The 72089-nt window shown below is 45.9% G+C and overlaps 2 protein-coding genes and 1 non-coding gene across 6 annotated transcripts in view; all 3 read left to right on the top strand.

The window, feature by feature from the left end:
- The window catches only part of LOC121291409 (zinc-binding protein A33-like), a 22208-nt gene extending 8209 nt beyond the window's left edge, over window positions 1-13999 (top strand). The window contains exons 2-6 of one of the 2 annotated variants that reach the window (XM_041212531.1): window positions 192-287; window positions 824-1057; window positions 4170-4192; window positions 4286-4401; window positions 12324-13999. In XM_041212531.1, the coding sequence (XP_041068465.1) occupies window positions 192-287; window positions 824-1057; window positions 4170-4192; window positions 4286-4401; window positions 12324-12901 (1047 nt within the window). In that variant the 3' untranslated portion in view covers window positions 12902-13999. The remainder of the gene's footprint in view (window positions 1-191; window positions 288-823; window positions 1058-4169; window positions 4193-4285; window positions 4402-12323) is intronic. The other variant, XM_041212532.1, reaches the window with a different exon arrangement.
- Window positions 14000-17203: 3204 nt separating this feature from the next.
- LOC121291410 (zinc-binding protein A33-like) lies at window positions 17204-43706 on the top strand. 3 transcript variants are annotated; one of them, XM_041212536.1, is made up of 7 exons: window positions 17204-17596; window positions 24694-24789; window positions 25408-25641; window positions 28336-28358; window positions 31016-31122; window positions 39817-40080; window positions 43502-43706. In XM_041212536.1, the coding sequence occupies exons 1-7, from the start codon at window positions 17222-17224 to the stop codon at window positions 43576-43578; spliced, it is 1176 nt and encodes a 391-aa protein (XP_041068470.1). In that variant the 5' UTR covers window positions 17204-17221; the 3' UTR covers window positions 43579-43706. The 3 variants fall into 3 exon arrangements, with proteins under 3 accessions (XP_041068470.1, XP_041068467.1, XP_041068469.1); XM_041212533.1 differs by lacking the exon at window positions 43502-43706 and having other exon boundaries at window positions 39817-40815; XM_041212535.1 differs by lacking the exons at window positions 25408-25641; window positions 43502-43706 and having other exon boundaries at window positions 39817-40815.
- Window positions 33399-33502, top strand: LOC121292101. The gene has a single exon (XR_005946201.1). It is a non-coding gene; the product is annotated as a U6 spliceosomal RNA (small nuclear RNA).
- Window positions 43707-72089: the final 28383 nt, after the last annotated feature.

Here is a 72089-nt window from a genome sequence, read left to right as displayed (position 1 = left end):
AGGCAGTTACTATAGTGAGTGACTGATCCCAGAAACCAGTCTTACACTAGACAGCAAGCTGAAAATTTACCTCAGAAACTGCTGAATGTGATGAAAAAGAGGCCCCATAAAAATTATCTTAGATTAATGATATTTAATTTTGGAGTATTTATTTCTGAAAAATGTAGAAATGAATTGATGTTTTTGTTCAGGAGGGACTGCGAAACTTACTGAAGCCAGTGCAGAACAAGAAGAAGGAATGTGATGCTTTAAAAAGTGATTATGAGGAAACATTAACCCACATTCAGGTACTCCTGATGCTATTTTGTCCTATGTTCTGTATACACTTGCAGAATGGTACCTTGCAGATTCTGGTCTCTCTATTCTGAAAATTAAAAAGAGGAAGTAAGAAGGTACAAAAAATGATAAGGATGATTCCAGAAAAGTGGAAGTCGCCGTAGTTCTAGAGGAGCATAGGCTGCTCTCATTAGAGAGCAAGAGAGAGGACTGGTGATGAGTTTAACCTCAGGTGAGGTTGAGAAGCCTTCATGGATGACCTCAGCCGGTACGGGAATTGAACCCATGCTGTTGGTGTCACTCTGCATCACAAACCAACCATCCAAGCTAACCGACCGCCAATTCAGAATAGAGAGCTTAAATCTATCAGGAAAAATTGAACTGGCTGAATCTCTTTTCTCTAGAAAAGCGAAGGTTCAGGGAGTTATTTAAAAGTATATCTCGATAAATTATCTGGATGGGAATTAACTAGATTGGGAATGTTTTTCTCTATAATATTCATAAAAATCCTCATTTGATTTTTCAATCTCTCTGATATTTTGCAAAGGACCAAAGTGTAAAGACAGAGAAACAGATTACAGCCGAATTTGAAAAACTGCACCAGTTTCTCCATGAGGAAGAGAGAATCATGTTGGAAGATCTGAACCTGGAGAAAAAGAAAAAGAGTCAGGAGATGAAGGAGATGATTGAGAAGATAACGGAGGAAATCTCATCACTTTCACTCACTGTTCGGGATATTGAACAAGAGCTGAGTGAACAGGACAACATCAAGTTTTTAACGGTGCCTGTTTATTTATTTCTCCCTCCTTCACCTCTTTTCTTTGAGACTGTCATGAAGAATGAACAGGTTGTGTCATCAATACCTAGAATATAAAATTCACTGACCAAAATAATACCAATCATCTGTGACACTTGGTTTTTCTCTGTCTCACACCCAAGGTCACCCAAGGCTGCCTTTAACTTGGAAATTACTACATCTGGAGCTTGTTTATTGTAGTGAAGTATTACAAGGGAACAGTTTAATAAGATGAAACAATGAGGAAAATCAGCTTCATACAGAGTGAGAAACACTTACAATGGTCAGACCATTCTCCCCTGGGTGTACATTTCCAGTTCAACTGTTGGTCTGAGACTGGGAACTACAGTGCAGGATCCAGCCAGGCAGAACTTTTTTTTTTGCAAAAATATACTTTATTCATAAAATATCTAAAAGAGCTTTACAAACATTTCAAAATGGCCATCACAGAAAGTGCAACAATACTCAAATTATCTACATAGATCCTGTTGCACTCTGAGGTGCTTCATTTTTTTTTTGAAAAATATACTTTATTCATAAGATATCTGGAAGAATATTCCAAAACATTTCAAAATCACCATCACATAAGTACAATCAGATTCAACTTTTACACATGGATCACTAGGTGCATCAATACAATCAATGAATATTACAATCATTTTCAATCTGGTCAATGCAGACAATCAGACAATGGGATTGGAGTTATTAACATACATCATATTGCACTCTGAGGTGCTTCGATACAATTATAATACAATTAGTATTCAATGCATATTTTCATTGTGAGCTATACAGCCCGAGGGGCTTTCAACAGTTCCCAACCCCTCGGTGCACTGTGGCAGAAAGGTCTTAGACAGCGACCTTTCCCCATTGCACCTTTGCAGCGGCTGCCCCAAGCTTTAGTGCGCCCCTCAGCACGTAGTCCTGGACCTTGGAATGTGCCAGTCTGCAACACTCAGTCAGGGATAACTCTTTGCGCTGAAAGACCAACAAGGTTGAGCAGACCAAAGAGCGTCTTTCACCGAGTTGATGATCCTCCAGCTGCAGTTGATGTTTGTCTCGGTGTGTGCCCCTGGGAACAGCCCATAGAGCACAGAGTCCTGTGTCACAGCACTGCTTGGGATGAACCTCGACAGAAACCACTGCATCTCTCTCCAGACCTCCTTTGCAAAGGCACAATCTACAAGGAGGTGAACAACGGTCTCGTCCCCACCACAGCCACCTCGAGGGCAACGTGCCGAGGGGGTGAGACTCCTGGCATGTAGGAAGGATCTTACAGGGAGGGCCTTTCTCACCACCAGCCAAGCTATGTCCTGGTGCTTGTTAGAAAGTTCTGGCGATGAGGCATTCTGCCAAATGACTTTGACATTCTGCTCGGGGAACCATCCCACAGGATCCACCCTCTCCTTTTCCCTCAGGGCCTTTAAGACGTTACGTGTTGACCACTGCCTGATGGACTTGTGGTCAAAGGTGTTTCTCTGCATAAATTTTTCCACGAGAGACAGGTGGTACGGCACGGTCCAACTACTTGGAGCGTTCTGCGGCATCGTGGCCAGACCCATCCTTCGCAACTGAGGTGCTTCATTACCATGTTTACAATGCTTTGCTCCTCCCTGGCTCAATCTGTAATGATTCTGTCCAGGAGAGAGCTCTCCACAGGGTCAGATACACAGATAGGTAAAGCTTTCTCCCAGCAGTTAAATAGTTAAATGTTCAGAGAATGGGAGGGGGGAATCTCCACTCTGCAAACATTTAAATTACGATCGATTTCCCAGGAAGCTCAGTGAACATCCAAGTATTTTTGTTAATTCTCTGCTGTGTATTGAAATGTTGACTAATCTATTTTAGCACTGGTGGTCGAGGGATAAATAGTCAGTAATTTCTATTGGACAACCCCAGGTTGTACAGTGCCCCAAATCCAGCTGTCCAAAATCCAGAATTCTCCAAAAACCAGGCATTTTTCTCTCCGTGCACCGCTCAAAACTTACAACATTTATATAATTTACCCTGTCTGTTTAATAACATGTGTCTCAAGTATCAGCGTTCAGCCGCTGTCCCGGGCTGTGCTTTTCATCATCCAACTCATTCATGGATTGATCGATTGGACCTTTCACGGAAACGTGTGATTTAAACACAGGTTCACACGATGCTTCAATTCACCAAAGCACCCAGACTAGCTGGCTTTAATCCAATTAAGACACGCACTCACACCTATAGACAGAGACCCTGCTACAAGTCCACTTTAAAATAATTCCTAATAATATTATATACATTAATATCTTCATGACAATAAGTGGGTGATGGGATAGGATGGGTCGGTGGGTTTGGGTGGTGAGGGAGAGTTGGGTAGTCAGGGGTGGGGATAGTCAGAGTGTGGGGGGGTGGGGGGGGTTGGGGGGTGGTGGTGGTGGTAGCCGGTGTCAGGTGAACTAGCCGGGGTCAGGGGATTCAGTACTTTGATTACCAAGGAGTTAGAGCAAGTTTTGACTGTCCAACTTTTCCTGGGTAACTATTCTGCTAAGTAAGTCAGAACCATCCGAAGTCTCCGGTTTAACTTGGTATTTCAAAGGGTTCCAGATGCAAAGTAAATACCTTACAAAAGTTGAAACTTCCCAGGTAGTTCCTGTGTAGTCAGTATGTTGGGACTTCCGAGGGATCCCCCAGCGCATCTTTTGGGGTAACTCTGGGCTACAACCATCTGAAGAACAGATGATCTGGGCCGATTAATTAATATTTGCTGAGAAGGAAGACATTACCAAAATCTTTTCATCTTGCACTCCCATTGGTAACGTGTCTCTCTTTTCACCAATGTTCAAGTTCTGTTCTTCCAAGCGACTGCTAATAAATTAGTTCCAATAATTGGACATCCATCAGGGTTTTACAATTGGATTGTATCTCTGTGAGTTGTGTTGTGCAATAAAATTGAGTTATGTGTAATATTGTCGAGTAATTCACAGTCCAGTGAGGGCAGGGAGAGGCAGTCCAATAACTTGCTATATTTATAATGTACTTTTCTGTGGAATTCAGTTTGTTTCTTTACTTTTTGTGATAAAATGCTCTTCAAACACAAACATTAATAATTGTTCTTGTTCCACAGAAATTTCAGGATCTACAGAAAAGGTAAAATTTAGACCCTTGATTTGATTTTTATTTCTAACATATTTCTCCCTCACCCTGGAAAGATCCAACACTGACCTTTATCTCCTGTTTCAGAGTGAAGCGAACTCTCCCAGAGCCACAGAAGGTTTACCCTTTAATAAATGTGGGGAAGTACATTGGGTCGCTGCAGTACAGAGTGTGGAAAAAGATGCTGACGGTGATTAATACAGGTGGGTGTGAGCTTCCTGACACCAGCTATTAAACAGCTCTCTCTGTTATTAGTACAGGGGCCAGTCTCAATTTTATTTCAGTCAGTTTTCTGTGTAAACAAGTAATTGTCACAGTGACCAGCTCCACCTGCTGGGCACTCATAGTATTGGGAAGAGATAGTGTTCATTCAACCTATCTTTGTGGATCACTAATCCAGCATTCTGGTTTTTTTTCCCTTCTCCCACTCATCCCTCAGGATGGATTCCTGCCGTGAATTGTCCCCCAGTTTCCCAAACACTCTGTAAGGTACAAGCATGGGATACTCCTGGATAGTTGAGATAAACTGTAAGTTTAGGATCATCCATTCTGTTTACCTATTTAGCAACAGAGTCCATATGGTTATTTTGGCACTAGATCCTGTTCCTTCTTCCATTCGCAGACGTGGAAAAGGGGATTTCCCCCTGTGAGGGGCATCTGTTAGTGACCTGTTGGGCAGTGAAACATTTTACCGTTTTCACCGGCACCCATTATTGACCCAGCACAACCCAATCACTCTCAGAAAACAGCAAGTCATCTACATACTGCGTTATTCAACCTTGACATCTGAATTCCTGCATAGATGTAGACATATTCTGGTGAAAAATTGAGAGACTGTTATGGAAACTCTGGGGAAAACATGTTCAGATAAACTGTAGACTTTTGATTGGAAAGGCAAACGTAGTTATCTGCAGCAGGGAAATTGACCACAACCCATTTGAGATGTCTAGGACAGTGGATATGGCAGTGGGTCCTTGTGGTTCACCACCACCGTTACAGTGGTGGCACAAACAGGAACATTCTTACTGACTTCCCTATAATCAATGGTCACTCATCAGGAACTATTTTTAATGGGTTAGAAAGGGGAATTTACATGGGTTACTAAGGATGTCAACAGTTCCTGTTCCACTTAGGAGGCTACAGCCTTTGCGAGGTCTTTCTCCACTTCTTAAGGGAAAGTGTATCGTTTTTATGGTTGGGACATGGGGTCTCCCTCTATTGTCACAACTCACTGGGGATAGCACGCTGTAATCTCAAGCCCCACTGCTCCCTGAGCCGAGGCAAATGTGGAAAGTTTGATTTGACATCCAAATTGCCCAATTCTACCTAACTGTTTAGTTTAGATTAACAGATTATCAGCACCAGGTTTGTAAACTTAACAAGTAAATAACTTGAACTGCTAACTTTTAGTTCTATAACTTAAACTCTACCCCTTCTTAACCCCTACACACAAACACACACACACACACACACACATACACGACAATAAAAACATGGATTTTAAGGGTGATTTAAAACAGTTCGACAGCACCAATCTGGAGCACGGGATTAAATGGGTTGATTTTGATTGATGTCTTCCAAAACCCCTTGCAGTTCATTGTTAAAGAAATGAGATGGTCTTCCAGCACTTTCAGTCTGTAGTTCACTGGTTGAAAATTTGCTTTTCAATGTCTCTACTGGTGATTTTCCTCTTTTCCTCTTGACATGGGTTTTTTCAGAGAGTGCAGGTTACAGAGATTCGACGAAAAAACCAGCTAGCTAGCCTTTTAGATTTACTAGAATCTTACACACATAGGAGAGAGAGGTTTTAGATGTGTTCTCTTTGAGGATAGGATCTCTCTGCTCACTGCTATCACACAAAACCTTGGTCAGCTGATCAGGAGCCAATTAAAGTGTTGCTAGGCAGTTACCCTTAGTTCAGGACCCATTTCCGGCACCATTTTGTCCAACCTGGCACACTCTGTTCCAGGAGATAGCAACATTGTATGTTCCTCATCCTGTTCCAGTGAACATGTCTTTCAACTGCAGCCATGGTAGGTTTTAAAGCCACAGTCCAATTTTAAAGCCACAGTCCAAGAAAAATAAAAATAGGCTCTTTACACTATCCTGACTTCTCCCTGAGTATTTCATCCACAAAAATGTTTGTGAACAGTGGAGACTTCCCTATTTTCTTCTACTACAGTCCCATACATTTCCTGTGTCTGGGTTCTCAGAGTTTTTAAATAATAGGATCCTATTGATGTCATAACCCATGTCTCACCGTGACGTGGAGGAATAACCAACACCTTGTCCGCTATCCATTCCACCCCACAAACAGTTATTTACCACGAGAGGCAACTTCCAATCTGAACCTAAAACTCCCATCCCAGGCTGGTCCCATCTCACTAAAACACACGTCCACTTTGTTTGGGGGGGTCTCACCTTAAAACTTAAGGGTTTGGATATCGCTCCAATCTCTGCATCACCTGTAAATCTTCCCAACAATGGATTCTCCTGTAGATCATATGAGAGGGTGAATCTACCACCGTGCTGGACACTCCTGTGTCTACAACCTTTCTTTTCCTCCACTATAATATCTACACATTGTCTATCATACTCATCATACCTGAGTGGACAAGGATACTCAAGGCTGGGTGCAGCCCCTTCCTGCTGAATTTCCTGGGACACCCTCTCCCTGGCGACATGGACCTGACCCTGGGGAGTGTTTTCGTGCTGACACCATTTCAATAATCTTTGGAATTTCTGGAAACTAGGGGTCTGTGGGTCGGGTATCTCTTGACTCCAAGTCCCCTGACTCTGGCCCCTCATTGATTTCCTCCCCTCTTGGGCAAACTGTCCACTTCCCCCACACTTGAAACAGGTCGGGATGATCTGCTTTTCCCCAGGTGTAAAGGGCTTCCCCTCTAGCTGACACCTCCATGGGGCCCTGTCATCAGTGAGTGGAGTTTACCTCCGCTGTACAAGGGGAGCCATAGGTTTTGGTGGATCAGGGGCTTCTAACAAGGGTCTGTCAGCCTGCTTGGTTTCTAACTCAATATCCCTCACACTGAGGAGCACTCACTTCTCCAACCAGCCCTAGGGACTCGGCACATATTATACAAAGTGTTCATCTCATGTGGCTGCTTGTTTCTGTACCATCCTGATGTCACGCTCTCTCTCTTTATCTGTCGGGTGACCTCTCCCTGCCTGTCACATCCTCTCTCTCTGTTGCGCACCCTCTCCCTCGCTGCCTTACGTGACCTCATTCCACTTGTCATTGTCTTTCTCTCTTCCTTTGCTTGTCTCTCTCTGTCTCTCACACTCTTTTACTCTCTGCTTGTCACATCACTCCCCTTTGCCTGTCATGCTCTCTCTCTGTTGGCTGCACCCTCTCTCTGTCGCACTCTCTCTTTCTCTCTCTCACTGCCAGTGACACCTCCTCTCTCTCACTCTCTGCCTGTAATGCTCTCTCCTTTTCTCACTGCTTTTCTCACCCTCTTCCCCTCACAATTTGTTGCACACTCTCTTTCTGCCTGTCATGTCCTCTCTCTCTGCCTGTCATGCTCTCTATCCGCCTGTCATACCTTCTTTCTCTATGTCGGTCATGATCTCTCTCTTTTACTGTCCCAACATCTTTCTTCTTTTCGTACCCAATCTCCCTCGCTCTGCGTGTCATGTTCTTTCACTCTGCCTGTCATGTCCTCTCACTCTGCCTGTCATGTCCCCTCTCCGTCCTGTCATGTCCTCTCTCACTGCCTGCCGTGTCCTCTCTCACTGCCTGTCATGTCCCCTCTCTCTGCCTGTCGTGTCCCCTCTCTCTGCCTGTCGTGTCCCCTTTCTCTGCCTGTCGTGTCCTCTCTCACTGCCTGTCGTGTCCCCTCTCACTGCCTGTCGTGTCCTCTCTCACTGCTTGTCGTGTCCTCTCACTCTGTCTGTCGTGTCCTCTCTCACTGTCTGTCGTGTCCTCTCACTCTGCCTGTCGTGTCCTCTCTCACTGCCTGTTGTGTCCTCTCACTCTGCCTGTCGTGTCCTCTCACTCTACCTGTCGTGTCCTCTGTCACTGCCTGTCGTGTCCTTTCACTCTGCCTGTCGTGTCCCCTCTCTCTGCCTGTCATGCCCTCTGCCAGTCACAGCCTCTCTCCCTGCCTGTTGTGACCTTGTTCTGCCTCTGACATTCTCTCTTTCTGCTTGTCACAACCTTGCTTTGTCTGCTGCATCCTCTTTCTCTCTCTCTCTACCTGTCGCAGCCTTATTGTTTGCCCTGTCTGTCTGACTCACCCTCTCTCTCTCTCTTTCTCTAACTGTCACATATTGTTCCCTCTCTCTATGCCTTTTCCAAACTCATTCTGCCTGTCCTGCTTTCTCCATCTCTCTGCCTTTCACAATCGCACTCTGCCTGTTGGCGCTCTTTCTCTTGCTCTCTGCCTGTTGCGATATTTTCTCTCACTGCCTGCCGCGACTTTGCTCTGGCTGTCACACTCCTCTCTCTCACCATGCTTATTGCTCTCTGCTGCGCCTTCTCTCTCTCTCTCTCTCATTCTGTCGATTCCTCCCTCTCTCTCCCTCTATCTCTTTGCCCTCCTTTCTGTAGCCCATCTCTACTCCTGAGTTTTTATATTGCAGAGTACTAATTGAGCGCAGTTCTGAGATCCTGTCTCCCTCACCACTCCTCCCCACAATGTCTGTTTCTGCCCCTCTGCCTCTCTGTAATGAGGTTTCCTCAGCCTCAATCCAGGGCACGGCCACCAGGTAAAGCCTTCCCCTGGGCCAGTGGCTTTCCGTTTCCCCCTGTGTGTTGCATAAACTCTTTTCTGGGGGATGAATTTCTAATTCCGGATCATTGCTGATTTTCCCAATCACTAAGCAGATGTGAAAGTTACAGTTGTCTGGCACATAAAGGGTTAATGTTGGACTGAGTGCAGTACCGCCCACCCTATGATGTAAGGGATCACATGACGCACACCTAGCGGTCAATGTTGGGCTAGACAGAGCCGTGTTTAGAAGTAAGTATGGAGACAGCTCCTAGCTTGGACCTTTACTATACGTATGTATATAGTTACCAGTAATCAATAAAGATTTACTGAACAAGACTATAAATACCATAATAAGACCTGCCAAACAACACACCATACAACATGGTGGCAGCTAATGGAACAATGCAGAACCTTGCAGAAACTGCAGAAGAAAATTATAAACCTAGAAGACTGAAAAAAAATCAGAGGCATTCTGACCTGAAGACAAGCTCAAGAAGCGAAGGTGCAGAAGGAGATCACCAGAGAGAAGTTCCAAAGAAAGGCTTGGAAGCTGAAGGCAGAGATAAAACTCCTCGTCTGCAGCAGAAGATTCCATCGAATCCTGTGTAAGTCCAGCTTCAATACCCAGAGAGGCAGAGTCAGAAGACCTGGCAGCGTTGAGTTAAAAACGTAACTTCCTGGACAGAAAACGTTCTAAACAGCTTTAAAAGCCGGCAATAGTCAGAATTGCTGTTTTAAATCACAACTCAATAAACCCAAGTCCTGAGCCAGTGCCTGAACACATGACGGCCGAGACCACTCTGATTCGAAAAGGGAAGACAAAGGAAGTCATTAAATAATTAAATCAATTGGAATTGATAGTAAAAAACCCAGCAAACCTCAGGATTTGATGGTTACATAACCTGATAAAAATGAGATTAAGCGGGGATGACTCTAACAGGCCGCTGCTGCAAAATTTTTATTGCTAAGATTATGAACGCCATTACTGCGAGAGCCTGTCAAAACCAGCAGCAAAGAAGCAAATGGTGGTGCCATCTTGGTTATTCAGAAAACTCTTAAAGCTGAACCTACATTTAAAATTTATTAACTATGGATCAGAAATCTACTCTACCCGACCAGTTTGAACTTATCCAAGGCCCAGATTAGTCACAAAGTTGGGGACTCTGGAGAGATTCCTTAGTTACAGGATAGCTTCAGGTCTGGATAAAAAGGCAGAAGTTGAACAATTTGACACACTGAAATAAAGCCAGAAAATGCTGGAAAAACTCAGCAGGTCTGACAGCATCTGTGGAGAGAGAGAAACGGAGTTAACGTTTCGAGTCCGTATGACACTTCTTTAGAGCAATCGAGTTAACACACTGCTTTATTCTGTAGGCCTAATAGCAGATGGTATACTAGCCGACAAGGAATCAATGAATCCTCAGAAAGATCTGATGAAGTTTTAAAATCACTTGACACCTATTTTAATCTCAGAATTAACAAGATCTTTGAAAGGGCAAAATTTAACAAATGTGTCCAACAGCCCAGAGAACCTATTGACTTCTCCATTAATGATCTGTACAGAATGGCAGAAAGCTGTGACTATGGTGACTTGAAATCAGAGCTCACCAGGGATAAAACCATTACCAGAGTGGCAGACGACTCAGTCTCAAACATGCATCAAGTGAAGAAAGATCTAACCCTTGATAAGGCCGTTCGAATGTCAGGCAGTCTGAAATTTGCTTACAGCACAGACCAATCTTGAGGAGAGAAAGAAAGCCAGGGTATAAGGTGAACCCCATTGTCTAAGGGATGCAATACCCTAACCAACCAGTACAGCAGCCATGCCAGCGCTGTGGAGACAAGTGCCCCCACTGGCGAAATCGATGTCCGGCAAGCTCAGCACAATGCTTTAACTGTAACTCCATGGGGAAGTTCAGGAAGCTGATCTAAGCCAAAGCATCCAAACGCACAAGGGATCCCAAGAAAATCCATGAGGTTGAGAACACAACCATGCTATTTGGATGAGGTAAAAGATCTTGGATTCTCATTCTGGAAAGCGGACATGTCGGTCAATGGTCATCTCATAAACTTTAAATTGGACACATGAGCCAGTGTCACGGTCCTATCGGACAGGGAACCATGGCTGAGAGACCTCTGGCCACTTACAGCAGGCACAGTGGGTCACAGTGGGCCTGGTGGAATCCGACTTTTGGTTATAGGCTTGACTCAAGCAAGATCCATTAAGGTACGGCGGCAAACAAATCTTCAAAGTTATGTACGTCATGTGGAACCAGTCTTTTTCTCTCTCACACAGAGATGCCCTTGTAGCCCTGAATCTCCTGAAGAAGGCAGAAAATGTCAAGCCAACCACTGTCATGAATCATACAGACCTGCAGGTTCCCAAGAGCTCCAACAAGACAGATACTCTCGACTGGACAGCAGCTCGGAATTGTACTCACATTTTGCAGCGTAGGCTTGCCCACCTTCTTGACAGCGGCGAGAGCCCCTAGTTGGTCTGACCAGCCAAACATTCAGAAGGTTACCACAGGGTCTTGGGTGGAAGATGGTCAACCCCTGACTCCGACACTGCAACCTCCAGCCAGTCTTGCAGTTACCCATTAGGCGCTGGAACGGAGAAGCAGCCATCGACCGACCACAGCCCACCAGACAGCCGAGGTTAAAGGTGAGCTTGTTGAGAAATCACGCCCTCACAACAGGCAGTGACATCTCCCGTCCCAACATGCATCACAGGGAGGCTGTGCGTAGGAGGAAAAGGAAAACACACACTACAAACGAACAGAGAGGCTGTTCTCCCTGTAAAGGACAGGATAAAATGACGACTGTCCATTACAACGAACAGGGAATTGACAAAGAGCGATTCGACTCAAAAGAATGGAAAATGAGTATCGAGAACCAAGCAGATGCCAGAGCTACCACCTGTTCGCCAAGGTTTATCTACTGCGACAGGGCCTACCCCCTCCTCCAACAGCAGCAAAAATAAGACCTGGCAGAGCTATAAGGTCTCCAGACCACCTGAACCTGAACTCAAAGACTTTAGTGGGGGTGGGGGGGAAATGTAATAGAAATAATGTAAATGTTTATTAAACTGGATTACTCTGTAAATACTTTGGTGTAGCATTAGGGTCTAGCACGTAAAGGGTTAACGTGGGGCCGAGTACAGTGCCGCCCACACTATGATGTAAGGGATCACATGACCCAAAACCAGAGGTCAGTGTTGGATGAGGCAGAGCCATGTCTGGAGACAGCCTCTATCTTGGACCCTTTACAGGTGCACATTTATATAGTTACTGATAAACTACCCAAGACTACAAATATCTTAAAAAAACCTACAAATTACCCAATATCATACAAGTGTGACTAACATTTTATTTGTGTCCATCTGTTCCCAGCTCCAGTGACCTTCGACCCTAATACAGCCCATCCTAAACTTCTTCTGTCTGAGGACCTGAGGAACGTGATTTACACCAAGAAACGGCAGCAGCTTCCTGACAATCTGGAGAGATTCAAACCCTGTGTCAGTGTCCTGGGATCAGAGGGATTCACATCAGGGAAACATTCCTGGGAGGTGGAGGTGGGGAACAAGACTGAGTGGGATGTGGGTGTGGTCAAGGAATCCATCAGTAGGAAGGGGGAAATCACCCTGGATCCAGGTGATGGATACTGGACAATGATCCTGAGAGAGGGGACTGATTACTGGGCTGGTGAGAAACCATCGAAACGTTTAAAACTAAGTGTGAAGCCGAGAAAGATTCGAATCTGTCTGGATTATGAGGGAGGGAAGGTGTCCTTTTATAACTCAGATAACAAGTCCCATATCTACACTTTCACTGCTACATTCGCTGAGAAACTCTATCCTTACTTCAGTCCAGAGATCACTGATGGGATTAAAAACACAGAACCACTGAAAATCTGTCCCCGGACAGTAACAATCCAGGAGGGTGAGGGTTTTATCCCTTCATTCAAATAAAGACTGTTTCTTGTATGTGGGGGGGAGAGGGGGGTTTGTTCCTCTGTAGTAGAGAGCTGTTTGTCATTTACCAATCCTGGCCCCTTCCCCTCCACTGTCAGCGGGGGCCGTCCATTCCATTCAGGAGGGGGAGACGGGTCCCTCTGGTCCGGCCTGTACCTCCCGGGGATGTGTGAGGACCCCTGCCTGAGGGAGGGCCATAGGATCTAGACACTTGTCACAGAGCTGGAACTGGAGCTGGGATAGGTCAGGCTGATGAGGCTAGGCCACCCCAGGACCTGCTCTATCTGGTCTGACCCACACACTGGGTCACTGGATGGTAGTGGGGGAGGGGAGGGCCCCACACACTGGGTCACTGGATGGTGATGGGGGAGGGGAGGGCCCCACAGGCTGGACAGTGGTGGGGGAGGTGAAGGCCCCATACATTGGCCATGTTCCTTACCTTTGACCACCCAGTGCGGGGGGGGGGGGCGATGGGCAGATCGGGAGACCTCCCAGTATAAAGGTGGCCACTAACAGGTCCAGGCAGAGGGTAGTTGAGCCTTACCACCTGCCTCTCTTTCATGGCTATGTCCCCGTCCAGAGATCCCTGGACAGAAAGAGTGCATGGTGTCTGCCAGTACGTTTGAAGCCTTCAGTAATGTCATTTTAATTTGATATAAGTTTCTTTCAAAGTTTTGGTTTGTTTTTTTACAGTGGGGATTTTCAAATGGGGTACTTCATTGTTTCAGGTTCTTCAGAAGAGGAATAACTAGGCACAGACTGAAACTGCAGTTGTATAAGGAGGTGCATGTGTAATTTTGTAAATAAATATATACAAAAGTGTGTAAAGATTGGCCAGTTCTATCCTTCACCAACTGACTTTCTGGAAGATAACACTTTGGAATAGATCTACAGTGAATCCTCCATGGAAGAAGTCTTTGTTGGTGTCATTCCCAGGATAGAGACAGTGGTTTTGTGATCATTGTGCCCTGTTAGGTAAGACTGTCTTATCACATGGGTGTTGTAGGATGTCCTCGTGCTGCTGGGAGTTGATGCTGCTTTGTTGATATTCTTCAATTGTGTCACAAATAAAGGTTAAATTGATTTTACTCTAAATGTGTGTAGTTTTGTCCGTTTCAAGAGGTCAAAGCTCAGGTTACAGGGCAGAATGTGATGTGGTAGGTGAGGGGCCCGTCATTCTCAGTGAAATCTAAAGCACCCCTGCCAATCCAATATCCAGGTGCCCCAAGGGAATTGAGTTACTAATTGGCAGTAGAAATTCTGAGGTCTGGGTTTTCAACTCCACCATGTCCATTAAATCACTGCACTTCCTGCTGTGTGAGAGAAATCCCGCCCCTGAGAGCTGGCAGCCAATCAGAGGCCAGCAGCTCAGCGGTACAGGCAGCGCCACTGGAAGTGGTGGCCACTGCTGGTATTACACAGGGGCCTACCCAGAGATTCAGTGATAGACTCCCCAGAGACAAGTAGGTGGGCAAGAAGGCGGACCTAGGGAGGGGGGAGCTGACTGCAAGGGGAGGGAATGGCTTCCTGCGGGCCCAAATCTTCCCAATCATGTCTCTCAATGGGACATAGAGAGCTTGAGTACAAGGAACCAGCAGGTTCCAGAAGGCCACAGGCAAACCCGAGAGTCCATTGCTTGCCATTGGTTGAGTTCTACCGGTGGTAGGATGAGGCCCTTAATTAGCCTCAATTGGCCTCCAAGTGAGAAGGCCACTTGCAAGCCTTTCCCCCAGGCTTGATCAGAGGAGGGGGGAAGGTGGTGGGACCTCCACCCCTCACCCTCCCTCCTGATCACAGGGCTGAATTTTCAGTGAAAGGATCTGAAAATACCAGTGCCAGTTGGTATGTTGGTTTTGTGATGCCCTTCCTGGTGCCAGCAGTGTTCACCAGGCTGAGGGAGGGGAGGATCATAATCCCATCCAGCCCCTGATTAAGGCCAATTAAATTTATTAAGGAGCTCATTAAGAGCTCGTTAACAGTGGGTGTTGAGATTTTCACAGGGGCACACGGCTGCAGACACTGGGACAGATCAGCTGACTGGAGGTGGATAGACAGTAGGTAGGGGGGTCCAGTCATGGCCTCCCCGGAGAATTACCTCAGTCACATAAAAGGGTGAACAGTGCAGAGGGAGACTCAGCCAATGGGAAACAGGTATCCATGGTACTGCACAGGTGGCAGGGAGAGTGGACATTAAACCTCCTGACATCACTGGGCAGAAGAGCAGGGGGCAAAGCAACAGGATGGCCACTTGTCCAGAAGGAAGACAGCAGCTGGTAATGGGGGCATGACTCTCAGATTTTTGGCTCAGTGACGATGAGCAGCAACACCCTCAACAGAAAGCGCAGAACCCCAGGCATCCCAGTTGTTCCAGTGCAGCCATGACAATGTCATCTACTCATTAATACAGAGAGTCACCTAGAAGAACAAGATAACTAACACAGCCATGTACAACCTACCCTGTCAACCTCCTCCCAGTCAACAGCTGAGTGATAGAAAGTACTGGAAACAGCTGGTCAGGCAGCATCTGTGGAGAGAGAAGCAGAGTTAATGTTTCAGCTCAATGAGGGTGAAACATTCAGTCTGTTCCTCTTTCTGTAAAATGCTGCCTGGTTTGCTGAGTGTTTCCAACATTTTCTATCAGGTTTCCAGCATCTGCAGTATTTTATTTTTGAATTAGCAGAGCGACCTCAGGAATCAGCAACAGTGCCATCAGGCAGCATTGCACATCGCTGAGCTGTTCACCAATGTTAAAGTCAACTCACTGATGTTCATGATAAAGACCATGATTCAGGTCTAGGAGAGGGGGAGAGGGAGAAGGTGGTGCAGGTGTAAAGGGGGTGGGTGCAGAATATTTAAACTTTAGTCAAGCATAGGAAACTTCCAAAAACAGACACAAGTACACCAGCAACCTGAAGAAATAATCCAGCAACTAACCTGCAAATACTCCATGATTCCTTTAAATGGAGCTGGTTAGAGTGGGATCTGGGGGAATTGTTCACTCCATTTACCACCATGTCCAGCTGTGTGAGTTTAAGACAGGCTGCAGTGTGGAATTTTAAAATGGTACAACAGATGGTAAATCCCAAAAGAAAAATTGAAACAACTGCCACAACTATTTTGCAAATTGTATATTTCGAGATGCGTGCATTGAATTCAGTAGTAATAAGGCCACTAAGTCTTATTAGCTTCTTACAAAACTAAATCAAACCTTTATTAATAGAAGAAATGATTTTAAGAAAATACATAGATCTATATATTACTACAACAATAACTTTGAAATCCCATAATTAACCTAACTCCCAGTTATACCTCCGTTAAGGCAACAGCAAAACACATAGATTTAAACAGGCTCAGGCAAAGCACACACCCTGGACATTCGAATTCAAAATGAGTTTTTCTCAGCTTCGGATCCTTATAGACAACAGCTTGAGGCTTAGATGCTGGAGGTTTTTCGCACTTGTGTTAAATCTTAAAATGCCTTCCCTTACACACAGCCCTCCCTCCTTTATATAGATTTCTCCCTTTTCAGTATAAATCCTATTGTTTCACTATGTCATTGGACTTTACCTCTCTAATAATAAAAATCTATCATGGTACCAATTTATCAGTAAGCTTTGGGAAAAATAACACACTGTTTGGCTTAGCCTCTATTGGCTAGGTGTAACAACTTGGCACCTCTGAAATTCACTACTCTAATTTATCTAAAAATGCAAATGTTCCCTTTACACCTCACATTCTAAAACTCCAGCCTATTTAACATTTCAAACCTAGATTCTCTTCTTGATATATCAAAACCTTCAAACCAGCTGTTTCTAATTGAATTGAGTACCCCCCCCCTCCCCCCGCCCAACCACACACACTCACACACACATAGTCACATACTATTTTTGCTTTACAATAAATTTCCAATAACATTATGAAAATTATTACATCTTCCTGATAGGCAGTGGCACTGCGATAATTTCCTTCTCTTAGACTCACTTCTTTGATCAAAAGCCTGTGAGAACAGTTTAAATTAATTCTGTCCAGATTAGCTGTTCTCTCTTTGTCCTCTATTAGAGTAATGTAAAATTATATCTACATTTTTACAGGACCAGGGACACAGTCAGGTCTGTCAGGGTGGTGATTCCCTGAACAAAATTAATGAGGAGGTCTTGTTTATCCACAATCTATTTATATTACTCATTTGCTCTGCTCTTTCCTGGGCTGTGGTTTGTAAGGTTGCTCCTGGAATCAGGAACAGAAACTGCAATTATTTCAATATATACTAATTACCAATTTAATTGGCACACAGAATGAGGTGATCAGTCCTTTGAGATGGAAGATAATCTTTCCTGTGCTGTTTGCCGTGATCTGTATGAGGATCCTTTCCTAACTGACTGTGATCATAGCTTCTATCAATCCTCTATATCCCGGTGCAGGGAGAAAGCTGTTACCACCTCTTGTCCTGTATGTAGAACGGAGACCTTTTCCAGTGACCTGAGGCCGATCCGCGCCCTCTCCAACAACATGGAGACATTTGTAAAATGTGCTAAAAGTGATGAAAGTCAGCAGGAGTGCAGCCCTCACAAGGAGAAGGTGCAATTATTTGGTAAAACTGACAATCAGTCTATCGCTGTCGTTTGTCAGACTTCAAGAAATCAGCCAAGCCACAAGATGCTGCCACTGAAAGAAACTGCTAAAGAGTTTAAGGTGAGGAGATACAATGCCAAATAAAATACAGAAAAAGATAATGGAATACTGAGCCGGGAATATTAGCAGATTTGGTTTGAGCATCTTCCAACACTTAGGGCACTTTTATTTAAATTCTCAGTCTTTAGATGAACTGTCATTTGTACTGCTGCTTCAGAAACCTGGGACAGAAAGTGTACTTAGATTTTCGGAAGGCATTTGATAAGGGTTATTGTGGAAAATAAAAGCTCATGGCATGGGGGTAACATATTGGCACAGATAGAAGATTGGCTGGCTTACAGGAAGCAGAGCCTAGGCATGAATGGGTCATTTTCTGGTTGGCAAGAGTGGTGTGCCACAGGGATCAGTGCTGGGGCCGCAAAACCTTACAATTTTTATAAATGATTTAGATGAAGGAATTGAAGATATGGTTGCTAAATTTGCTGATGACACAAGGGTGAGAGAGTAAGTTGTGCAGAGGCCATAAAGAGGCTACAAAGGATATAGGTAAGTTAGGTGAATGGGCAAGGATCTGGCAAATGGAGTACAATGAGGAAAAATGTGAAATTCTCCATTTTGACAGGAAGAATAAGAAAGAAGCATATTATCTAAATGGTGAGAGGAAAGTAATTAGTAAAGCTAATAGAATGCTATCATTTATTGTAAGGGGAATTGAATGCAAAAGTAGAGAGGTTATGCTTCAGTTACACAGGACATTGGTGAGACCACCTCTGGAGTACTTGTACAGTACTGGTCTCCTTATTTAAGGAAGGATGTAAATGCACTGGAATTAGTTCAGTGAAGGCTTACTAGGCCAAATACTATCTTGTGAGGAAAGGGTGGACAGGCTAGGCTGGTATCCACTGGAGTTTAGAAGAGTAAGAGGCCACTTACAAGTAAGATCTTGAGGGGTCGTGACAGGGTGGATATGGAGAGGGTGTTTCCTCTTGTGGGAGAATCCAGAACTAGGGGTCACTGTTTAAAAATAAGGGGTCGCCCATTTAAGACAAAGATGGGGAAAACATTTTTCTCTCAGAGAGTCATGAGTCTTTTGAGTTCTCTTCCTCAAAAGGTGGGACATAGACTATGGGGAGAATTTTCTTTCAGTTGGGAGGGCTGGGCAGGAGGGGACGCAAGCAGGTGTAGGCACCACCCGCGATCGGCTGCGTGCAGCCATTTTACGTCACATGAGCTGGGACATGTCAATGAGTTTTAATTAAAAATTTTATTTAATTTATAAACCCTTCATGAAACCTCGTCCCGCCCACGGATGAGGTTTCGTGAGAAATGCAAAGGCCGCCTGGGCTCTTCACCTGCCCCCCAACCTTAAGGTTGGACGGGCAGCCCAAACAATCAGTTTAATTAATTGACAAATGGCCTTAACAGGCCTTTGACAGTTTGGCACGCACGCAGCCAACTCCGGTGCGCGCCCACCGAACTGAAGGCCAGAATGATGCGTGGTGACACTGGGACACCAACATCAGCCGGACGCTCACCAGAAGATTCTGCCCCTTGAATATTTGTAAGGCAGAGCTAAATATATTCTTGATTAAGAAGTGGAGGAAAGGTTATCAGGGGCAGGCAGTAATGTAGAGTTTGAGTTCAAATCAGATCAGCCATGATCTTACTGGATGGCGGAACAGGTGTCATGAAAATATAATAATGTTGATAATATTATTGTGATTTATTGTACATGTATGTTAATAGTGGGCTTTGGGTTGGTTTCTCTGTCTATTTTTTTTATTCATTCATGGGCCGTGGGTGTTGCTGGCTAGGCCAGCATTTATTGCCCATCCCTAATTGTCCTTGTTCAGAATGCATTCAAGAGTCAACCACATTGCTCTGGGTCTGGAGCCACATGTAGGCCAGACTGGGGTAAGGACAGCAAACTTCCTTCCTTAAAGACCATGACTGAACCAGATGGGTTTTTACAACAATCGGCAATGGTTTTGTGGTCATCATTAGACTTTTAATTCCAGGTTTTTATTGGATTCAAATTCCATCATCCGCCATGGTGAGATTCAAATCCTTGCCCCTGTTTTGATGAATCAGAAGAGAAGCTAAGTTTGAAATGCTGGGCAGGATTTCCCGATCGGCGAGCAGGGGGTGGGTCGGGGGTGGGGGAGGCGGGGCCTGCTCGCCAACACCTAAAGTGACCCGGGATGACGCTGGGCGGAACTCCCGGGGCTGAATTTTGCCATTGGCGAGCAGGGGGCAGGGCCCACTCGCCGATGCACAAAATGACATGGGAGAACCCCCCGATGTCATCCCACCCCCATTTAAATCTTCAGGAAAGTGGGGGCGCAGCAAAACCAGCTGTGGGCCTGCCGACCTGACAATGGCCAACTGAGGCCATTGACAGGATCATCAAAATAGTTAAAGGACCTGCCCGTCCAACCTTAAAGTTGGCGGGTCAGCCAGGAGCCCCAGCAGGGAATAGAGAAAACATGAAACCTCGTCCACAGGCGGGATGAGGTTTCATGTAGGTTTTAAAATTTTTAATATACTTGTCAATGAAAGTGATGGACATGTCCCAACTCATGTGACAGTGTCACATGAGGGGACATTCAGGGAAATTTATTTCTTCTGTTTTTAATATTTTTTATTGTGGAGTCAATCTCCCTGGGGCTGCGCTTAACCTCAGGGAGATGGGTTCGCTCTTTTGTGCGTATGGGCAAAGGAGCGCACTCTCGGCTCAAGGAATCCGCCCCCCCCCCAACACAGGGAGCGCATAGCGCTTCCTTACGGACATCATGCTGGGCGGGCCTTAATTGGCTCGCCCATGTAAAATGGTGGCGCGCCCCCAATCAGGGGCGCCGATCGGAGGTGCAGCTCCACGCACCTGCTCCTAAACCTCCCCCCACAATGGGAGGATAATTCTACCCGCTAAATATGTAAACTTGGTTGAAGTTGTGGAATAAGAGGTATGAGGAACATTTGCATTTTTCGATAAATTAGATTAGTTTGAATTTCAAAGAGATGGGAAGGTGTTACACCTAGTCAACAGAGGCTAAGCCAAACAATGTGTTTATTTTTCCCATACGCACAAAAGAGTGAACCCATCTCCCTGAGGTTAAGCGCAGCCCCAGGGAGATTGACTCCACAATTTATCAGATTACTGATAATTTGAGTACCAAGAAAGATTTATGTTATAGAAAAAGTGAAGTTGCGAAGACATATTGGAACAGTGGGATTTATATTAAAAAGAGAGAAACCTGTATAAATGAGATGAGGTTATGTGCAAGAAGAAGGAATTCTAAGGTCTAACAAGTGTGAAAAGCCTCCAGCCTCTAGGAACCAAAGCTAAGAAAACTCACTGTGAATATCGCTGTCCAGGGTATTGTATGTTTTGCCTGGGTCTGTTAAAATCTATTTTGTTTTTACTTTACACCATCTTAATGGAGGTGTAACTGGGAGAAAGATTAATTAAGGGAGCTAGGAGTTATCATAGTAATAATTTGTAGACCTATGTATGTGCTTAAAATCATTTATTTTATTCATAAATGTTTCATTTAGTTTTGTAAAAGTAAACCTCTAAGACTTGGCGGAATTACTACTACTGAATTCAAGGCAAGCATCTTGAAATAAATATACAAATTGCAAACAGTTGTGGCAGCTGTTTCACGTTTCGCTCTGAGGCTGCTCTGAGCAGCTCGGCATTTACCATCTGCTGTGCTGTAACACAGGTTCGAAGGGTTGAGCTGCCTACTCCTGCTCCTAGTTCATATGCTCACATGAAGAAGTTTTACTTTAGCATAAACACCATCTTAGTAGATGTTAATCAACAACAACGACAACTTATAGTTATATAGCACAATTAACGTAACAAAATACCTGAAGGTCCTTCACAGTAGTATTGAAAAGTAAAATTAGACACCAATTTACATAAAGAGAAATTGCAGACAGGTTTAGGGAGGAAATTCCGGAGGTTCAGGCCTCGGCAGCGGAAGGCACAACCGTTAAATATGGAGTCACTACATTCAGGCATACTCAAAAGGCCAGAATTAAATGAGCGCAGGTATCTCAGAGGGTTGTGAGGGCTGGGGGAGATTACAGAGGTAGGGAGGGATGAGGCCATGGAGGGATTTGAAAACAAGCATGAGAATGTTAAAATACAGGTGTTGCTTGACCAAGAGCCACTGCAGGTCAGCGAACACAGGAATGAGGCTTGCTGCAAATCAGGAGATGGACAGCAGAGTTTTGGATGACTTCAAGTTTACAAAGGGTAGAATGTGGGAGACCAGCCAGAAGAACATTAGAATAGTCAAGTCTGGAGGTAACAATGACATGAATGAGAGATTCAACAGCAGATGAGCTGAGGCAGGGGTGAAGTTGAGAGATGTTAAGGGGTGGAAATAGGCAGTCTTAGTAAAGGTGAGGATATGTGGTCAGAAGCTCATCTCAGGGTCAATTTGACACCAAGATTGTTTAGTTTTAGACTGTTGCCAATATTATGGAGAAGGGAGAGAGGCAAACTGAACTCCTTTATTTTTCTTGCCATCTGTCCATAAGCAGAGGTGTTTTAATCTTTGAAATAGATTGTGTTGTTTTTCCCTAAATCCCCTGTCTGTTAGTAACACCAATTATAAAATGATCCACAGCAAACTCTCCTTCGGATTAAATCAGAAGTGTTGTTTATTCATACATTCAAACCCGGGGGATGGTCGACACATCTACAAATACACACGTAAGCGCACAAGGAGGGGATAAGAGGAACTAGGATTAACTTTGAGCAAAAAACCCAAAGAGAGGAATATTAATTCATGTGAATATTAGAGTCCAGAATGCCAGAGTCCAGTGAAGGTTCCATCATGTAGGAGTTAAAGTTCAGCCAATTGGAAGCAGGGGCTGCCAAGTTCCCTTAAATTTGGTGATGATGCTGCAAGATGAGGTTGGTATAAAGAGACAGGTGATGGAAGGAACCTTCCAGAGAACCAGCTCCGAGGAAGGTTAAACTTGAGGCAGGTTTTGTTGTCAGCTGGGAGCCCTGCTTTGATGTTGTCAGGCTGGGTGTTAACAGTAAACAGCACTGGGAGTCCAGGAATGTAACATAAAACTTCCCAAAGGCCAAAGGAGCTTAGGTCATATAGTGTTGCACATTGATGAATCAGTTTCAGGTTCACAATTCGTTTCTATGAGCAGGATGATGAGATTCCCATAATTAAATAAGAAAAATGTTTGGGCAGGATTTTAATAATTACCTTGTAACAGTACATGAATCTGCTGTGCAGACATTTTCCCCGGATTTTTAAATCTTTAATTTTGTTTTTAAAAATCTTCAGCGCCCTGAGGCAGCTCTGTGCCTTCAGGGAGTTTGAGGAAGTGCAACTTTCACGCTTCTCCCACACACACCCCTCCCCCCACCGCCCAGGCAGCACTGAGAGCCATTAATTGGCCAGCCAGCGTGAAATTGCGGTTGGGGCCTGATCGCTGAGGGCAGACCATTTCGCAGTCACTCCTTGGCCCGCCCTTTGCGCCTGCCCAATGAGGGGAAAACCCGGCCTTATGCCTCTGATCACAATACATGCTTATTAGCGCCTCCGCAGGTATAACAAGTTTCAATGGTTGTCTCCTTGTTATAAGTACAGGCTGGGGAGACAGGCTGTCTGTTGCTCCCTTGTTTCATTGATTGTAATGGGCCCACACAATGATAGGTGTGAGATTCCACAATGATGACGGTTGAGCTTTGTCTTGTAATTGCTGTTGGAAGTTTCCAGAACTGTGGGCAAGTTGCAAATCATGTGACTGTAGCAGCCATGTTTTTGGTCTAGCAAAATCCATTTTTAAATAACCAGAAAGTAAGGATTGATTTAAACAGTTTATGATCCCTTTCATGTCTCATGGACATGACACCAGTGAAGGGGATGAAGTTGGTATCTAGAGAACGCAGTTTGTAGTGGGGAACAAAGACAATATCTTCAGTCTTCCTAAAATTTAATTGGAGGAAATTTCTGCTCATCCAGTACTGGATATCAGATAAGCAGTTTGATAACTTAGCAACAATGGAGGGGTCAAGATGGCAGGTGTTCTCAGTGTGCACAGTATTTGATCAGCTCTTCGAATGGTAAGCAAATTCTCTTGCACAGTAGGTTATCAAATCGACACTAATCAAGTTGAAAAATAAATCCGAAAATGTCTGTGAACCAGGAATTTGAGACGATCTTTAATTTTTTTCTTCAACGCATTCTATGGCAGAGAAAATGACGAGGTGACACTTCATGGGAAGTGATGATATGTATAATGTGAATCCTATTTATATTCCAGGCGTGAAGTGTTCAATGGCAGCATGAATCTTATAAACTTTCATCAAAGCCTCTTGAACAGCACAAGTCACCGGCACCAGGAAACAGAAGTAGATTGATTCCTCTGGATATGTTAATAACAGTCCAGGCAGAGGGAGATTTGATGGGAAATCACTGCCACCTCTGCTGGGTCTGACCTCTCGTTGTGACAGGACCAGGGAATGACTTCCCTAAGCTTTTGTTCAGTTGAAAAAGGTGCAGTGTGGAGACATATTCCACCTGTCTTAGGGAACAGTCATTCATTCCCTGATTCATTCTCCAGGGCAATGCCCTGACTAATCAAAGTCGACCTGCCTGGTTTGCATTTCAACAAAACTGGGCAGTTAGGTATTCCATGCTGCATTCTCCATGGCAAATGCTCCACCCATCATCACTCTCTTCTCATGCAGTATAAATTGTTGTTTCCCCATTGATAATTCTCTGCGACCTATCCCGATGAGTGCAAGATGAAAAGTTTTGATAACGTCACATTTTTTTAGCAATACTTAATTCATCATAGAGTTAATTTTAATATGATTTTAAAACTGTGTAAAACAATAAAAAGGAAAGCCTCTGTTTTAACTTCACATCTCAGGAAACATATTCCTAATTTCAATGGAAATGGAAAGTCAGGTGGCACTTAAAGCCGGTGACTGATCCCAAACATTGGTTTCAGGTAGACAGCAAAAATGTCTACAGCAAACTGCTGAATATGAAGAAAATGAAGCTCTATATTAGTGCAAGAGTTCTCAGAATTTTAACTTTATTTGAATGATACTTAATTTTTAGATGTTTATTTCTGAAAATTGTACACATTAATTGATATTCTTTGTTCAGGAGGAACTGAGAACCTTTAAGAAACCAGTCCAGGATAAAAAGGAGCAATGGAACATTCTAAAATGTGATTATGAAAAAACATTAACCCACATTCAGGTATTTCTGATGTTATTTTGTTCCACATTATGTGCACATTTGCAGAATTGTACTGTGCAGAATTCTAGTCTCTCTATTAAGAATAAAGAGGCAGTGGAATAGGTGTAAAAAATAATCACAAGGATGATTTCAGAACTAAGAAGTTAAACCTATTGGAAAAGATTGAACAGGCTGTGGCTCTTTTCTCTGGGAAAGAGAAAGTTGAGGAATGACCTTATAGGGGTCTTTAAAATTAAGGAGGGGTTTGATAGTCTAGACAGAGAAGATGTTTTTGTTTGGCTTTAAATAGGAGATAGTCTCTAATAAACCAAATAGAAACATCAGCCAACTCAGTCCTCAGTTACAGCTCCTTCTTCTTAATTATAACTAATCTGTTAACAAGGTCTGACTGATGTAGATAATTTTCTCTGTGTTAAATAAGTCATATATATATAATATTATATATATATGTGTGTGTATATATATATATATATATATAGTTCAAGTTATCTGGTTTGGGAATTAACGAGATTGGGAATGTTTTCTCTATAATATTCTGATATGAACAGAACTGCTCAGGCTGAAAAAGTTCTTAAAAATCCTCATTTGATTTTCCAATCTCACTGATAATTTCCAAAGGACCAAAGTGTAAAGACAGAGAAACAGATTAAAGCCGAATTTGAAAAACTTCACCAGTTTCTCCGTGAGGAAGAGAGAATCGTGTTGGAAGATCTGAACCTGGAGAAAGAGAAAAAGAGTCAGGAGATGAAGGAGAGAATTGAGAAGATAACGGAGGAAATCTCATCGCTTTCGGTCACTGTTCGGGATATTGAACAAGAGCTGAAGGAACAAAACAGCCCCAAGTTCTTAAAAGTAGCTTATTTTACTTTCCTTTATCTCTTTGCTCGAAACCATATGTAAGAGTGTGCAGAGCGTCCCGTCAAATTTCAGAATAAAAAACTCCTGAAGCATAATGGTACCAAATCACCTGTGACATTTGCTTATCTCTGTCTCACAAACAGGAGCATTAACCGCTATCTTTAACATGGAAATCACTCAATTTGAGCCAGGATTTTATCGCCCCTCCTGCCCGGTGGGATACTGTGCTCCCGCCGAAGTGAATGGAGATTTAAATGGCCCGCCACATCCACCAGCGGGAGACACGCCATAAAACCCTGGCCCCTGGAGCTTGTTTACTGTAGTGAAATATTATGAGGGAACGGTTTAGTAAAATGAAATAATGAAGAAAAGCGGCTTCATACAGAGTAAGAAACTCTCAGAAGGGTCAGACCATTCTCCCGCCTGTACATTTCCAGCTGTTGGTTTGAGACTGGGAACTACAGTCCAGCCAGGCAGTACCATGTTTACAATGCATCGGCGGAGAAGAAGAGTTGATGTTTCGAGTCCTCATGACCCTTCATGAGGACTCGAAACGTCAACTCTTTTCTTCTCCGCCGATGCTGCCAGACCTGCTGAGTTTTTCCAGGTAATTCTGATTTTGCCATGTTTACAATGCTTGGCTCCTCCCTGGCTAGAACTGGAATGATTCTGTCCAGGAGGGAGCTCTGCACAGGGTCAGATACACAGATAGGTAAAGCTTTCTCCCAGCAGTTAAATAGTTAAATGTTCAAAAAGCTGGAGGGGGGCATCTCCACTCTGCAAACATTTAAATTAAGATCGATTTCCCAGGAAGCTCAGTGAACATCCGAGTATTTTTGTTAATTCTCTGCTGTGTATTGAAATGTTGATTAATCTATTTTAGCACTGGTGGTCGAGGGATAAATAGTAATTTCTATTGGACAACCCCAGGTTGTACAGTGTCCCAAATCCAGCTGTCCAAAAACCAGAATTCTCCAAAAACCAGGCATTTTTCTCTCCGTGCACCGCTCAAAACTTACAACATCTATATAATTTACCCTGTCTGTTTAATAACATGTGTCTCAAGTATCAGCATTCAGCCGCTGTCCCGGGCTGTGCTTTTCATCATCCAACTCATTTAAACACAGGCCAGGGTCTGTTATAACTCTTTCGAGTACAAACACGTTTCCATCTGTTTCAGATGAAGTTACATTGTTTCATAGTTTGCCATTGTGAGATTTAAACTCTTGATCTTGGGTTTCAAACCCAGTACCATAACCACTTGGCTATTTAAGCCAAGCCCAAGGTCTGTTGTAACTCTTTCGAGTACAAACCCGTTTCCATCTGTTTTTCAGATGAAGTTACATTGTTTCATAGTTTGCCATTGTGAGATTTGAACTCTTGATAATCTTTTAAATAAACACATTTCCATCTGTTTTCAGATGAAGTTACATTGTTTCCTAGTTTGCCATTGTGAGCTTTGAACTCTTGAGGTTACAAACCCAGTACCATAACCACTTGGCTGTAGGTTCACACGATGCTTCAATTAATTGGATAATGGGTAATCCAAAATCCAGGAAAACCCAAAACCCAGCACAGTATCAGCCCCCAGGGTGTCAGATTGTGGACATCAGACCTGTATAGATTCACAGAAACACTTCTCTCCAAGGCACATAAAAATTAAAACGTGAAAATATTACTGAATCTCTTTAAGCCATGAATTAGTTCGAACAATTTGACATTCTTCGGGGTTTTAGAAGTAGATTGCAGCTCTGAGTTGCATTGCACAGTAAGTTCGAACGTTAATTCACTGGATCCCGGAGTTTGGCCCCTCACTCGGGAGGAAGTCCTGCCTCGTAGAGCTGACTGGTTGGTAGCTCTCTAGTCCCAGCAGCACCAGAAGCTGCAGTGGACAGAACTGGGACTGCTCGGGGTCTAAGTTCTGGGACTCCAGGGCCAGCTATGATTTGGTGGTCTTAGAGCTGGGCAGGGAGGGAAGGTAAGGCCTGGAAGTGGGTAAAGGGTGGTAGGGGTGTTGGTAGGGAGGCAGGGGGTTGGGGAGATATGAATGGGGAGGTTGCACCTGCAATGCCCAGACTTTTTGTGGAGTTGTGAGGAGGGGGAGAGTGGGGGGTGGGGGAGTTGGGGAGGAGAGCGGTGTGTGTGGATGGGGGAATGGAATCAACTGACGTTATAAGGAGACTGTTGATGGAGTCGAAACCCTGCTGCTACTTCTCATCCGAGGCCTGAGCAGGATCGCTTTTCGGGCTTCCATATGCCTCTAAACTCCCCGTGCCAGCTTGGAAATTGAATCTGGGCAGGAGACAGCCCTTAAATGGTCAATAATTGGCCATTTAAAGGCCTCAATTGAGGGAAGGGTGTGGGCAGAGGCAGCCGAGATCTCATACGTCCCACCATAAAATTGCGGAGAGGTCGGGGTGGGCAAAGGCCATCCAAAGAATTTTACAGCCACCCACCCTCCACTCCCCCTCCCCAAACACAGCCGACAAACCTGCCGTGGGGGGGTGGGGGTAAACATAAAACTCTGCCCATGGTGGAGTAACTCACAGTCCAGTGAGGACAGGGAGAGGCAGTTCAATTATTTCTACATTTAAAATGTACTTTTCTGTGGAATCCAGTTTGTTTCTTTACTTTTTGTGATAAAATGCTCTCCAAACACAAACATTAATAATTGTTCTTGTTCCACAGAAACTTCCGGCTGTACCGAAAAGGTAAAATTTAGACCCTTGATTTGATTTTTATTTCTAACATATTTCTCCCCACCCTGGAATGATCCAACACTGACCTTTGATATTGAACTCTTCTTCCGCCGTCTTCGTCTCCGGGCTTACTTCTTTGGGCAGGAGTCCTCTCCCAGTTCAATAGATCCTTTTACCCATCTCCAATATTCTCCCTCCACCTGGACCCCTCCCTCTGGATTCTTACCTTCTCTCGATCTTTTCATTGAGAACTGTCGGCGCGACATTAGTCGTCTCAATTTCTCTGCTCCTCTCACCCATTCTAACCTGTCTCTCTCTGAACTTACTGCACTCCATTCTCTCAGGTCCAACCCTGACATTGTCATCAAACCCGCTGACAAGGGTGGTGCTGTTGTTGTCTGGCGCACTGACCTCTACCTCGCGGCGTCTGAGCGTCAACTCGCAGACACTTCCTCCTACCTCTCCCTGGACCATGACCCCACCACTGAACATCAAGCCATTGTTTCCAGGACTGTCACTGACCTCATCTCCTCTGGGGATCTCCCTCCCACAGCTTCCAACCTGATAGTCGCCCAACCTCAGACGGCCCGCTTCTATCTCCTACCCAAAATCCACAAACAGAACTGCCCCGGTAGACCGATCGTCTCAGCTTGCTCCTGCCCCACAGAACTCATTTCTCGTTATCTTGACTCCCTTCTCTCTCCCCTTGTCCAGTCCCTTCCCACCTACATCCGTGATTCCTCTGACACCTTACGTCACATCAACAATTTCCAGTTCCTGGCCCCAACCGCTTCCTCTTCACCATGGACGTCCAATCCCTCTACACCTCCATCCCCCACCAGGATGGTCTGAGGGCCCTTAGCTTCTTCCTCGAACAGAGGCCCGAACAATCCCCATCCACCACTACTCTCCTCCGTCTGGCTGAACTTGTTCTCACGCTGAACAATTTCTCCTTCAACTCCTCTCACTTCCTCCAAATAAAAGGTGTGGCTATGGGTACCCGCATGGGCCCCAGCTATGCCTTTCTCTTTATGGGGTATGTGGAACATTCCTTGTTGCAGTCCTACTCCGGCCCCCTTCCACAACTCTTTCTCCGGTACATCGATGATTACTTCGGTGCCGCTTCATGCTCTCGTCGGGACTTGGAAAAATTTATTAATTTTGCTTCCAATCTCCACCCCTCCATCATTTTCACGTGGTCCATCTCTGACACTTCCCTTCCCTTCCCTGACCTCTCTGTCTCAATCTCTGGTGATAGACTGTCCACCAATATCCATTACAAACCCACCGACTCCCACAGCTATCTCGACTACGGCTCCTCACACCCCGCTTCCTGTAAGGACTCCATCCCATTCTCTCAGTTCCTTCGCCTCCGTCGCATCTGTTCCAATGATGCTACCTTCAAAAACAGTTCCTCTGACATGTCCTCCTTCTTCCTTAACCGAGGTTTTCCACCCACGGTCATTGACAGGGCCCTCAACCGTGTCCGGCCCATCTCCCGCGCATCCACTCTCACGCCTTCTCCTCCCTCCCAGAAACATGATAGGGTCCCCCTTGTCCTCACTTATCACCCCACCAGCCTCCGCATTCAAAGGATCATCCTCCGCCATTTCCACCAACTCCAGCATGATGCCACCACCAAACACATCTTCCCTTCACCCCCCTTATCGGCATTCCGTAGGGATTGCTCCCTCCGGGACACCCTGGTCCATTCCTCCATCACCCCCTACTCCTCAACCCCCTCCTATGGCACCACCCCATGCCCACGCAAAAGATGCAACACCTGCCCCTTCACTTCCTCTCTCCTCACCGTCCAAGGACCCAAACACTCCTTTCAAGTGAAGCAGCATTTCACTTGCATTTCCCCCAACTTAGTCTACTGCATTCGTTGCTCCCAATGTGGTCTCCTCTACATTGGAGAGACCAAACGTAAACTGGGCGACCACTTTGCAGAACACCTGCGGTCTGTCCTCAAGAATGATCCAAACCTCCCTGTCGCTTGCCATTTTAACACTCCACCCTGCTCTCTTGCCCACATGTCTGTCCTTGGCTTGCTGCATTGTTCCAGTGAAGCCCAACGCAAACTGGAGGAACAACACCTCATCTTCCAACTAGGCACTTTACAGCCATCCGGACTGAATATTGAATTCAACAACTTTAGGTCGTGAGCTCTCTCCCCCATCCCCACCCCCTTTCTGTTTCCCCCTTCCTTTTTTTTCCAATAAATTATAAAGATTTTCCTTTTCCCACCTATTTCCATTACTTAAAAAAAAACACCCCCACTAGAGCTATACCTTGAGTGCCCTACCATCCATTCTTAATTAGCACGTTCGTTTAGATAATATCACCAACTTTAACTTTAACACCTATGTGTTCTATTGTACTATTGTCGTTAACATCTTTTGATGATCTGCTTCTATCACTGCTTGTTTGTCCCTACAACCACACCCCTCCCCTTCACCTCTCTCTCTCTCTATCTCTCCGCCCCCACACACACACCTTAAACCAGCTTATATTTCAACTCTTTCTTGGACTCGAACTCAAGTTCTGTCGAAGGGTCATGAGGACTCGAAACGTCAGCTCTTTTCTTCTCCGCCGATGCTGCCAGACCTGCTGAGTTTTTCCAGGTAATTCTGTTTTTGTTTACTGACCTTTATCTCCTGTTTCAGGGTGAAGCAAACTCCCAGAGCGACAGAAGGTTTAATAAATGTGGGGAAGTACATTGGGTCGCTGCAGTACAGAGTGTGGAAAAAGATGCTGACTGCGATTAATACAGGTGGGTGTGAGCTTCCTGACACCAGCTATTAAACAGCTCTCTCTGTTATTAGTAGAATGGACCAGTCACTTGATACTAAATATGTAATTGTATCTGTAACTAATTAGATTTTACTTCAGTTTTCTGTTTAAATACATAATTGTCGGATCACAGTCATAGTGACTAGCTCCACCTGCTGGGCACTCATAGTATTGGGAAGAAATATTGCTCATTCAACCTCCCTTTGTGGATCATTAATTCAGCATTCTCTTTTTCTATTCCCTTCTTCCAAAGAACTAGAGCCGTCAACATAAATATCTCATCCCTCAGGGTGGATTCCTGCCCTGAATCCTCCCTCAGTTTCCCAAACACCCTGTATGGTACAAGTATGGGGTTCTCCCAGATAGTTGAGATGAGCTGTGAGTTTAGGGTCATTCATTCTTAATGTTTTTCCCACTTAGCGATAAAGCTCATCTGGTTATTCTGGCACTAGATTCTGTTCATTTTTTGATTTTTCTGTCCAACAACAGTCGGATTAGGTTGTGCTGGGTCAGTAATAGGTGCTGGTGAAAACAGTAAAATGTTTCCCTGCCCAACAGGTCACTAACAGATGTCCCTCACAGAGGGAAAATCCCTTTTCCGTGTCTGTTAGGACTCTGGACTCATCGGCTACTGGTCACAAGTGACCGTTTGTTTCCTGCAGAAGGACTTCACTGAAACTGACGTCGGTGGCTGTAGCTTCCAGATAAAAATCCTTGTCGGGGTCCACAGCTCCCAGAGCTGGGCCAGTCTGAAAATCCATTTTCAGTTTAATGAAAGCCTTTTCACATTTGTTATCCCAGTCCCAATATTCCCTGTTCCACTAGGGAGACTTCAGCCTTTTCCAGGCCCTTCCCCACTTCCTTAGGGAAAATGTATTGTTTTTATGGCTGGTACATGGGGTGTCCCTCTATCCTGACTTCTCCCCCAGTCACTCATCCACAATCATGTTTGTGAACAGTGGAGACTTCCCTATTTTATTCTACTACAGTCCTATACATTTCCCGTATCTGAGTTCTCAGAGTTTTTAAATAATAGGATCCTATTGATGTCATAACCCATGTCTCACCGTGACGTGGAGGAATAACCAACACCTCGTCCGCTATCCATTCCACCCCACAAACAATTATTTACCATGAGAGGCAACTTCCAATCTGAACCTAAAACTCCCATCCTATTCTGGTCCCATCTCACTAAAACACATATCAACTTTGTTTGGGGGGGGGTCCCACCTTAAAACTTAAGGGTTTGGATATCGCTCCAACCTCTGCATCACCTGTAAATCTTCCCAATACAATGGATTCTCCTGTAGATCATAGGAGAGGGTGAATCTACGACCGTGCTGGATACTCCTGTGTTTACAACCTTTCTTTCCCTCCACTATAATATCTACACATTGTCTATCATACTCATCATACCTGAGTGGACAAGGATAATCAGGCTGGGTGCAGCCCCTTCCTGATGAATTTCCCAGGACACCCTCTCCCTGGGTGACATGGGCCTGACCCTGGGGAATGTTTTCATGTTGACACCATTTCATTGATGGTTGGAATTTGTGTAAACTAGGGGTGTGTGGGTCGGGTGTCTCTTGGTTCCAAGTCCCCTGACGCTGTCCCCTCATTGATTTCCTCCCCTCTCGGGCAAACTGTCCACTTCCCTCACAATTGAAACAGGTCGGGATGATCTGCTTTTCCCCAGGTGTAAAGGGCTTCCCCTCTAGCTGCCACCTCCATGGGGCCCTGTCATCAGTGAGTGGAGTTTACCTCCGCTGTACAAGGGGAGCCATAGGTTCTGGTGCATCAGGGGCTTCTAACAGGGGTTACAGGGCTGTCCAGTTTCTAACTGAATATCCCTCATACTGAGGAGCACTCACTTCTCCAACCAGCCCCAGGGATACAGCACTCACTATAGCACGATTGACTTTGCTCTCTTGCTCTTTAATCCGTCTCTTGTATTCAGCATGGTCCAAGTATCCACCTCATGTGGCTGCTTGTTTCTGTACCATCATGACGTCCTGCTCTCTGTATGTGTCATGGCTTTGTTCTGCCTGTGCCATGAGCTCTCTATCTCTCTGCCTTTTGTGCCGAATCTCTCTCTGCCTATCACACCTTCTATTTCTCTCTGCCTTTCGTACCCACCATCTCTGCCTGTGGCACCCTCTCTCTCTCTCTCTCACTGCCTATCACAACCTCCTTTGCCTGTCACAATTTCTGTATTATGACACAGCAGATGATGTGTTCCAGGTGGATCAAATCGACAAGGGAAACTTGACTGTGCTACTAAAACTGGAACGATACAGAGAAGATTAGCATGGCCCCTGCGCAAGGATGACACGCAAATTCATGAAGCGTTCCATATTTTAGACTTACAAAACATTTCACAACAGTTTTTCAATTTCAAGATCCACGCACTGAATTCAGGAATAAGTCCACCGAGATTTTAGAGATTAAAAAACTAAATTAAAATATTTATTAACAAAAGAGCTTTCAAGCACATACATAGAACTACAAATTACTACTATAATAACTCCTAAAACCCCTAATTGACCTGGCTCCCAGTTACACCCCATTTAAGGCAACAATCCAAAAAAGTTTTTGATTTTAAACACACCCAGCAAATTAACAGAATACCCTGGACAGTGGAATTCAAAGTGGCTCTCTCAGCTTCAGTTTCTGTAGACAGCAGGCATATGCACAATACTGGAGGCTTCACACACTTCTGTTGGTTCTTATAATGCCTCCCCTTGACATATAGCCTCATTCTCGTTTATGTATGTTTCTCCCTTTTTAATATGTAAATTCCATTGTGATGCTCCCCCTCTCATTCTCTTTCTGCCTTTCTCACTCTCTCTCTCTGCCTTTCTCACTCTCTCTGCCTTTCTCACTCTCTCTCTCTGCCTTTCTCACTCTCTCTGCCTTTCTCACTCTCTCTCTCTGCCTTTCTCACTCTCACTCTCTCTCTCTGCCTTTCTCACTCTCTCTGCCTTTCTCACTCTCTCTCTCTGCCTTTCTTTCCCCCTATTTTTCTCTGCCTCTCATGATCTTGTTCTACCTGATATGCTGTCTCTGTCACACCCCTCCCTCTGCCTGTCACCCTCTCTCTTACTCTGCCAATCTCATTCTGCCTGTTGTACTCTCTCTCTCTCTCTCTCTCTGCCTTTCATGCCTGCATTCCACCTGTGGAGCTCTCTCCCTCTCTATACCTGTCACCCCTCTCTCTCTCTCTCTCTCTCTCTCTTTGTCATGCTCCATGTCACGTAAACAACCATTCAACTTGTTTCCCTCTGTCTCCCTCTCTGCCCATCACCTGCTATCTCTCACCCTATCTGCCTGTCATCCTCTCTCTCTCTCACCCTCTCTCTCTCACCCTCTCCCTCACCTTCTCTTTGCCAGTCATGGTCCCTCTTGCTCTGCCTTTCACACACTCGTTCTGCATTTCTCACTCTCTCTCACTGCCAGTCACTCACTCCCTCTCACTACTTTTCTCATCCCTCTCTCTGCCTGTCACAACCTTGTTCTGCCTGTTGCACTCAATCCCTGCCTGTCATCCTCTCTGTATCGCGCCCCTCTCCCTCTCGGCCTGCCCAACCTCATTCTGCTTTCTGTGCTCTCTCTCTTTCTCTCTGCCTTTCTTACTCTCTCCCCATCTCTGCCTGTCATGACCTTGTTCCGCCTGTCATATTTGCTCTACCTGTCACACCCTGTCAGTCACACCTTCCCTCTATCTTCCCCTCTGCCTTTCTTTCTGTCTCCCTCTCACAGCCTTTCTTGGCCGCCCTCTCCCTCGCTGCACCTGTTCCACCTGTCTTGCTCTCTTTGCTGTCATACACACTCACTGTCAGTTGCACCCTCCCTCTGCTTGTCTCTCTCCACCTGTTTCTCCCCCTCCCTCTCTCTCTGCCTTTCTTGCCCTTTCTGCCTGTTGAGATCTCCTTCTGCTGTTGCGTGCTCTCTCTCTGCCTATCGTGACGTCATTCTGCCTGTCAACCTGTCTTTGTCACGGCCCCTCTCTCTGCCTGTTGCAACCTCATAGACCCATAGATGCCTACAGCACAGAAGGAGGCCATTCAGCCTCTCATGTCCATGCCGGTCAACAAAGATCTGACTACACTAATCCCATTTTCCAGCGCTTGGCCCATAGCCCTGGAGGCTATTGGAATGCAAGTGAATAGCTAAATACTTCTTAAATGTTAAGAGAGTTTCTGACTCAACCACCCTTCCAGACTCCCACCACCCTCTGGGTAAAAAGATTTCTCCTCAACTGCCCTCTTAGATTTCAGGTAAGCAGTAGAAAGCTATGCCCCTTGGTTATTGACTCCTCTACTAATGGAAAAAGTGCCTCCCTATCTACCCTATCTATGCCTCTCATAATCTCATACACCTCTATCAGGCCCCCTCTCAATCTTCGCTACTCCAAGGAAAACAATCCCAGCCTATCCATTTTTTCCTCATAGCTCCGACCCTCCAGCTCAGGCAGCATCCTGGTGAATCTCCTCTGCACCCTCTCCAGTGCAATCACAGCCTTCCTATAATGTGGTGACCAGAACTGCACACAGTACTCCAGTTGTGGCTTAACCAATGTTTTATACAGTTCCAGCATAACCTCTCTGCTCTTGTATTCTATTCCTATGTTAATAAAGGCAATCATCCTATATGCCTTCCTAATCACCTTATCTACCTGCCCTTCTACCTTCAAGGATCTGTGATGTGCACACCGAGGTCTCTCTGATCTTCAGAACTTTCCAGGGTCCTACCATTCATAGTTAATCCCTTGCCTTGTTAACCCTCCTCAAGTGCATTACCTCACTTTTCCGGGTTGAATTCCATATGAGACTGCTCTGCTCACCTGACCAGTCCATTGATATCCTCCTGTAGTTTACAGAAAACTTCCTTACTATTTATCACCCCACCAATTTTTGTGTCATCCACAAACTTCTTGATCGTACCCCCTCCATTTAAGTCAAAATTATTTATGTACACCACAAATAGCAAGGGCTCCAGCACAGAGCCCTGTGGAACCCCACTGGAAACAGACTTCCAGTCACAGAAACATCCCTCTACCATCACCCTCTGCTTCCTGCCTCTCAGCCAATTTTGGATCCAATGTGCCACTTTGCCTTGGTTCCCATGGGCTCTTACTTTCTTGCTGATCTGCCATGAGGGACCTTATCAAACGTCTTACTGAAGTCCATGTAGACTACATCAAATGCATTACCCTCATCAACAATCATCGTTACCTCCTCAAAAAATTTGATCAAATTTGTCAAACACGACCTTCCCTTAACAAATCCATGCTGACTATCCCTGATTAATCCTTGTCTCTCCAAGTGCAGATATATTCTGTCCCGCAGAGTTCTTTCTAGTAACCTCCCCATCACAGAGGTTAGACTGACTGGCCTGTAATTTCCAGGTCTATCCCTTTTTTAACTGTGGGATAATATTAGCAGTCTTCCAGTCCTCTGGCACCTCACCTATGGCCAGAGAGGATTTGAAAATTACTGTCAGGGTCCCTGATAACTCTTCCCTTGCCTCCCTCAACAATACATCTCATCCGGGCCTGCGGATTTATCCACTTTTAAGGCTGCTAAACCTGCTAGTACCTCCTCTCTCTCCATCTTAATGTCCTCTAATATTTCACTACCCTGATGTCTATTCCTGCATCATCCTTTTCCATTGTGAAGACTGACACAAAGTATGCATTGAGGACTGTACCCATGTCTTCCAGGTCCACACACAGATTACCTCTATGGTCCCCAGTTGCCCTACTCTTTCCCTAGTTATTCTCTTGCTCTTTATATATTTAAAAGACCCCTTTGGGTTTTACTTTATTTTACCACCAATGCTTTCTCGTGCACTATCTTAGCTTTCTGAATTTCCTTTTTCAGTTCCCCTCTACACTTTTTATACTCCTCTAAGGACTTGGGCCGTATTAAGTCCTCGGTATCTGCCATAAGCTTCTCTTTTTTTCTTAATCCTAACCTTTTATGTCCCTTGACACCCAGGGTTCTCCGGGCTTGGTTCCCGCCTTTGTCTTGACGGGAACATATTTGCCCTGTACTCTCACTATTTCCTCCTTGAATGCCTCCCACTGCTCTGACACAGTTTATCTGCAAATTGCTACTCCCAGTCCACTTGGGTCAAATCGTATCTCATCTTAGTAAAATTAGCTTTTCCCCAGTTCAGAACTTTTATTCCCGGCCCAACCTTATCCTTTTCTATACTATTCTAAATCTAACTGAGTTATGGTCACTATCTACAAAATGCTCCCCTACTGATATGCTTTCCACCTGCCTGGGCTCATTTCCGAATATTAGGTCTAGAGATACCCCCTCCCTTGTTGGGTTTTCTAAATATTGGCTAAAAAAGTTCTCGATGCAACTTAAGAATTTTTCTCTTCCTTAGCTTGCACACTAAAACTATTCTAGTTAATATTTGGGTAGTTAAAATCCCCTATTATTACTGCCCTATTTTCCTTACACATCTCTGAAACTTGATTACATATTTGATTCTCTCTCTCTCTCCCTGACTGTTTAGAGGCTTATAGAACACACTCTTTTGTGTTTTTTATTTCGACCCATATGGCTTCATTTAATGAATCTTCCAAGATATCATCCCTCCTCACTGCTATAATTGATTCCTTGATCAATATTGCAACCTCCCCTCTTCTTCTATTCCCCTCTCTATCTCGTCTGAATATCCTATAACTAGGAATGTTGAGCTGCCAATCCTGCCCTTTTAGCCAAGTCTCGGTCATAGCTATGATATCATACCCCCATGTGCCTATCTGTGCCCTCAGCTCATCTGTCTTATTCCTCAAGCTCCTTGCATATGTTGCATTTAGCCTTGCTAAACTCACTTCTTTCTTATCTAGCCTATGTTTCCTCTGCCTTCCAGACTCACTTACTAGCGTTTTAACTTCTAAATCCATCTCAGCTTCTCTCCCCTCTGAACTACTCTTCAGGATTCCAACCCCCTGCCAATTTAGTTTAAGTCCGTTCCAGCAGCATTTGCAAACCTCCCCGTGAGGATGTTGGTCCCGTTCCTGTTCAGGTGTAACCCAGAAATGGTCCCTCCCCCATAAGTGGTCCCAATGCCCCAGGAATCTAAAGCCCTCCCTCCTGCACCATCTCTCCAGCCATGCATTCATCTGCTCTATCCCTCTGTTCCTTTACTCAATACCACGTGGAATTGGGAGTAATCCAAAGATTACTTTGGAGTTCAGCTTTTCAATTTCCTACCTAACTCCTGAAGGCCTGCTTGCAGGTCCTCATCTCTCTTTCTTCCTATGTCATTGGTCCCAACATGGACCATGACCTCTGGCTGTTCACCCTCCTCCTTTAGAATGATCTGCAGCCGTTCCATGACATCCTTGACCCTGGCGCCCAGGAGTCAGCATACCATCCTGGAGTCACGTCTAAGGCTGCAGAAACACCTGCCGATTCTCCTCACGAATGAATCCTCTACCACTATTGCTTCCACACTTCTTCCTCCCACCCTGAGCAGCTGGAGCACCCACAGTGCCATGGCCTTGGCTCACATTGGCCTCCACAGAGGAACGGACACTCTCGCTGTTTCCCAAGGCCGATAGACAGTTTGCGAGTAAGCTGCACTCAGGAGATTCTCTCAGTACCTGCCTGGTCCCCTTTCCTCTGTCAGGTGTTCACCCATTCTCTCTCTGCTTGCACTTCCTCAAGCTGTGGGGTGACCACGTCCTGGAACGTGCTATCTACGAAGCTCTCAGCCCCGTGAATGCACCCTAGTGTCCCCAACTGCTGCTCCAGCTCCAAATCCCGGAGCTTGAGTTGCTGCAGTCAGAGGCACCTCCTGCACACGTGGTCATCCAGACCGCCAGGAGCGTCTAGAAGTTCCCACATAGCGCAGGATGCGTAAATCACTGGGCTAAGCTCTCCAGACATATCTTAACGAAATAGAATATGGACCCTTGTTTTTATTTTACCCTTACTCCTACTTAAGTATAGACTAGACGCTAGATCCTCTAGATAGACTAGATCCTCTAGGTGCTGCTGACTGCCTGTCCCAGGGTCCTCCTCTCACTCTCAGTGCTGCCGACTGCCTGTCCCAGGGTCCTCCTCTCACTCTCAGTGCTGCCGACTGCCTGTCCCAGGGTCGTCCTCTCCCATTCTCCTCATTCTACCTGTTACGCTGTCGCTCTCTCTTTGTCACGCTGTCTTCCCTCTTTGCCTGTCACAACCTCGTTTTGCCTGTGATGCTCCTTTTCTGCCGGTCAAACTTTCTCTCTCCTTCACTGCCAGTTGCACACTGTCACATTCTGCTTGTTGCAATCTCTCTCTGTCTGTCAGTCGTGCCTTCTTTTCTCTCCTTCTCCTTCCTGTAGTCTGGCTCTTCAAGCTTTTATATTGAAGACCCCTGATTCAGTGCAGTCCTGGGATCTTGTCTCCCGCCTGCCCCAATTTCCCACTCTGCCTGTCTCAGACTCTCTCTGTAATGGGGCTTCCTCAGCCTCACTGCAGGGTGTGGGCACCAGGTAAAACCTTCCCCCGGGCAGCGTCTTCCTGTTTCCCCTGTGCTCTGTTTAAACTCTTCCCCGGGGGTGAATTTCTAATTCTGGTTCATTGCTGATTTTCCCAATCACTAACCGGCTGTGAAAGTTACAGTGAGTGTGACTAACATTTTATTTGTGTCCATCTGTTCCCAGCTCCAGTGACCTTCGACCCTAATACAGCCCATCCCAACCTTCTCCTGTCTGAGGACCTGAGGAACGTGAGATACACTGGGAAACGGAAGCAGCTTCCCGACAATCCAGAGAGATTTGATTACTGTGCCTGTGTCCTGGGATCAGAGGGATTCACATCAGGGAAACATTCCTGGGAGGTGGAAGTGGGGATCAAGGCTGACTGGGATGTGGGTGTGGCCATGGAATCCATCAATAGGAAGGGGAAAATCAGCAACTTGAATCCAGGTAACGGATACTGGACAATGGTGCTGAGAGAGGGGAATGAATACTGGGCGTGTGAGAACTTATTGAAACGCTTAGAGCTGAGTGTGAAGCCGAGGAAGATTCGAGTCTGTCTGGATTATGAGGGAGGGAAGGTGTCCTTTTATAACTCAGATAACAAGTCCCATATGTACACTTTCACTGCTACATTCACTGAGAAACTCTATCCTTACTTCTGTCCATGTATCACTAATGGGGGTAAAAACACAGAACCACTGAAAATCTGTCCCCGGACAGTAACAACCCAGGAGGATGAGAGTTTTATCCCTTCATCCAAATAAAGACTGTTTCTTGTATGTGGGTGGGGAAGGGGGGTTTGTTCCTCTGTAGGTGAGGGGCTGGTGTCCTTCACGGATCCTACCCCCCCTCCCATTATCACAAACTGTCAGCGGGAGACGTCCATTCCAGAGGAGGGGGAGACGGGTCCCTCTGGTCCAGCCTGTACCTCCCGGGGATGTGTGAGGACCCCTGCCTGAGGGAGGGCAGGAGGATCCACTCAGTATGATCCAGTCACTCGTCACCAAGTCGGACGCCCTGGAGTCTGGGACGGGCGAGGTCGATGAGGCTGAGTCCGCCTGGCCATGGGCTGATATACCCAGAACCTGCTCGACCTGGTCGAGGATTCAATTAAAAAGGCCCCACACACTGGGTCACTGGGCAGAGGTGGGGGAGGGGAAGGCCCCACAGGCTGGGTCACTGGACGGTGGTGGGGGAGGGGAAGGCCTCACACACTGGGTCACTGGGCGGTGGTGGGGGAGGGGGAGGGGAAGGCCCCACACACTGGGTCACTGGGCAGAGGTGGGGGAGGGGAAGGCCCCACACACTGGGTCACTGGGCAGAGGTGGGGGAGGGGAAGGCCCCACACACTGGGTCACTGGGCAGAGGTGGGGGAGGGGAAGGCCCCACACACTAGGACACTGGGCGGTGGTAGGAGAGGGGAAAGGTCCCCATTTTCCACCTGATTTTGGGTGTTGGGAGCACTGGTACTGGGGATGAGTCACCGTGTGACCCGGTACCTGAGGCTGAGCGGGGCCCTGAGCCACCATCGCCCTCTGTCCCAGAACCTCCAGAGCAGCCCAGGAAGGACCCGTCTACTGTCGATCATGGGGGTGGGATGGTGACAGAGGTAGATCCAGCTTGTGTAGCTGGGCTACTCACTATAATCTATGTGGTATTGTGGGAGGGGGGGCGGGGGGGAGCTTAGGGGGGTGGGTTTGGTCACTGACAGCAACAACCCAGAAGAGGGGGCAGCTCAGTTGGAGGGCACGGGGATGATTTAGAGTCCATCACCAGTGAGGTGTGGACACCCTCATATCTCCCACCAAGTCTGCCCTCCTTCCCCTTGGGGTATCCCGGGAATTCCTAGCCAACAGCTTGGGTCACCGTGACAAAGTCCAGCTGGCCCTCGACCGATGGCCGGAGCTGACACTGCTCGACAGGTCCGTGCGCTCTGCTCCCCAAGGACATGAGCAAGGACGTGAACCAAATCGAACTGCACCGGCTTAAGACATTCCTCACCGGGCTGCTGAATGAGGATCACGAGTGACTCCACTTGCTCCCCACAGTCGGCTGTCGCTGGTGGCTGCCTTAAGCTCTTGTCATGAAGATAACCATACCCAACCTCAACATCGATGGCAGCAGAGAGGCTGACCATAAATTTCTCAACTTCTCACTCCTTAAGGATGGGGGAGTACAGGGCGTGCTTTCCACAGGAACCCTGCACCATTCCGGGAGACAAAGCTACATGACTCCTGGAATGACAAGGAGGGATCTCCATGAACCGCATTGCTTCCAGTTCCAGTGGGATGACTCTCTTGCTAGTCCCACATTTTCAGCCGGAGATCTTGAGGGTCAAGGAGCCTGCGCCAGGCTGCTTGCTCCATCTCACCATATGGCTGGAGGATGTGCCGCTTCACCTAGTAAATGTGTACCCTCCCTGGGCCGGCACACAGCAAGCGCACTTCTTGATGAAGTGTCCACTCAACTTGGCTCCATTGATGCTGACTAGTGCTTCATCCTCGGGGGAGGTTTCAACTGTTTTTTCGAGGTGAGGGGCTGTTCTGGGCTGGTGAGTGAAGCAGGGAGGCTCCCCACCGCACCCCCCCCCCCCCCCCCCCCACCAACCCCCACCCACCCACCCACTTTGAGATTATGGTGGGCCATGTGTAAGGCTCACATACAGGAGTATGTGAGGGGGTCAACAAGGAGGCAGAAGGCCAGGGTTGAGGGGCTGGGTCAGGAAGTGCTCGGCCTGGAGTCTCATCTTGGTCAGGCCGATGAGGACCCGGCCCTGTGGAAGGTGTATGAGGTGAAGAAGGATGCGCTGAGGGACCTGCAGCCTATCGGGTCCTGAGGTGTGTTCGTGGGGTCACAGATCCGGCTCCTTCAGGGCCTGGACTGTGGCTCCCCCTTCTTCAACTCACTGGAAAAAAGGCAGGGGGTCCGTAAGCAGCTCCTGGGGCTGCTGGCCGATGATGGATCCCTGGTCTCGGATTCGGAGGGTGTCAGCGTCCAGCCTGAGCCTATTACAGTGCTCTGTTCACTCTGGATCCGTCCAGTGAGGATGCTCACAGGGTTTTTTAGGAGGCCTGATGAAGGTTGGCACAGAGGGTGCTGAGCGACTCGATGCTCCCCTTAGCCTGGCAGAGCTGACCCTGAACAGCTCTTGAGGGGCAAGTCCCCAGTGCTGGATGGGCTGACCGTGGAGTTCCACAGGGTATCTGGGACGTCCTGGGGATGGTGGGGATGGGGGGAAAGAGAGCAGCAGCGACTACATGCGGATCCCAAGGGGAAATCTGGCAAATGGGGAAATGCCACTTTCCATCACTATCCTGCTGCCCAAGGGGGGAGATCTCTGGCAGCTGAAGAACTGGCACCCAGTCTCCCTCCTCAGCACAGATTACAAGCTCTTTGCCAGAACCATATCTGCTCACCTTGGCACTGTGCTGGCCCACATGATGCACCCAGACCAGTCCTGCACAGATCAGAAGGCATTCCGCAGGGTTGATCAGCAATAGTAGTTTGAGTCTGTGGCCATTCGGGTGCGGGGCACATTTTTCTGCACAGATCCAGCTTCTCCATTTCGCCGTGGAGTGTCTGATTGCAGGTAAATCTCACCACGTCATTTCACTTTGCCCAGAATTTCATTTAAAAGTATTTTTGATTTTGTTAGAGGAGGCTTAAAGTGTGCCTTTCACAGGGTACGCCTGATTGGTAATGGGTTCCAAAACAAAAGGGAATTAAATAGACACAGAGTGAAACTGTGGCTGTTGGGTTAGGAGGTGCATGCTTGTGATGTGTAGTTCTGTAATTAAATGCACATAAAAGTGTCTAAAGATTGGCTCTAGTTCTATCTTTCACTAACTGGTTTTCTGGAATCTAACAGTTCAGAGGAGAGCTACACTGAATCCTCCACAGGAGAAGCCTTGGTTGGTGTCGTTCCCAGGACAGAGACAGTTATGATTACTATGTCCTGTTGCGTTCAGCTGTTTTAAGATCATTGTGCAATATTCTCTTACTGCTGTGACATTGCTGCTTTGCTGAAATGGTTCAAATCTGTCATAAATAAAGATTTAACAAATTTTAATCTATTTATGTGTTGTGTCTGTTTCAAGAACAGAACTCAAAGTATAGCGTGATAGGTCTGAATTTTCAGGTCCAGCCAGAAGGGAGCTGGACAGGACCCAGAAATACTGGCAATGTTCATAATGTGGGGGGGGGGGGGGGGGGGGGGGGGGGGGGGGGGGGGGGGGGGGGGGGGGTGGGGTGTGGTGGTGGGGCTGTGGGTGCGATTGGTGTTGAGGCCAAGATCACAATCCAGCCCAATCTCTGATCAAGGCCAATTAAAGTTATTAAGAGCTTGTTAACAGGGGTGTTAAGATTTTCACAGGGGCACATGGACTGCACACGCTATCCGGGACAGATCAGCTAGATGGAGGTGGATACACATTGGGGCCACCCCATAAAAGGACATACGGTGCAGAGGGGGCAGATCAGCTGTTGGGAAACAGGTATCAATGGCACTGCACAGGTGGCAAGGAGAGTGGGCACTAAGCTTCCTGGCATCTCGGGGCAGAAGAACAGGGGGAAAGACAATAGGATGGCCACTTGTCCAGAAGGAAGGCAGCAGCTTGCAGTGGGGAAATGACTCTTAGATTTTTGGACCCAGTGGTGATGAGCCATGAACTGATCTGGTGACCTATTAAGACACTCCCAGACAGTCCCACCGTTATTAATAAACAGGAACAAATGTAACAAACATTGGAACATCCTGTACCTTAAAATTTACCATCTCCATCGACTGCTAATTTAGCCCCCAGGGATACAAAGATCAATTAATTTCATGAGAGATCTGTCAATGAAGGAGCTACCTGGAGATGACCAACATAAAGTACAAGAGGAGACTGTGACTCTCCAGGCAAATGGTCACAGATATCTGTCACCAAAGACCCCGTACCTCACAGCACTGGCCACCATGCCCTGTCAGTGACTATCAGAGTCACTGTGACCTTGAACTTCTTCACTAAGATAAAAGCAAAAAACTGCGGATGCTGGAAATCCAAAACAAAAACAAAAATACCTAGAAAAACTCAGCAGGTCTGGCAGCATCTGTGGAGAGGAACATAGTTAACGTCTCGAGTCCGAATGATCCTTCAATAGAACTAAGTAAAAATAGTAGATAGGTGAAATATAAGCTGGTTTAAGGGGGAGAGGTGGGGCAAGTAGAGCTGGATAGAGGGCCTGTGATAGGTGGAGATAACCAAAAGATGTCACAGACAAAAGGACAAAGAGGTGATCGTCCTCCGCCATTTCTGCCAACTCCAGCATGATGCCACCACCAACTACATCTTCCCTTCACCCCACACCACCCCCCTCCCCCCCCCCCCCCCCCCCCCCCCCCCCCCCCCCCATCGGCGAAATTCCGCAGGGATCATTCCATCCGGGACACCCTGGTTCACTCCTCCATCACCCTCTACACCTCAACCCCCTCCCACAGCACCTTCCCATGCACAGAAGATGCAACACCTGCCCCTTTACTTCCCCTCTCCTCACCATCCAAGGGCCCAAACACTCCTTTCAAGGGAAGCAGCATTTCACCTGCACTTCCCTCAATTTAGTCTACTGCATTCGTTGCTCCCAATGCGGTTTCCTCTATATTGGAGAGACCAAACGCAGACTGGGTGACCGCTTTGCAGAACACCTTCAGTCTATCCACAAGCATGACCCAGACCTCCCTGTCCCTTGCCATTTCAACACTCCACCCTGCTCTCATGCCCACATGTCTGTCCTTGGCCTGCTGCAGGATTGTTCCAGGGAAGCTCAATGCAAACTGGAGGAACAGCACCTCATCTTCCGACTGGGCACTTTACAGCCTTCCGGACTGAATATTGAGTTCAAAAATTTTAGATCATGAACTCTCTCCTCCATCCCCAACCCCTTTCTGATCCCCCCCTTTTTTTCCCAATAATTTATATAGATTTTTTCTTTTCCCACCTATTTCCATTATTTTTAAATGTATTTCCATCCATTGTTTTATCTCTACCTTTTAGCCTATTTCAATTCCTTCACCCCACCCCAACCCCACTAGGGCTATCTGTACCTTGCTTGTCCTGCTTTCTACCCTTAATTAGCACATTCCTTAGATAATATCACCACCTTCAACACCTCTTTGTCCTTTTGTCTGTAACATCTTTTGGTTATCTCCACCTATCACTGGCCCTCTATCCAGCTCTACATGTCCCAGCCCCCTTAAACCAGCTTATATTTCACCTCTTCTATTTTTACTTAGTTCTGTTGAAGGGTCATTCGGACTCGAAACGTTAACTGTGCTCCTCTCCGCCAATGCTGCCAGACCTGCTGAGTTTTTCCAGGTATTTTCGTTTTTGTTTTGAACTTCTTCACCTCTGGCTCCTTCCAAGGATTAGGTGTGGACCTTGGTAGCATCTCGCATGTCACTTTGCCAAGCTGGGCAAGACATTCATTTCACTACAGACTCAATGTTGCAGGGACAGAGGGTATTGAGTTTCACTTCTGTCACTGAATTCCTCCAGCTTCCCTCCAATTCCTTACTGCACGGAAGGGTATCGCCAGAGGCTGCAGCATTTGAATTATTGCAGGGGCTGCCTCCACCACTTGGCCCTACTGCACTAATGTCCTTCAGTCAGGGGGGAACAGGAGACTGAGGATGATGAAGGCATTGGTGAGGCGGGTACACCCCCATCTCCTTCCCCTCTTCCTTGATTGTCACACTAGATGCCTTGAGGGGACACCAGCGGGGTTGTACCTGGCATCCCATCCAACTATCCCAGTGTCAACAGCGCCTTACGACCAGTCCACACCACAGTGTGGCATGCATCCTGTGGGCATCAGTGTGCAGTTCCTGCATGCACCCCAAGTGCCGCTGCATATAGCTCTCCAGGAGTTTGGCCATTCTTCCAATGGAGGAGCTTGAACTCTCAAAGGCCTGAGCCATGGTGATGCACATGAGCTGGATGAACCCCTCCATTCTCAGCCCATGACCCGCACACTGCCTCAGGGAATTCTGACATGCGTGGCTGAAGAGATGATGACAGCTAGTCCAGGAGAGTAGTCTGGAGAAGACTAGGAAAGTAGAAACCGCTGCAGTGCTAAGGCCACTCATTGTTACTCAGTGTGCGACATGCTATGGGGCAGGGTGGTGTGCACTGCAACCCCTTAATGACCATATTGGCCTTTTAATCACCAGCTTCACCATGAGCTCCCATCGCACCAGGGCTGACGTCCTCCTCGTCCACTATCCTGGCTATCTCCATCGCTCTCCCTTGATGAATACCCAGAGACCTGCCCTGAGGATTGGGGGTAGCACTTCAATTGCCAAAGTGAATCAGCTTCTCCTCACCATTTTCCAGCTGCTCACAGTGGCTGCCATCTCTACTCACACCTGCTTGGTCTGGAAGGGGGATGGGCGGGGTTGGGGGGCAAGGGGGGGGGGAGGGGGCGTCGTTTCCTCTTGCCCCCCTCCGGGAAGAGGATCTCCCTCCTGTCCTTGAGCATTAAATCCGTGAACCAAGGGGCATCCCTGTCTTGGGTAACAGGCCTCTGGCTTTCCACTCCAGTGCTGCCCAAGGCACTCAGAAGATCAGTAACTTTCTTCCTGAAGATTGAAATGGCAGCCTCAGTGATGGTTGCTGTGGGGAGTTTAAATCAGGCGCTCGCTTCACCTGAGCTCCCTCTGTTCCCACCCCCACTGACTCGCATGGGACAATGAATCCGTCTCCTTCTTAATTAAGGGGTCAACTCTGTGAAAATTGAGAGTTTAACCTGTTGCTCACCGAGGGTGGGGTTAGGGATCCGGGAACACTCCTGACTTCCCTCCCATCAATGTGAAAATTCAGACCAGTCTCTCCATATCTACATTATTGAGTCTTTTAACATTTTAATCACCTCTATCAGATCACCCCTCAATCTTTTCTACTCGAGCAATTTCAGCCAAGTTTATAGAACCTGCCTCGTAACTTAACCCTTTACTCCCTGGTATCATTCTGCTGAATCTGAACTGTGCCCATTCCTTCCTCAGCTGCAGGGCCCAAATGTAAACTCATCATTTAAGATGAGCGCTAACAGATGATCTATACAACTGAAACAGAACCTTGTGCCCTTCATAATCCACTTGTCTTAAAGATCAGTACTACATTGACCTCTTAGATCGCTTCCTGAACTTGTCTATTAGCCTGAAATGATTTCTGTACTTGGATTTCCAAATCTCTTTGCTCCTCTACTATCTTCAGTTTCAGACCATTTACATTCATCTTTCTCAGTTCAAAGTAGATATGGTCACATTGTCCACATATTATTGGTCACCCACTGAATCAAACTGTGTGTATTTGTAACTTCCTGCTCCCATCTGCACACCTTACAGTCGCTCCCATCTACAGACTTGAACAAGCAAGTCTCCGTTTTATCACCCAAGTCAATAATAAATTTGACGAAAAGTTAAATGCCTGAGGAGCCCCACTTGTCACATCCTGGCAACCTGCATTCCTACCCTTTATCCTCACTCCCCGGCTGGGATTTTACTATCAGGGGTAATTGCTGACATTGGGACCGTCTGCAGAACCCAAGCTGGTCCCATCGTCCAGTTAAGGGTGGTGAGCTGCCGCTCCACACTGCTGGCCCAATCAGAGTCAGCAGCTCTGCAATTGTCACTGAGAGAGGTGGCCACTGCTGAGACTGAGGAGAACAGCAGGGCGATGTGTCCTCACAAGGTATGTGGAAGTGATTTCTTTGTTGGGACCCGAAAGCAGGCCCCAGCAATTGGAGGGACAGCAGCTTCAGCAGTGGTGTCGGGGCCAGAGGGGCAGTCCCTCTTTGGACCATGGAGCCTCTGGATGCGATGGACCCCCTGTCCAGTCCCAGGAAACCGCTGGGAGGCTGTGCCCTTGCAGCTGGCTGCCTTCCTGCATGCCAGGGGTTGGTGTGGGGGAGGGGGTTCTGCACTGCCATCAGTGCTCTGGGAAAATGGCCCTTATTTGGGCGCTCAGTTGGCCAATTTGGCCGCCCATCTCTGGTCAACGAGCAGCCAAGATGCTGCTGGTCTCGCTGGATGGAAAATGGTTCAGTGGCAGGGCTGCATCAGGGAGCCATTCCTCTGGAGCTCGCCATCATTTTATCGACTCACCCGCCTCCCAGAACATCACCCCAAGGCCAGTAAAATCCCAGCCTCGGACTCCTACCTCCCAACCAATTTCCAAGTTAAGAGGCTGACTCCAATTTTGTTCACTTTTATTTTTACCAATAATCTTTTGTGTGGAACTTTATTGAACGTGCCCTGAAAACCCATATTAATAACATCCACAGACACTCTCTTGTTTATTTGATTAGTGATCTCTACATAAAATCCAGTTTCCCCACATGATTAGTATTTGACAGCAGCACACTTGCTCTAGGCACGGAGTTTGTTTCTTTTCTTGCCCCATCACCTTTCCCTTTGGCCCTGGAGGACTAACGTTTTGGGCATTTAGGGAGAGATGGTGGCATAGTGGTATTGTCACGGGGCTAGTGATCCAGAGGCCCAGGCTAATGCTCTGGGGCCCTGGATTCAAATCTCACCACAGCAGCTGATGGAACTTAAATTCAATGAATAAATCTGGCATATAGAGTTAGGCTGGAATTTTCCCACCCTTTGTGCTGCCGGGATCTTCCAATTCTACCGATGTGAACGGAGATTTCGATGGCTCAGGCGGGGCTGGTAAATTCCAGCCTTAGTCTCAGTAATGGTACCACAAAACTATCAATTGTGAACCAGCACTTCTGGGTTCACTAATGCACCTTAGGAAAGGAAATCTGCCGTCCTTATCTGGTCTGGCCTATAGCAATGTGGTTGACTCTTAACTGATGTCTGAAATGGCCTAGCAAGTCATTCAGTTCAAAGGCAATTAGGGATGGGCAACAAATGCTGGTCTTGGCAGTGATGTCCATGTCCCATGAACGAATAAAGAAATTCAATCTCTAGCCAGCCTCCCTCAGACTGGTTCAGACAGACAGGAGGTGGGGGTGCCTCAGGCAAAGGGCTGGAGCTCCTCCAGCAGAGAGTCCACCCACCACACTGCAAGAGCATTCATCCCAGTGAGCCCTTGTGGAAGATGTGGCGGACAATCCTAACAGAACCAGTCCCAACAACTACTTTCTCTAAAGGTGCAGGAAAGGTTCTACGATTGTAAGATCCTATTAACCCTAATTAAACGCCGTGTAACAGCTTCCACAAGTCCGGTCTGGGCAAGAAAACACAGCAAGGATATTGGTGATCCATTCTGTTGATTCCCTTCTCCAGATCCATGGAAAACAAGGCAGGTGACTGACAACGTTCTGGGAATTCTGGGTCAGGTCCTGAAATCAGTGGATGTTGTCAAGGATGGTCCAGCCCGGGACCATGCAGGAATGGTCAGGGTGGTACCAAGACAGACAGACAGATACTGTCTTGGCAACGATCCTGTATTCTGTGCTGATGGGGGAGACTGGATGCCAGTGTTTAAGAGGCAGATGTTTCCCTTTGGCATGAGAGTGATGATGACCTCATGTCTTCCACTCCACTCCAGGATGACCTGTAGAAATCCACTGTCACCCCATCCAGCCCCTGTGCTTTGACCTTCAAGATACGACCAAGGACACTGGTCAGCTCAATCAGCTTTAACAATTCTTTGAGCTGCTCAGCGTACTTCAGGCTGAACTTTAGCCTGTATGACCCCATACGGACTTGAAATGTTAACTCTGTTTCTCTCTCCACAGATGCTGCCAGATCTGCTGAGTTTATCCAGCATTTCCTGTTTTTGCTGCCCATATAAATGCTGGCGGAATATGGATATTGGTCTGAGGTGCCGACGCAATTGAAGCAGATACAGAAGGTGAGCCTTTGATTCAATGGTGGCCATCCTGACTCAGAGATGGGAGGTGCCGGTTATGAACCTCACTCCAGAAAGTCCCAAAGTGTGGAGACCAGAAAACCAGCTCCAAATTCTGGGTTGGTTTCCTGGATATCCTGTTATCAGTTTGCACCACAGCTATTGCTTCGACCACCTCTGTTTCTACCAATATTTTATCAACAACCCCTTCCTTAGTAACTCCAATAAAAACTTCTCAACAAGTATTCTAGTCTTGTCTTGCACCTCGAAGCATATATCACTCTCCTTGTCTCTAATAGGATCCACCCCTGTCTCTTACCACCTACCTACTATTTACATCCTGGTAGAAGATTTTTGAGTTTCCTTTTATGTTAACTGCCATTCTCCTCTCTTATTCTTTCTTTGCTGCCTTATTTCCGTCATCAGTTGCTCGCTCAACTTATTGTATTTGGCCTGGTTCTCACCTGAAAAATTCACTTGGTATGCATTATAAACCATTTTTTTTGTTTCATCATATTCTCCATGTCCCTCATCGCCCAAGGAGTTCTAACTTTGGTTTTCCTGCCTTTCCCCTTGTTGGAATGTGCCTAGCCTGTATTTGAAACACCTCTTCCATAAAGATCATCCATTGTTCCGTTACAACTTTTCCTATCAATCTTTGACAAGATCCCCTCTCACCTTGTTGAATTTAGCCCCTTCAGTATAGCTGGCCCTGCTCCAGTCCATCTCCAATGCATCAAAATCCAGCCAGTTGATACTGCCGGCAGGAAATGGGATCAGCTAATTCCCCAATTCCCACCTCAAAGATGAAAACCAGGCCCTTTGCATCTTTGAGTATTGAGTGCCAAAACAGTGATAGGGGCTTGGCTTGTCCTGCAGCTTATATACTTAAAGATGGTTTAGCCTCCAGATAGCTAAATCCAAGGGCAGAAATTATAACTTATTTAACATCATTCATTCAATGTATCAGCCAACAGGTGGTCCCTTCCTGTTCTCCCACAACAAAAAACATCCTAACTCCGAAATCTACTATCTGGTGTGGTAATGGATCAGGCAGAACAAGGAAGTTCTAGGATTGATTCCTGGTCTGTGTTGTGCTAAATTATCTTGGGCAATTGACAATTGCAATTGGCCACACAACCCCTGGATTGAAGAGCATAGCAATTCTAAAATGCAGGGGGTTTAGGACTCTCCATCACAACATGACCACTGGAGAACAGCACAACTACAATGGTAGGTGTCCACTAACATCACAGAGTAAACCACTGATGCTCTGAACAAAACAGTTTGACCACCTGACCACTCCAGAGCACCCCTCTTTCCTTTCAATCTCCACCGCTAAGGCCTTCAGTGCTGAATCCTAAAACCTGGACGCTCTCTCTCTCTCTCTGCCCTCTGGCTCCATTTCCTGTCCTGTACCTTCCAGCAAAGCTTTCCTGAACCATTCAAGCAGCTCTTGTAGGAGGGGAAGATTCTTTAAGAGGTCCAGGCTAGCATTGTGCAGTGATAGGGGATTGGCTTACTCTACAGCTTATACTTAGAGATGGTTTAGCCTCCAGGTAGCTGAATCCAAGGGCTGAAATGATAACTTATTTAACATCATTCATTCAATAAGAAATGAAACCAGATGTCAACCTTAGCACCAGAAATGACAACTGCACACCCAGCCCTGTCGACCCTGCAAAGTCCTCGTTACAAACATCTGGGGTCTTGTACGGAAATTGGAAGAGCTGCCTCACAGACTACACATGCCCTAGGTTCCCCAATGTAGGGAAACAAAATTACAGAATTATTACAGCACAGGAAGAGACCATTTAGCCAATCATGTATGTGGTGGCTCGCCGAAGGAGCAATTTACCTAATGCCATTCCCCAGCCCCTCTCCCAGTAGCCCTGCACATCCTTCCTTTTCAGATAAAGGTCCAATTCCCTCTTGAAAGCCTCTCTTGACTCTGTCTCCACCACACTCTCAGACAGTGCATTCCAGATCCTAACTACTCGATTGACCCTGTCTCCACCACGCTCTCAGTCAGTGCATTCCAGATCCTAACCACTCGATTGACCCTGTCTCCCCCACACTCTCAGGCAGTGCATTCCAGACCCTAAACACTCGATTAACCCGTCTCCACCACACTCTCAGACAGTGCATTCCAGATCCTAACCACTCGATTGACCCTGTCTCCACCACACTCTCAGACAGTGCATTCCAGACCCTAACCACTCGATTGAACCTGTCTCCACCACACTCTCAGACAGTGCATTCCAGATCCTAACCACTCGACTGACCCTGTCTCCACCACACTCTCAGGCAGTCCATTCCAGATCCTAACCACTCGATTAACCCATCTCCACCACACTCTCAGACAGTGCATTCCAGACCCTAACCACTCGATTGACCCTGTCGCCACCACACTCTCAGACAGTGCATTCCAGACCCTAACCACTCGCTGCTGAGAGGACATTTTGCGCATTGACCTTGTCAAGCCCTCTCAGAATCTGATGTTTCTACGGGCCAAAGCTGTTAAAATAGAAAAACCTTTATCGTTACTTAGTTACATTTAGATTTTATTCACCGTTACTGCTATTTCGCTGATACCTGCCACCTCTTGAACTTTAAACCACTGCAGCGATATATCGAGTAAATATGTATCAGCCATGTCTCAGTTGCTCCAGTGGTTTCTTTCCGTTGGGTGTTGATTGGGGATTCCTTTCTTTCGCATTATTGGGCTCGACGGGGATTGTAACCTTCTCAAGGGCAATTGGGGACGGGCAACAAATGCTGGCCCTGCCAGTGACACTCAGGTCCCATAACAGAATGAGTAAAGATAAACAGGTGGATATATTGGAAGGGAGAAGAGGGAAGGGACAAAGCTTTGGGGAACTATTGAGCTTTGGTGTGGAATGTCCTGGTTCTAACCAACAACCCAAGACATTAATAGGCACTATGCATATTTGTCCCATATTATTAAGCCTGTGAAATGTACAAGACACCGGAGCTCCTTGAATTATGACCTAGTTTATTTTTTCTGAGACAGTTGGGGCTGAGAGTTTGGACAAAGTGCTGGGGGTGGGGGGAAGACATGAAGAGAAACCTATTTCCAACTCTTAGTGGGTGATGCAAGGTGAACTGAGCTCCATGGACAAGGGAATGTATGAGACAGGGGATAACACCAAGCTGGAATGTAGCCTAAAAAGGGTTTCCCCCCTCAGATCCATCTGTTGTCTCTTTACCCGGAAAGCTTTAATTTCAGAGACTGGCTTAGCTGGGGGAGGAGGAGGGGGTCACATGGCGGGAGCACGTGCTGGGCGAGGGCGATGATTGGCAGGTAACCGAATCACGTTTTGCGGGCTGGCGATCGGTGATTGACTGTTGGTGGTGACACGGGGGAATGGGGGTCACATGTCGGCCAGCCATGGGGTCATGTGTTGCATGGCGGTGGCTGGTGATTGGCTCATTGCAGTGCGGCGCGCAAGCAGCCGTTGATGGTTGAAGAGGTTGCCTGTTGGAATGACCGGTGATGAGAAGGGATCGGGTCACGTGTTGGAAAGCATGTGTTCTTATTTGGCTTAATGGTGTCACGTGTAAGGCGGCACAGGGGGACGCAGTGGTGCAGCAGTTGATTGTTATCAGGACGTTTGACTGAGTGTGGCATCAAGGAGCCCTAGCAAAACTGGACTCAATGAGAATTGATGGGGGGGGGCAAACTCTCCGCTGGCTGGAGTCAGACCTACCACGAAGGAAGATGGTTGTGGTTGTTGGAGGTCAGCCATCTCAGCTCCAGGACATTACTGCAGGAGTTCCTCAGGGTAGTGTCCTCGGCCCAACCGTCTTCAGCTGCTTCATCAATGACCTTCCTTCCATCATAAGGTCAGAAGTGGGGATGTTCGCTGATGATTGCACAATGTTCAGCACCAATCTCGACTCCTCAGATACTGAAGCAGTGCAGGTCCAAATAGAGCAAGACCTGGACAATATCCAGGCTTGGGCTGACAAGTGGGAAGTAACGTTCACACCACACAAATGTCAGGCAATTACCATTTCCAACAAGAGAGAATCTAACCATTACTTCCTGATGTTCAATGGCATTACCAACACTGAATCCCCCACTATCAACATCCTAGAGGTTACCATTGACCAGGAACTGAACTGGAATGCCATATAAATACTATGGTTACAAGAGTAGGTCTGAGACTAGGAATCCTGCAACGAGTAACTCACCTCCTGACTCCCCAAAGCCAATCCACCATCTACAAGGCACAAGTCAGGATTGTAATGGAGTACTCCCCACTTGCCTGGATGAGTGCAGCTCCCACAACACTCAAGAAGCTTGACACGATCCAGGATAAAGTAGCTTGCTTTATTGGCATCACATCCACAAACATTCACTATCTTCACCATCGATGCACAGTAGCAACAGTGTGTGTGCTATCTACAAGATGCACTGCAAGAATTCACCAAGGCTCCTTAGACAGCACCTTCCAAACCCACAACTGCTACCATCGAGAAGGACAAGGGCAGCAGATATATGGGAACACCACTGCTTGGAAGTTCCCCTCCAAGCCACTCACCACCCTGACTTGGAAATATATCACCGTTCCTTCACCGTCACTGGGTCAAGATCCTGGGACTCCCTTCCTAACAGCACTGTGGGTGTACCTACACCACATGGACTGCAGCGGTTCAAGAAGGCAGCTCACCCCCACCTTCTCAAGGGCAACTATGTATGGGCAATAGATATTGGCCTAGCCAGCGACGCCCACATCCAATAAAATGAATTTTTAAAAAAGATGTATTTGTGTGTGCGTATTGATAAATGTATCTGCATTCAGGAATGCGTGTGTGTCTGTATGTGATTATGGTTTGAAAATTACCCGCAAATTACTCCAGCAAATTCCCCACAGGCGTGGAAATATTTTACAGGACAGATGGGAAAGTGTTTTGATGGATGGGACACTGACACCAGTACTGGGGACAGAGGGAGCGGTACCATTGGGACAGCCTTCACCTGAACTGCACTGGGACCAGGCTCCTGCTGAATTGTACAAATAGTGCTGCAGTGAGAGCTTTGAAAGTCTTGTGACACAGCGGGCAGTGCCCCTGCCTCTGCCTCTGAGCCAGAAGCTCCAGGTTCAAGCCCCACTCCAAGACTTGATAGCCAAGGAATGTGTGTTCTTAACATGGCCAAACAGGTTGAGTATAAACTTATAAGTTCTTCCATCGTACGCCAATGGCAGGTGGTATGAGCAGGAGAGATTCCTTCTGATAGAACTAAAATTGGAGCCTTGACATCACTATTTATAGTTCCAGGGTTTAACATGAATGGAGAAGTGCATGTTGCCATAGTGACTCAGCCTCCTTGGGTCCCAGTTGGCTAGACGGCCAATGTGGGTCAGATTGGTGTGAACAGCATGGTAATCAATCGTTGTTCCGGTGGGATGGAATTGGGACCTGCCTCCCTACACGTGGTGGTGACTGCGGTGCTGTGGGTCAGATCTGCCTTCGGACAGAGAACTGAAGAAGAAGGAGACTGAGAGCTTTAAACTAAATAATGTTGGTGGCAGTGTTCACAAAAGTTTAAAAGGAAGGGCAAGGCAATAGTGCTGAGTAATGATAACAAGACAGGAAGGGACAGAGTGTACAACATAAGAGTGAAACAGCAAATAAGGTCAGAGTAGAGAAAATCGTAAAAATACAAAATGAAAGGCTCTTTATCAGAGTGCACACAGCTTTCATAAGGAGATGGATCAATTGATAACATAAATCGAAATAAATGAGTGTGATATGATCTCCATTACAGAGACATGGCTGCAAAGTGACTGCGGCTGGGACCTGAATATTCAAGGGTATTTGACATTTTGGAAGAACAGGAAGGAAGGAAAGGGGATGGGGTAGCTCTGATAATAAAGGATGAGATCAGTGCAATAGTGAGGAATGACCTTCATTCAAAGAAACAAAATGTGGCATTAGTTTGGGTGGAGATTAGAAATAGTAAAGGAAAGAAGTCACTGGTGGAATGCTTCTTGAAAGTAGCTACACTGTAAGATAGAGTATCAATCAATAAATAATGGAGACCTGTAAGAAAGGAATGGCAATAAACTTAGGAGATTTTCATCTTCCAGTAGGTTGGACAAATCAAACTGGCAAAGGTAAACTGAAGCATGAGTTTCTGCTGTATTTGGGACTGTTTAGTTAAACAATACATTCTGGAACCAACCACAGCACGGGCTATTTTAGATGTGGCAATAAGTATTTAGACAGGATTAATAATGACCTTATAGTAAAGGGTCCTCTTGGTAAAAGTGATCATTACATGATAGAATTTCATATTCAAGTTGAGAAATGTGGGTCTGAAACTAGAATCTTAAACTTAAATAAAGACAAGTACAAGGTTATGAAGACAGAGTTGGTTAAAGTGGTATGGGAAAATACGTTAAAAAGTAAAACAGTAGAGAAACAGTGGCAGATATTTAAGAATATATTTCATAATTATCAAACATATTCCACAGAGAAAGAGAGTCTACGGAAAGGATACAACATGGATAACAATGGAAGTTCAGGATGGTGTCAAATTGAAAGAAAAGATTTACAATGCTGCAAAGATTAGTGGCAGCCCAGAATATTGGGATTTTTTTTTAGAAACCAGCAAAGGATGACAAAAACAGTAATAAAGAGGGAGAAATTAGAGTGTTTTAGAGAAAACTAGCTAGGAATATGAAAATAAACAGTGAAAGCTTCTACAAGGGTATTGTTATGAAAGTATAATTTTCATAATATTATTGTGGTTTATTGTAAAGTGGTTTATGTGTGTGGGTGTGGACGATTTTGTCTGTGTGTGATTTAATTGAATTGGAATCAGGTAGTCTGCCAGCTTGAAATTATCAAAAGAAGTTAGGTATAGAAGTGTGCTTCAAATGTTAATGAGTAAACATGGATGAGGTTTTAGCATGTGGGGTATGAAGGGAATTAACATTTTTAGATAACTGAAGGGGTTGTTTGGATTTCAAAGGGATGGTAGGATGTTTATAATTAGCCAGACAAGCAAGGCCAAGCAGTGTGTTTATTTTTTTCATAAAGGTTACTGACAATATTGGCAATATGAAAGTTTTTATAATATGGTGAAAAGTGCATTTCCAAAGACATATGGAACAATAGAATTTACAGATTATAGAGAAAGAAACATATAAAAAGAGAAATGAAAGGCTATCTTGTGGGGGGCGGGGGGCATGTAAGATCTAACAGGAGTATGTGAAACAGCCTTAGGGAAGACTCCAGCCACTTTTTTCAGAAGCCTGCTGTGCCTGGTAGCTAACAATGGAGACAAGTTTTTGGAATTCCACTGTCAACTGGGTACTGTGGTAATTTGCTGTTTTTCTTAAATTTAAAATCTATTTTGGACTGTTGCCTTAAAGGGGGAGTGTAATAGGGAGTCAGATAAATTAGGAATTTTAGGACTTGTTTTGGAATTAAGTAACTGCAATCTTATGTATGTGCTTGAACTCTTTTCTTTTGTTAATAAATATTTTAATTTAATTTTTAAAATCTCGAAAGGTCTTAGTGGAATCAATACTTCTGAATTTAGTGCACGCCTCTTCTCATAATAAATACAAATTGCAAAGCCATTGTGATAGCATGGCCAAGTTTCCGGTGTGGATTTGGTCTGCCTGGCACACATAATCTGTCACATCATCATAATATAAAAAGGGACAGAGTAGCTAAGGTGAGGGTTTTCCCTTGGAGGGTGAGACTGGAGAATGAATAACAGGAAACAAGGAAATAGAGAAACTTTGAACAAGTATTTTGTATCTGTCTTCACAGCAGAAAATGCGAAAGCATCCTAAGGTTAGCAGAAAACCAGAGGGGAAAGGGAGGGAGAAATATTAAAAAAAACCAAAATCACTAGAGATAAGGTACTAGGAAAACTATTGGGACTAAAAGGTTGACAGGTCCCCTGGACCTGAATCCTACATCCTAGGATTTTAAAGGAAGTAGTTGCAAAGATACCCCTCCCCCTTTTCTACAACTTTCCTCCTTTAAGTCACTCCTTGAAACCTACCTCTTTGACTAAACCTTTAATTATCTGACCTAATATCTCCTTACTTGGCTCAGTACATGTCACACATTGTTTGATAATGCCCCTGTAATTAAGAGCCTTGGGATGTTCCAAGGCACTATATAAAGATTATTTTGCAATCTTCTAAAATTCCCAAGGTTGTGGAAGGGTCCAAGTGGATTGGAAAACTACCAATATAACATCACCATTCAAGAAAGGAGGGTGACAGAAAGCATGAAGCTATAGGCCAGTTAGTTTAAGGTCTCATTGGGAAAATGCTAGAATCTTTTAGTAAGGAGATAGTAGCACGACATTTAGAAAATGACAACACAATCCAGCAGAGTCAACATGGTTTTGTGAAAATGGAAATTGTGTTCGACAATTTCACTGCAGTACTTTGGGGCTGCAACAAGGAGGATAGATAAAAGGGAACCAGTAGATATAGTGTATTTGGATTTCCAAAAGACAGTTAATAAGGTACTACAAAAAAGGTTAGTGCACAAAACTAGAGTTCATGATGTTGGGGTGAACAGATTAATATGGATAGAGGATTGGCTAACAAGAGTCAGGATAAGTGAATTATTTTCAGGTTGGCAAACTGTAATTAGTGGAGTGCCACAGGGATCAGTGCTGGGCCTTAACTATTTATGATCTAAATTAATGATTTGGATGAAGCGACTGACTGCATTGTCGCCAAATTTGCTGATGATACAAGGATAAGTAGGAAAGCAAGGGGGATAAGTAGGAAAGCAAGTGAGGGGGATACAAATTCTGCAAATGGATATCTGGATAGATTAAGTGAGTATAAAATTTGGCAGATGGAGCATAATGTGAAAAATGTGAGGTCATCCTCCTTGGCAGAAAGAATAGAAAAGTAAAATATTATTCAGATGAAGAGAGACTGCAGAATGCTGCAGTTTAGAGGGATCTAAGTGTCCTTGTACATGAATCAGAAAAAGTTAGCATGCAGGTACAGCTAGAAATTAAGAAGGCAAATGGAATGTTGGTGTTTATTGAAAGTGGATTGAAGTATAAAAATATGGAAATCTTGCTACAATTCTACAGGACATTGGTGACACTGCACCTGGATTACTGTGTAAAGTTAAGCTCTCATTATTTAATTGGGAATATACTTATATTGGAAACAGTTCAGAAATATTCACTGAGCTGATTCCTGGGATGAAGGGGTTGTCTTATGAGGAAATCTTGGAGTTTAGAAGAATCTGATTTGAAGTTATTGGAAAGTATCACATTCTAAGGGGATTTGAAAGGGTCGATGCTGAGAGGATGTTTCCCCTCATGGGGAAATCTAGAACCAGCTCGCAGAGTTTAAAAATAAGGGGTCTCCCATTTAAAATGGAGATGAGGAGGAATTTCTTCTTGCTGAGGCTCCTTAGTAATTGCAATTCCCTTCCAAAGTGAGGACTTTTAGGCTGGATAATTGAATATATTCAAGGCCAAGATAAACAGAGCTTTGATCAACAATGGAGTTGATGATTATGGGTGACAGGCAGCAAATTGGAGTTAAGGCCACAATCAGATCAGCCATGATCATAATGAATTGTAGAACAGGCTCAATAAGCTGAGTAGCCTACTCCTATTCCTATTTCTTATGATCTTAATGCATCTACGCAAACCTCCAGGCACCACCTGGCTCGCATGTGACAGCGTCTATAGATCACGCATTGGACTTGTCAGCCATCTAAAAACCTGTTAACGTGGAGTGAAGGTAAGATACCCACAATCACAAGGGACTGCACAAGAAGGAAAAGAAATATACGGAACTGTGATTTTGTGAATATAAGGGTGGGAGTGTGTGTGCTTGTGTATTGGCTTCTCAAAGTGGAAACGTCACCCAATCTGCATCCCAAGATACTGATGGAAGAAAAGGTGGAAATCATGGATCCTCTGCCCACAATCTTCCAATCTTTCTTGGATTGAGGGGAGGTACCAAAGGACTGCAGGATGGCAAATGTTACATCCCTTTTTTAAAAAGGGGAGAGCAATTAGAGCCCGCTCAACCTATCATCCGAGGCAGGGAAACTTGCAGAGACAATTATCTGGGAGAAAATGAATTGGCTATTGCAAAAGTATGAGATAAAAATAAAATAAACAAACAAATAAATAATAAAGTCAGTACGGATTTTTAAAAAATCCTTTCACGGAATGTGGGCTTCGCTGGCTGGGCCAGCATTTATTGCCCATCTCTAATTGCCCTTGAGAAGGTGGTGGTGAGCTGCCTTCTTGAACCGCTGCAGTCCATGTGGTGTAGGTACACCCACAGTGCTGTTAGGAAGGGAGTTCCAGGATTTTGACCCAGCGACAGTGAAGGAACAGCGTTATATTTCCAAGTCAGGATGGTGAGTGACTTGGAGGGGAACTTCCAGGTGGTGGTGGTGTTCAAACCTATCTGTTGCCCTTGTCCTAGATAGTACTAGTCGTGGGTTTGGAAGGTGTTGTCTAAGGAGGCTTTGTGAATTCCTGCAGTGCATTTTGTAGATGGTACACACTGCTGCCACTGTGTGTCGGTGGTGGAGGGAGTGAATGTTTGTGGATGGGGTGCCAATCAAGCAGGCTGCTTTGTCCTGGATCGTGTCAAGCTTCTTGAGTGTTGTGGGAGCTGCATTCATCCAAGCAAGTGAGGAGTACTCCATTACACTCCTGACTTGTGCCTTATAGATGGTGGACGGGCTTTGGGGAGTCAGGAGATGTGTTACTCATCGCAGGATTCCTAGCCTCTGACCTGCTTTTGTAGCAACAGTTTTATTTGGCTAGTCCAGTTCAGTTTCTAGTCAATGTTAACCCCCAGGCTGTTGATAGTGGGGGATTCAGTGATCGTAAATCCATTGAATGTCAAGGGGCAATGGTTAGATTCTCTCTTCTTGGAGATGGTCAATGCCTGGCACTTGTGTGGCACAAATGTTACTTGCCATTTGTCAGTCCAAACCTGGATATTGTCCAGGTCTTGCTGCAATTAGATGTGGACTGCTTCAGTATCTAAGGAGTCATGAATGGTGCTGAACATTGGGCAATCATCAGCCACTTTTGACCTTATGTTGGAAGGAAGGTCGTTGATGAAGCCACTGAAGATGGTTGGGCCAAGGACACTATCCTGAGGAACTCCCGCAGTGATGTTCTGGAGTTGAGATGATTGACCTCCAACAACCACAACCATCTTCCTTTGTGCTAGGTATGACTCCAACCAGTGGAAAGTTTTCCCCCTGATTCCCATTGACTTCAGTTTTGCAAGGGCTCCTTGATGCCACACTCGGTCAAATGTGGCCTTGATGTCAAGGGCAGTCACGTTCACCTCACCTTGGGAGTTCAGCTCTTTTGTCCATGTTTGGACCAAGGCTGTAATGAGGTCAGGAGCTGAGTGGCCCTGGCTGAACCCAAACTGGGTGTCAGTGAGCAGGTTATTGCTAAGCAAGCGCTGCTTGATAGCACTGTTGATGACTCCTCCCATCACTTTGCTGATGATGTAGCTTCACCAGGTTGACATGTTCTCCTGCACACTTCATTTAACCAGGGTTGATTCCCTGGCTTGGTGGTAATGATAGAGTGGGGGATATGCTGGGCCATGAGGTTACAGATTACGGTTGAGTACAATTTTGCTGCTGCTGATGGACCACAGCGCCTCATGGTTGCCCAGTCTTGAGCTGCTAGATCAGTTCAAAATCTATCCCATTTAGCTCAGTGGTAGTGCCACACAACACGGTGAAGCGTATCCTTCATCTCCACAACAATTGCAGTAGTCACTACTACAGATACCGTCACAGACAGTTGCATCTGCGGCAGGTTGGTGGGGGTGAGGTCAAGTATATTTTTCCCTCTTTATGGTTTCCTCACCACTTGCCACAGGGCCAGAATAGCAGCTATATCCTTTAGGACCTGGCCAGTAGTGAGGCTACCGAGTCTGTCTGGGTGATGAACACCATGACTGCCCAGTGTGAATTCCTCCATTCATCACACCAGCCTTTCCCAGTAATGTATTAAGTTACCAGAAGGTTGGTGCTGTGGATCCTATTGACTCTACTCCTACTCCACAGACCCATGTGAAACTTTATAACCAATGAGGTGTCCATTATGTGAGCTGGCTATATTGCAGCAACCAAAACTAATCCTACTCATCAGATTCTTATCGCCTTATAACCAGAAAATGTGTTTCTGCCATTAGCCTGGACTGAAATTAAATCCAATTTTCAGAGGTATAAGGAGAATTCTAAATCCCACCTAATCCCCTCCTGTCTACAGGGCTGGTGTACCCACTGGGCAAACTGCGTGGGCCCTTAGGGTGGCACAATTTGGTAGTGGCAAAAAAAAAACCCAGTTTTTTAAAACAAAATTGGAACTGAAAGGTGCCTGTCGAGGACCCCACAGCGGTGGCTGATCCAGAGATACCCCCATGTTCCTTGGCACCGGTCATGAATCCAGTCCATAGGTGAAGTCCGAATTAGACTGGGAGGTCCCCGCCTTTACAGCATGGTACAAGCGAAGGATTTATCTTGTTTGCTACATTCTTTCTTGAGTTAGTCATGGCCATCTGGCGCTTGCAAGCATAAGACTGATAATACTATATTAACGCATGAGTATCATTCTGAGACCATGGCAATCCGCAGATTCTCACATCAACATGGATACGTTGGACTGAATGGGCAGTTTCTGAGCTGTAAAACAGACATGTAATAATCTGTAACAAAAACAGAATTACCTGGAAAAACTCAGCAGGTCTGGCAGCATCAGCGGAGAAGAAAAGAGTTGACATTTCGAGTCCTCATGACCCTTCGACAGAACTTGCGTTCGAGTCCAAGAAAGAGTTGAAATATTTCAACTCTTTCTTGGACTCGAACGCAAGTTCTGTCGAAGGGTCATGAGGACTCGAAACGTCAACTCTTTTCTTCTCCGCTGATGCTGCCAGACCTGCTGAGTTTTTCCAGGTAATTCTGTTTTTGTTTTGGATTTCCAGCATCCGCAGTTTTTTTGTTTTTATTTATGTAATAACCTGTAATAGAAATCCATCGCCAAGGCTACTCTGAAAACTGTCATATCCCTGCCATTGTTCTGTTTGAGAGCAGTGAACTCAGTACAGCCTGGGCCCCTCAGTATCAAACCAATCGGTGCATTTACCCACTGAGCAATCAGGGCCACACATGCAGAGCTCTAATACCTAATCAAGTAATAGGAACTGATCTAATCAGTACACAGAGAGAGAGAGAGAGACAGACTCCAACCATCTCCTCTCCTTCTAGAAAGAAACAATGGAACTTCAATCATCTGCTGTGAGAGTGGAGCCCCCAATAGATATGGAAATGAGTAAATAATCGAGTTTCCCATACTTACTAAACAACTTGAGTTGTTTAGCTTTGGTTCCATTTTGATAACATAACCAATTGCCCAGCGTGTGCAGGCAAGATCATGTTTCCATTTTAATTGTAAAATGTATTTCCTTGTCTGCCAAAATAACATCAACTTATCATGCTGGGGCAGAGTCCCGGAGTCCGTGAGAAATCAGTTTAAAAAAAAGGCTGCGTTTACTGCCAAACCTTGGATTGTTGTATTCTGATGGTGGACCCAGGTGAATGGCTGCTATCTTTATAGTGGGCAATGTGTAAGTTCTTTTGAACCTGAATTCCAATTTTGCTCATTTGAGAGTTTAACCATTCAAGGCAACAGGAGACAGTTTAGTGAAGTAACTCAGGAAACTTTAATAAGTTATAAGTTAATGCTTATCACAGCAGGGCAGCAACTTAATAGTCATACTACAGTTCTTGCTTCCTGGTTCAGCCTTGGGCGCAGGTTGACACTCAGTCTTCTCCTCTCTAGCTTCTGATCTCCTGCTTTGAGCTGATAAGCAGTCCTCAGTTTGAAATTCAGCGCATGCTGCTCAGTGAAAGCTGCTGCTTATTAAATTTTTCCAAGCCACAACACACAACGTGATCAATGATATTATTGTATTCTGATTGGCCTAAATGAGGTGAGGCTGTTTTCTAATTGGCTTAAGGGGTGCATGGTCAGTCTGTGATTGGCTCCAAGGGTGATGGCCATTATTTAGTATCACTTCTCATTCGAGTATATTTCTGTTATTTTAATAACTTCGTGCTCAGACAAAAGGGTGTTTTATGGTACCTTCCTTTGACCATTTGTTTAGGCTAGGAGAGGCATGCTATCGTGTCTCCATGAATGATACCCTGAGCTCCTTGTATCAGAACCCTTATCAATAACTGTCTCGAGAGGCCATCTGCTGGGTGATGTTTTTTTCTCTGTGATTGTTGGTAATTGGAATTAGTTACTTCGCTTATAAGACAAAAGGATGATTTGGAAAAAGTTGCTTATAATCTTAAAACTATGTAGGCTTAATACAAAAGATTACACAATACCAATAAAAATGGTTACAAAATAAGAAATACTGAAAGTTATACAGAGTATGTATAAAATATTATTACATAGCAGCAATGTGTTTAAAATGTAAGGTGGTAAAGTCTCCATATGCATTCAATAAATACAGAGTCTTGAGTGATAAAAGTCTAAAAAGATTGTACAGTTACAAAAGTTAGCTCTTATTGCAAAAAACACATTAGATCAAATATAATTGCTTTCTTCTAAAACGCTACAAAATAAAACTAACTTAATGTAGAACACAGCTGCTGTTATCCTTTCCCTCCTCCTTTCCCTTTCCTGATAACACCCGGTTCTGATAAGGTTCTGTGGTGTGGGGAATATAAAAGCAAAAAACTGTGGGGAATATAAGCTTGCCCATTCAATCTTAAAGGCAGCAAGTCAATGTGTCTCTGTAATATAGAGATAAGTGCAACAAGGGCCTCTTTATCAGTTGTTCTGTTATTAACTCACTAGTATGTTACCTCATTGTGTCTAAAATCCCATGGTGCCTTACTCTGTCAAATGAAGCTAAGCAGAGTCACATGATATTAACTGCTGGTGTCCTCTTTTGGTTACAGTTTAAAAGGATAGTATACCACGAGGTTAAAAAATCAATATGCTTTAATTGTGTGATCTAAATGAAAACTGATCTTTAAGCATCATTTTCCCTACAAATGTGCAGCAGGGCGCATGTCCTGCAACCATCTATTTTTGGTTGCAATATGCAGCTGGGCTCATGTGCGATCACCAGCTTTATTGCTGGCAAAAAGCAACAGGAAGCATGCGTGGCCACCATCTTTATTGGTGGCAATATGCAACAGGAAGCATGCGTGGCCACCATCTTTATTGGTGGCAATATGCAACAGGAAGCATGTGTGGCCACCATCTTAATTGGTGGCAATATGCAGCAGGAAGCATGCACAGCCGCCATTTTTTGGGGGGATAATATGCAGCAGGGTCAGAAGCACAGAATTGTTATGGCCTAGAAGGAAGCCATTCAGTCCACTGTCTTTGCACCAGCTCTCCGAATGAGCATTATGACGCAGTGCCATCTCCTGCCTCTTCCCTGTATCCTTGCACATTGTTTCTATTCAAATGATCATCCAATGCCCTCTTGAATGCTACACTTGAACCTGTCTCCACCACTCTTCCAGGCAGTGCATTCCAGACTCAACCCACTCACTGTGTGAAAAAGTTTATCTCACGTTACATCTGTTTCTTTTGCAAATCACTTTAAGTCTGTGCATTCTCCTTCTTGATCCTTTTACTAGCAGGAACAGCTTCTTCCTATCTACTCTGTCCAACCCCCCCCCCCCCCCCATGATTATGAACATCTCTATCAAATCTCCTCTTAGCCTTCTTCTCTCCAAGGAGAACAGTCCCAATCTCTCCAATCTATCTTCGTAACTGAAGTTTCCTATCCCTGGAACCGTTCTTGTAAACCTCTCCTGCGCTGTCTCCAATGTGTTCACATCCTTCCTATAATGTGGTTTTCAGAACTGTTCACAATACACCAGCTGAGGTCTAATGTGTGTCTTACATAAGTTCAGCATAGCCTCCCTGCTCTTGTACTTTATGCCCCTATTAATAAAGCCTAGGATACTATATGCTTTATTAACTGCTCTCTCCACCTGTCCTGCCACCTCCAATGATTTTTGCACATATAGACCCTGGTCTTTCTGCTCCTGTACACCTTCAAAATTTCACCCTTTGTTTTATATTGTCTGCCCATGTTCTTCCTACCAAAATGCATCACCTCACATTTCTCTGCATTGAACTTCATCTGCCACCTATCTGCCCAATCCACCCACTTGTCTATGTCCTTTTAAAGTTTTATGCTGTCCTCCTCATAGTTTCCAATGCTTCCAAGTTATGTACCAACTGCAAACTTTGAAATTGTCTCCTGCACACCAATGTTTAGATCATTAATATATATTAGGAAAAGCAAGGGTCCCAAAACTAACCCATGGGGAACTCCACTACAAACCTTACTCTAGCCCGAAAAATATCCATTGACCATTACGCTCTGCTTCCTGTTTTTCAGTCAATTTTTTATCCACGTTGCTACTGTCCCTTTTCTTTCATGAACAATAACTTTTCTCACAAGTCTGTTGTGTGGTACTGTATCAAATGCCTTTTGAAAGTCCATGTGCACCACATCAACAGTATTACCCTCATCCACCTTTTCTGTCACCTCTTCAAAAAACTCCAGCAAGTTAGTTAAACATGATTTCCCTTTTAGAAATCCATGCTGGCTCTTCCTTATCAACCCATATTTTTCATGTGACTACCAATTCTATCCCGAATAATTGTTTCTAGAATCTTGCCCACCACTGAAGTTAAATTGACTGGCGTGTAATTGCTGGGCTTATCCTTACAACTTTTTTTGAATAAGGGTGTAATGTTTATGATTCTCCAGTCCTCTGGCACCACCCCTGAGTCTAGGGAAGACTGAAAGATTATGGCCAGTGCCCCTGCAATTTCCCCTCTCACTTCCTTCAATATCCTTGGATGCATCTCATCCGGTCCAGATGGCTTTTCATCTTTAAGTTCCGACAGTCTATTCAATGCTTCCTTCTTATCAGTTTTGAATTCTTCTAGTGACAGAGTTTCCTCATCTGTCACCATGGTCTGGGTAGCATCTACCTCCTTGGTAAAGACAGGTACAAAGTATTCATTTAATACCTCAGCATGATCCCTTTGTCCATGTGTAAATTCCTTTTTAGGTCCCTAATTGACCCTACTCCTCCTTTTACCCCCCCTTTTACTATTTATATGCCTATAGAAGACTTTGGGATTCCCCTTTATGTTGGCTGCCAGTCTTTTCTCATAATCCCTCTTTGCTTCTCTAATATGCTTTTTTACCTCCCCTCTGAACCTTCTGTATTCCTCTTGGTTCTCAATTGTATTTTCTACCTGACATCTGTCATAAACACACTTGTTCTTCATTTTCTTAATTTCATCCTCCTTTTTCATCCAGGGAGCTCTGGATTTGTTTGCCCTGCCTTTCCCTTTCAAAGGAATATACCTTGACTGTGCCTGAACCAATTCTTTTTTGAAGGTAGCCCATTGTTCAGCTACAGTTTTTCCCACCAATCTTTTGTTTCAGTCTGTCTGTCCCAGCTCCGTTCTTGCCCCACCGAAGTCAGGTCTTTTCCAGTTAATTAATTTTACTCTGTGTTGCCTATCGTCCTTTTCTATCATCATCCTAAAACGTACAATACAATGATCATTGTCTCCTAGATGTTCACCCACTGACACTTGATCTACTTGGCCCTCCTCATTTCCAAGAACCAGGTCCAACAGTGCATCTTTTCTTGTTGGCTTGGACACATACTGCTGTAGAAAGTTCTCCTGAACACAATCTAGGAACTTTTGCCCCTCTCCGGCCTTTACACTACCACTGTCCCAGCCTACATTCGGATAATTAAAGTTTCCCATTATAACTACTTTATAATGCCTGCATCTCTCTGTAATTTCCCTGCAGATTTGTTCTTCTACGTCCTTCTCACTTGTTGGTGATCTACAGACTACACTGGACAATGTAATTACACCCTTTTTGTTCCTTAGCTCTAGGCAAATTGATTCTGTCCTTGAACGCTCTGGGACATTCTCTTTCTCCAGCACTGTAATGCTCTCCTTAACCAATACCGCCACCCCTCCTCCTTTCCTTCCCTTCTTATCTTTTCTGAATAGCTTATACCCGGGAATATTTAACACCCAGTTCTGCCCTTCCTTGAGCCTATAAAATGGGTCATATCTGATCAGGAAAGGGAGAGCAGGAAAATGGAAAAGCTGAAGGGGTTCAACAAGGAGGTTGCACTCCACCCCTCAGTGAAAGGAGTAAAACAACAAGACTGAAAGAAGACAGAGCTGAGAAAAAGATGAGAGTCTGATTGAGTGAAGGGGACTGAGATGAGGAGGTGGAGACAGAATTTCCCCTAAGACCAATTTCAGGGATCAATTACACTGAGAGACCAAATCCAGGAATCACTTACATCGAGAGATCAAATTCAAGGATCACTTACACTGAGAGATCAAATCCAGGGATCACTTACACCGAGAGAGCAAATGTTACTGTGTAATCAAATTACTGGATCACATCCACAGGAACTGCCTGATTTCCTGGGATGTGGTTTAGAAATATTGGTGCTGAGTTGTTTAGGGTGATTTGCCCTGTGAGAATTATCACAAACACTAAACCTGCTTCCCCTCCTGCAATCTCTCTGATTAGTTTTGTTCATTCGGTGAGAATTCTCCACATTTTCTCACTGACCTTGACCCTATGTTTCTGGGTCTGATCAGCGGTTAGTGGGGTGTTCGGTAGTGAAGTGATAGTGATGAATGGTGTGTGGGCTGCAGATTCACATGGGACTTGCCATCACTGGGTATTTAGAAGTGGGGGAGTTCACTCTTCCACTCTGAACAAACATGACTGGAAGAGATGTGAGTTGGAGTTTATACATCACCCATCAGAAACTCTGACAGTACGAACTCACGCCCAGTACTCCTCCCTGATATCAAATGTAACGTTAAACTAAGACCAGCTCCAGAGCGAGGATGGAGCCCAATTCTGTAGGAAAGTTTAAACAGATCAGCTGGCATTTGAAAAGTGAAGACTTCATATATGGCAGAATTTTCTAATGATCTTTCATAAAATACCCCTTTCCTGCAGGAACCCCTCCCCCGATCCACCACAAAATTCACATTCAAATTCCTGGCACTCAACATTGCCTGAGCCCTGCATCATCCTGACTCTCTGCTCCCTCTCACTCCCACAACATCCCTACTCTCTGCTCCCTCTCACTCCCACACCATCCTGACTCTCTGTTCCCTCTCACTCCCAAACCATCCAGAATCTCTGCTCCCTCTCACTCCCACACCATCCTGACTCCCTGCTCCCTCTCACTCCCACATCATCCTGAATCTCTGCTCCCTCTCACTCCCACATCATCCTGACACTCTGCTCCCTCTCACCCCCACACCATCCTGACTCCCTGCTCCCTCTCACCCCCACAGCATCCTGACTCTCTGTTCCCTCTCACCCCCACACCATCCTGACTATCTGCTCCCTCTCACTCCCACATCATCCTGACTCTCTGCTCCCTCTCACTCCCACACCATCCTGACTCTCTACTCCCTCTCACTCCCACACCATCCTGACTCTCTGCTCTCTCTCACCCCCACGCCATCCTGACTCTCTGCTCCCTCTCACTCCCACATCATCCTGACTCCCTGCTCCCTCTCAACCCCACACCATCCTGACTCTCTGCTCCCTCTCACTCCCACATCATCCTGACTCTCTGCTCCCTCTCACTCCCACATCATCCTGACTCTCTGCTCCCTATCACTCCCACATCATCCTGACTCTCTGCTCCCTCTCACTTCCACATCATCCTGACTCTCTGCTCCCTCTCATCCCCACACCATCCTGACTCTCTGCTCCCTCTCACCCCCACATCATCCTGACTCCATGCTCCCTCTCACTCCCACATCATCCTGACTCTCTGCTTCCTCTCACCCCCACACCATCCTGACTCCCTGCAACCTCTCACTCCCACACCATCCTGACTCTCTGCTCCCTCTCACTCCCACATCATCCTGACTCTCTGCTCCCTCTCACTCACACATCATCCTGACTCTCTGCTCCCTCTCACCCCCACACCATCCTGATTCTCTGCTCTTTCTCACCCCCACACCATCCTGACTCTCTGCCCCCTCTCAGCCCCACACCATCCTGACTCTCTGTTCCCTCTCACCCCCACACTATCCTGACACTATGCTCCCTCTCACCCCCACACCATCCTGACTCTCTGCTCCCTCTCACCCCCACACCATACTGACTCACTGCTCCTTCTCACCCCCACACCATCCTGACTCTCTGCTCCCTCTCACCCTTACACCATCCTGACTCCCTGCTCCCTCTCACTCCCACACCATCCTGATTCTCTGCTCTTTCTCACACCCACACCATCCTGACTCTTTGCTCCCTCTCACCCCCACATCATCCTGACTCCCTGCTCCGTCTCACTCCCCCACCATCCTGACTCTCTGCTCCCTCTCCATCCCACATCATTCTGACTCTCTGCTCCCTCTCACTCCCATATCATCCAGACTCTCTGCTCCCTCTCACTCCCACACCATCCTGACAATCTGCTCCCTCTCACTCCCTCATCATGTTGACTCTCTGCTCCCTCTCACCCCCACACCATCCTGACTCTCTGCCCCCTCTCACCCCCACACCATCCTGACACTCTGCTCCCTCTCACTCCAACATAATCCTGACAATCTGCCCCCTCTCACCCCCAAAACATCCTGACACTCTGCTCCCTCTCACCCCCAAAACATCCTGACACTCTGCTCCCTCTCACTCCCACACCATCCTGACACTCTGCTCCCTCTCACCCCCACATCATCCTGACTCTCTGCTCCCTCTCACCCCCACACCATCCTGAATCTCTGCTCCCTCTCACCCCCACACCATCCTGACTCTCTGCTCCCTCTCACTCCCACACCATCCTGACTCTCTGTTCCCTCTCACCCCCACCCCATCTTGACTCTCTGCCCCCTCTCAGCCGCACACCATCCTGACTCTCTGCTCCCTCTCAATCCCACATCATCCTGACACTCTGCTCCCTCTCACTCCCACACCATCCTGACTCTCTGCTCCCTCTCACCCCTACACCATCCTAACTCTCTGCTCCCTCTCACCCCCACATCATCATGACTCCCTGCTCCCTCTCACTCCCACACCATCCTGACTCTCTGCTCCCTCTCACCCCCACACCATCCTGACTCTCTGCTCTCTCTCACCCCCACACCATCCTGACTCTCTGCTCCCTCTCACTCCCGCACCATCCTGAATCTCTGTTCCCTCTCACCCCCACACGATCCTGACTCTCTGCTTCCTCTCACCCCTACACCATCCTGACTCCCTGCTCCCTCTCACTCCCAAAACATCCTGACTCTCTGCTCCCTCTCACTCCCACACCATCCTGACTCACTGCTCCGTCTCACTCCCACATCATCCTAACTCTCTGCTCCCTATCACTCCCACATCATCCTGACACTCTGCTCCCTCTCACTTCCACATCATCCTGACTCTCTGCTCCCTCTCACCCCCACACCATCCTGACTCTCTGCTCCCTCTCAATCCCACAACATCCTCA

The sequence above is a fragment of the Carcharodon carcharias genome, chromosome 19 (assembly GCF_017639515.1).
Source record: "Carcharodon carcharias isolate sCarCar2 chromosome 19, sCarCar2.pri, whole genome shotgun sequence".
NCBI lineage: Eukaryota > Metazoa > Chordata > Chondrichthyes > Lamniformes > Lamnidae > Carcharodon > Carcharodon carcharias.
Note: the sequence above shows the minus strand (reverse complement) of the source record. Positions and strands in the feature narration are given on the sequence as shown.

What these genes read in the sequence shown, in the direction of transcription:
- LOC121291410 (XM_041212533.1), top strand. Translation starts at nt 17,222, where the DNA reads ATGGAAGATAATCTTTCCTGTGCTGTTTGCCGTGATCTGTATGAGGAT. An exon ending in CTTCCGGCTGTACCGAAAAG is followed by an intron (nt 28,359 to 31,015) that starts GTAAAATTTAGA and finishes CTCCTGTTTCAG; the next exon opens with GGTGAAGCAAACTCCCAGAG. An exon ending in GCTGACTGCGATTAATACAG is followed by an intron (nt 31,123 to 39,816) that starts GTGGGTGTGAGC and finishes ATCTGTTCCCAG; the next exon opens with CTCCAGTGACCTTCGACCCT.